The 70,172-nt window shown below is 48.2% G+C and overlaps 2 protein-coding genes and 1 long non-coding RNA gene across 7 annotated transcripts in view; 2 read left to right on the top strand and 1 right to left on the bottom strand.

The window, feature by feature from the left end:
* LOC103668534 overlaps positions 1 to 1,075 on the bottom strand; it is a 3,251-nt gene extending 2,176 nt beyond the window's left edge. Inside the window, exon 1 of the long non-coding RNA XR_570069.2 lies at positions 352 to 1,075. This is a non-coding gene — a long non-coding RNA (uncharacterized LOC103668534). The remainder of the gene's footprint in view (positions 1 to 351) is intronic.
* A 13,117-nt stretch (positions 1,076 to 14,192) lies between these two features.
* On the top strand, positions 14,193 to 55,776 carry FAM20B (FAM20B glycosaminoglycan xylosylkinase). Of its 5 annotated transcripts, none has more exons than XM_040636252.1 (8): positions 14,193 to 14,320; positions 27,529 to 28,038; positions 33,367 to 33,453; positions 36,642 to 36,751; positions 47,377 to 47,548; positions 47,876 to 48,067; positions 49,782 to 49,841; positions 51,987 to 55,776. In XM_040636252.1, exons 2-8 carry the CDS (start codon positions 27,662 to 27,664, stop codon positions 52,216 to 52,218), a joined length of 1,230 nt encoding a protein of 409 aa, XP_040492186.1. In that variant the 5' UTR covers positions 14,193 to 14,320; positions 27,529 to 27,661; the 3' UTR covers positions 52,219 to 55,776. The 5 variants fall into 5 exon arrangements, with proteins under 5 accessions (XP_040492186.1, XP_040492187.1, XP_008695047.1 ...); XM_008696825.2 differs by lacking the exon at positions 14,193 to 14,320 and adding an exon at positions 15,723 to 15,799; XM_008696836.2 differs by lacking the exons at positions 14,193 to 14,320; positions 51,987 to 55,776 and adding exons at positions 15,725 to 15,799; positions 50,972 to 51,775.
* Positions 55,777 to 58,667: 2,891 nt separating this feature from the next.
* TOR3A (torsin family 3 member A) overlaps positions 58,668 to 70,172 on the top strand; it is a 13,436-nt gene continuing 1,931 nt past the window's right edge. Inside the window, exons 1-4 of the mRNA XM_040636254.1 lie at positions 58,668 to 59,225; positions 60,328 to 60,441; positions 61,276 to 61,541; positions 63,361 to 63,539. Coding sequence (XP_040492188.1) covers positions 58,991 to 59,225; positions 60,328 to 60,441; positions 61,276 to 61,541; positions 63,361 to 63,539 — 794 coding nt within the window. The 5' untranslated portion in view covers positions 58,668 to 58,990. The remainder of the gene's footprint in view (positions 59,226 to 60,327; positions 60,442 to 61,275; positions 61,542 to 63,360; positions 63,540 to 70,172) is intronic.

Here is a 70,172-nt window from a genome sequence, read left to right on the forward strand (position 1 = left end):
AACTTCTTTAGCTATATTACTTGTAGTTGTGCTAAATTTATAAATTAAATTATAATTTCAAAGCCACTGCCCATTGGGAGGCGGAATTGCTAGACGATATTTAATACAGATGAGGTTGACCACCCTACGACTTTTGCATGGCAGGGAGAAGAGAACCCAGAAGATGAGGACCATGGCAGTGGCTTCTGAAATAGCTCCAGCTACCTTCCCCTGAGCCCCACCCCCACCTTCAGGAACCCCGTGTAGATGGAACCGGGTTGGTGTTCTGACACCCCTCCCCCACTAGTTGTCACAACCGAAAGGTTTAAACACCATGATTCCCACCAGAATGGCTAAAGATTGAAAGCTGACCATATCGAGAGGAGCAATGGGAACTCTCATGAACTGCTGCTGACCGGAGTGTAAACGGCCACTTCGACAACTCTTCGGCAATAGCCTTGAAAGGTGAACACGTGTACGCTTGACGAGCCAGCCATTCCACCTAGGTATAGATCCACACGAAGTGCATGGAATATGTGCATCAAAAGATGTGCGCAAGGAGGGTCGTAGTAGCACTTCCTGTGAGAACCCAACTGGACATAACCCACATGTCCAGCTACAGGAGGATAACAGCTCTGGTGTCGTCACTCCATGGAGTGCGCTATAGCGAGAAGAGTAAAGGGTCTACAGTGGCCTGCAATTGTGCGGATGACTTGGTCAATATAACGTTGAGTGAAAGGGTCAGACGGAAGAGAAATACAATTGCCTGGTTCCATTTATATATCCCTGCATATAAAGTTCAAAAACAGGCAAAATTCATCTATGCTGTTAAAAGGCAGGATAGTGGTTACTTTTGAGAAAGACCAAGTGGAGACTGGGAGACGCAGGTGGGGGCTCCTGGGATGCTGGGAATGCTGTGTTTATTGACCTGAGTGGTTGTTACCTGGGTGTGTTTACTCTGTGCTGATTTATTTATCTGTAAGCTTATGATTTTTAATCTGTAAACATACTTAATTTCAGTGAAAAAAGTTTTCATGATTAGACTCTACAGCTAAAAAGACAGATGGTGCACATACAACTTACATAGTCAGATGGGGTCACAGGCCCAAGGGCCACCCAGATATTACAACTCCCTCCGGGGTCTCTCACTGCAGTAGAGAAGCAATTATGTTGCTGGACAGCAACCTGTCTCATTCTGCCCTCCTGAAAGGTCCTTACTCAATACAGAGCCTGGCCAGTTGCGAAGAGTAGTCGGCACTGTGATCCAGGAGGAAAGGCCAGTCCCTCCCCAGATCCCAATCTCCCAGGATTTACCAAAGGGGCTTCTGGGAAAGGGACTCTGAGGACCTTTGAGGTGTAAGCCAACTATACAGAAACTCCCAGGCCGTGCAAGTCTTCAGAGAGGCCAGCTCCCCCTCTCTTCTTCCCACTCATACCCCAAAAAGCATCATTTGCTCCTGGAGCAATGTCTGTTTTCTCTCTGAGGAGATCACCAGCCAAGTTTACATACTTCATACAGCTTCCATTCTCCTGCAAAGAAAGGTCAACACGGATAACTTAATTTTTATTTTTTTAAGATTTTATTTTTTTATTTGAGATAGAGCGAGAGCAAGCGAGAGAGAGAGCAAGAGGGGCAGAGGGAGAGGGAGAAGCAGGCTCCCCTGCTGAGCAGGCAGCCCCGATGCGAGGCTCGATCCCAGAACCCCGGGATCATGACCTGAGCCAAAGGCAGACACTTAACCGACTGAGCTACCCAGGCGCCCCCGGATAACTTAATTTTTTAAATAGACAAAAGATTTAAACAGGAGCCTCACAAAAGAGAATATCCAAACGGCTGATAAACATATCGACATGCTCAGCGTCATTCTGTATCAGGGTAATGAGACCGAAAACCACAACGAGATCCCTCTCTCCTTCCCCCGGAATGTCTAAAATGAACACCGGACGATGCCCAGTGTCAGGAAGCAGACCACTCTTCACATTCCTNNGCAAATAGGTCCACCCTTTGGAAGACAGTTTGGCATTTTCTACCAAGACTACACATACCCAGTCATTCCACTTCTGGGTGTTTACCCGACAGAAATGAATGCTTGCGTCCACCAGAAACACAGAAACATACAGACAAGAATATTCAGAGCAGCTTTATTGCTACCAGCCCAAAACTGGATCCGACCCAAGTATCCGTCATAGGAGCATGAATAAATGCGTTGAGACCTATTCCTATAACGCAACATTACGCAGCGATATAAAAAAGCCCGAGGTGCTGCACCACACATGGACCTGAGCTAATTTCACATAATGTTCAGTGAAGAGAAGGCAGACACCAGATTGCAGACTGTATGATCCCACGTAACTGCAGTTCTCACACAAGCAGCACTCGTCTGTGGGGATGGGAGTCAGGAGAGCAAGTCCTCTGTGGGACTGGGGGTATGTACAGGGAGGAGGTGCTGGAGATGTTCCCTATCTTCACCTGGGAGGCAGTTACATGGCTGTAACTATGTATCTAGTCTTATACTGAAAATGGAACGTAAGTTCTACTCCAATAAAAATGTGAAAGAAAGAAGAAACAAAGGAAGAAGGGAAGGCGAGTAGGAAAGAAGGGACGAATGAGGGAAAGATCATCTGAACTTTGCCCTCCCAATTGCAAAATGGCACAGCCATTCTAGAACACAGGCCCATTCTTAAGAAGTTAAACTTTCACCTCTCATGAGACCCAACATCCCACTTTTAGGCATTTATCCTAGAGAAATGAGAATTTATTTCACGTCAAACTGTATATGCGAATGTTTATAGTAGCATTATGCACGATGGCCAAAAACCGGGGACAAGAGAATATCTTTCAGTGGAGAGGGCAAACTCTTAGATCCATACAACAAAATACTTCTCAGCAATGCAGAGGAACGGGCTACGGTGCATGCAGCACCACGAGTGACTCTCCAGTGCGTTGTGCTGAGTGAAAACCCAGCCTCAAAGGTTCCATATTGCATGGTCCATTCACAGAACATTCTGGAAAAGACAAAAATGTAGGAACAGAGAACAGATCAATAGTTGCCAGAGTTTAGGGCTACGGGAAAGGTCTGACTACAAAAGGGGCAGTGTGAAAGGAATCTCTGGGGTATCGGGAGTGATCTGTATTCTGTCTGGGGTAGCGGTTAGAGAATCTGTATGTGGGTAAAAATGCACAGACTGTACATCCCCCCAAAAGTGACTTGATTATATGCAAAGAAAACATGTTAGCAAAAGCCCACAACGAAACTCTGCCCGCTCGCCATGGACCCTGGCCTTCACTCCCAGCTCAAAGAGGATGATGACAGAGGCCTGCAGGGACTAGGACAGGGCCTGACTCAGAGCAGACATTCACGAGCTTAATTTCCTCTCCTACTGTTCATGCGGTTTAGGAATTATCACTGTCCTTTGAAATGCCATTAGCTTACCGTCCATCCTTTCATGTTTGCTTTTTAATCTTTAGACCTGACCACTCAGAAACAGCTAAGCTGCCACCATGACTCCCTTGGGGAGAATTTCTTCTCTGACATCATGGCAAGCGCAGAGTCCTTTTGGAGACACAGAGGAAAACGTATCGCCCACTAGATCTCTCTTACTCACAACGCAGGCCTCCTTCCAGCTGGTGGGGCCAGGCCATGAGCTGTTACCTCTCCACACGGAGAGAACTGCAGGGCAGTTAGCCTTGGTCATACAGCCGACCCGCCATTCCCCCCGAGGGCGTGTCCTGTCACCCCCCTCAGCACATGCGCTTCTGTAAGGCCCCACCGCAACACCACGTCCCCTGCGAGGCCTCCCCTGACCACCATGCCCTCTTCTGTCCCCCAGGAACATTTCCGTGATTCAACAAGTAGTGGCCACACACCCACTTACTGGGCATTAGGACCGTGAACAGGCTGGATGAGGACCCTTCCCCCGGAGGAGCTTCCATCCCCCTGGGCGAGACTGATGGTAACGACAGACCCGCACACTGTCGTTTCAGAGTAACTGGGTGCTGGGCGGGACGGTGCGAGGGTGGTCCTGCAGGCCTCTCTGGGAGGTGCCGCGGGAGCAGGGGCCCGAAGGAAGCCCTTCTCCCCCTCCGTGCTCCTGAGCACTTTGCATTCCTCATGGCCTCCCCTTGGGAGGGCTGCCGGACTTAGCAAATCAAATTATTGCATGGGACACACTTACGCTAAAAGCGTGTGATTTGTTCATCTGAAATTCAAAAGTAACTGGCTGCCCTGGATTTTATCAGGCAACCCAACGTCCGGGGTCTCGTACGCTCAGGCCCCAGCACTGGGGCTGGCTCACAGTGAGGACTCAATAAACAGTGAAAGAAGGATCCAGCAAATGGATACAGAAGCAGCACGCGTTACCCTGTGTTGCATTTTTTATCTGCACGGTGACTTCCAGGACAAGGTCCCTCCGCAGGGGGGACAGTGTCAGATGCCATTGTTGGTTTCTAATATGGGGCCTGGCAAGAGGCAGCTCAGGGAGGGGACTTAGCAGGGCTGGAACTGCCTCCTACGATCTCCAGCGATGCCTCCTCTACTTCTCCACGTAATAACAAGAAAAATAGGTTTAAATGTGGTGACCAACGTAATATGGAAAACAAACATCTTTTTCAGTCTTAGGCACATGAAAGCATCTTTGGAAATCTTTGCCACATTTATTAGTGCATGCTCTAAGAAGACACTGTTCCATCAGTTCCCTGGCTACCCGCTCCCCAGCCCAGGGGCCCCCCTAAGCCCCACCGCTGTTGAGATTGTGCACCTCGCAACAACAGCTTGCGGGTAGGTGTCTGTTAAATGAGCGGGCAGCGTGAACAGACCGTCCTGTGATTCCAGGGGTTGAGGTCTGTCTCCCCAGCAGACCGGTGCCCTCTGTCATTCCCAGGCCCAGCATGTGGCAGCAGCTTAGGAAATGTGTGCCTCCACGGGGAAGGCTCGTTCAGAAACAAACCCCACGTTGCCCTCTGGAGGTCAGCAATCCCATCGAGGCCCAGCCTAAGCCCCGGGTGCAAGCAGCAGCCCACAAGGGTGTGGTCTAACTGCCCAGCAAGTTCTATGAATAAGCCCAGTCTTCACTCACACTTCATGAAAGGAGCAGTGTCCAGAGCAGCCCCAACCCCTGCCGGTTTCAACTCAGAAGGAGAATGTTGTTGCTTGAGCCTCTTTTGAGTTTTAAAAAGGACAAGGAGAGGCACTGTATCAAATGTTTTACTTCTGACTTTTTCTTCACGACTCCGAACTGTTGGACGGTGAAAACCTTGCATTTACTTGTGAATTGCTGGTCTGTGTTTGTGTGTGGAGGAGGGTAAAGACGAGAAGGGACAAACTTATTTTCATTTTCCTTGTAAGTTTCTCTGTCCCTTAGCTTTCCGCCGAGCATTCTATATTTCTTTCTTTTTTTTTTTTTTAAGATTTTTATTTATTTATTCGACAGAGATAGAGACAGCCAGCGAGAGAGGGAACACAAGCAGGGGGAGTGAGAGAGGAAGAAGCAGGCTCCCAGCGGAGGAGCCTGATGTGGGGCTCGATCCCAGAACGCCGGGATCACGCCCTGAGCCGAAGGCAGACGCTTAACCGCTGTGCCACCCAGGCGCCCCTCTATATTTATTTCTGCATAATTATGTCATTGTTTGGTGTATTTTATAACTGGAGATGCTGAGAGCTGCCCCCCCCCCACATGATGCGCTCAAGTCCGATGGGCCAAGATGGCGGCACAGAGCCCACCAGAAGTCAGAGGGGCCCGATTTATCTGAGGAAGACCATTCTGGATAAGCACACTGATTTAGCTAGAATGAGCACAGAAACACTGCACGTGATACTGTCAAAGACTAACCCAAAGACATTAAATTAATTATCAGCACACTGTTTACTTGTGTGCAAAGGAAGCCAATAGTAGATTTCTTTCATATATTGAAGGCAAAATTAAGAGTTAAATGAGAAATAGAGGAGAAAGAGGAGAAGGAAAAACCGAAAACAAGTTGAAAATAAGGAACTTTAGCTTTTCTCGGGAATAGGCAGCTAAATAAGAAGGCATCTGGGATGTTCTGCCCTTGGCAGCTGGACTGGCCATCAAAGAAACTTCTGGTTGTTTACGGATTCTCTAGAGCCCCAGGGAGTGTAACTGTGCTGTGTACGTGACAAGCTGCCTCTGTGTAGTCTGTCAGGGTCCGGGGTAAGCACCTCCATCCCTGTTAGGCTCCACGACCCTCATAAAAATTTCTGGGTAAGAAATGCAAACAGCCTGACTATCCGACAAAGGGAAACCTGCTACTATCCTCTGCAGGGAATGCCAAAGATCTTTCAAAATATTGCAATAATTTAAGGAAACGTTGTGGAAGTACAGAAGTAGAGAATATGTAATAATGTGGGAAGCACTTCATGATACACTGTTAAGTTAAAAATTTTAAAGGAGACTTCAAAAAATATATACAAGGAATTCTGGGTAAAGATGGCACAATAAACACACGTGTGCTTTTTGGTTCGTCCCAAACCCTACTAAAACAACAATAAAAGGATTTCCCCCTAGATATAATAAGCTCTTTATCAGAACCTTAGCGGTGAGATTAATAAACATAGACTCTGTACAAAGGATCACAAGTAAATGAAAATTTGCTTTAAAGCAAGGCCAAAGAACCATAAACGTGGGCCTGTAAGGAAAGCCTCAAAGGTATTTTGAAAGACATACACCTGCAAAGAGAGGGAGGACGAAACAAACAAAAATGACAAAATCTGGAAGCAAGTGGATGAGTGATCCACACAGCAAGGTCCAGGGAGATGCCCAACATGATGTGAGAGGCTGGCCAGGGAAAAGGGGCAAGAGGTGGTACGGGAATGAGTCCGAGAGCTCCAAGGAAAGATTTTGTAAGGTGAAACTGAGAATGACTAATATGTTTGTGTTTACAGAGAGGACATACACTTTACTGGCTGACATATTTGGATTGAAATAATAATAGTAGGAAAACTAAACAAAATGAAAAAAATATATATCATTAACGCCAAAAAAAAAAAAACCCACAAAAAACAAAAACAAACAAACAAACTGGAGGCACAGTCAGAAGAGGGCTATCTCCATCAGCGTCCAACCAGGGAGTAGAAACTAGGCGGTAAGTTGAACAGAGAAAGTTGTTGAAGAATTATTAACTGTAACAGTGGGTTGGAGTAAGGAGGGATTGGCTTGTAAAAAGTGAACAGAACTCTACAGAATACAAGAGAAGCAGCTACAAGGGGCAGCCACTACCCTGTCCCCCGTGGGGCTGAGCCAGGGCGCCAGGACAGCCCTCCCCTCCCGGGGCAGAGAGCCAGACTCTGCTGCAGAGGCTGGGGCTCACTGAGGAGCCGCACACAGCCCGTGGTGGAGCTGCAACGGAGGGCTGCCTAGAATCTCTAAACCTGCTCAAAACGCACCCTCTAGGATGCTGACGAAAGCCACTTACGCAGGCACCAGGAGGGGTACTGGGTGAAGCAGCGGGCCCCGGGGCTCTGCAGGAGTCTGGCCACCCGGGCGGGTCACACCAGAACCACGGAGGAGCCCTCCCCGCGTGACGTGCCTCACCAGCGCCCTCTACTGACAAAGCTCAACATGGTGCCATCAGCCAAAGAGACCTACTTGCAGGGTCCAATCATCTGCTTGTCCCAGAGCAGGCAAATGAAGGGTGTGGCTTGGAGCTAAGAGGCCAGGCATTGATAATTGGTTCAAAGATCTTCTCGGGACTGTTGTGAGGATAAAATGAGATAACATGGGCGCTGCTCTTAGCACAGGGCTTGGCAAACAAAATGAGTTCTCAGTCAATGATAATTACTATACCGGGTGATTTGTTGGCTGTTGGCGAGGAAGCCATTCAGTATACTCTTGGGCAGCCAAATGGGTTGTCAAAGACATAACTTCAGTTGTTTTGGGGATTATCCAGAAGACTTCAGAAGTTCAACTGAGAGGTATAGATGGCAGTTAATACCGCAAGTGTATGAGGGACAGACTGGAGTTGGAGAGCCCCAGAGGAGAACACCCACGAGCAGAGTAAGCAATCGTCTAGGAAAGAAATGAGGAAGGCCTGGACAAGGGGTAGCAGGGGTAATGACAAGGAGGGAACCTACGTGCCACTCCCTAAGGAGACATGAATCCCCTGCCCCAGTGGCGGTGGGTGACCCACACATCAGAAAATGGCTGGCCTTTAAAGGGAAGATGCCTTTCAGGGCAAGGCCCCCTGACTTGCCCTTGTAGAGTGCCTTAACCAGGAAGCTCCGGGCTGCATGTAACAGAAACTCTGACCAGCCACTGCTTAAACACTCACGTTGGAAGTAGACAGTTCCAGGTTGGGTGAATTCCGGGCTCAGAAAGCATTCGGGTGGCAAGAATGTGGGGCTACTTCCACTCGGATGCTGCTGATGTGGGTGTAAAATGGTTCCACTTTTTGGAAAACTGGCACTTTCTACTAGTGCTGAACACAAGCATACCCAGTGACCTAGCCCCTCCGCTCCTAAGTAAACCCGAACATTCTTCATGGCAGAACGAATGCTCACGGCAACACTATTTGTAATAACCAAAATCTGGAAACTACCCACGTCTCCACTGAGTAAAAATAGGTAGAGAAATGGTAACATAGTCTCCCAATAGACTTTTCTTCAGCAATAAGAATGATCTATAACTATCCAACATGGATGGCAGTGAGGCGTTGGCTCCTTTCTCCCTGCGCTCAAAGTCCTACTGCGTCAAAGACCTTGTCCTCCCCTGTTCTGAGCCACCTCTCTGTGCCAGGAACAGCCATCTTCTAGGACAGGGTCACAAGCTGCAGGCCTGAGCAGCAGACTTCCTCCATCCATGTGATTTATTTGGCCTGCCCTGTATTTAAGATTTATATATATTCTTAAACGTAAATGCCTATGAAGGAGGGACCAGATTCTCTTTGTCATGTTCTCTCAACACGTCTGGTTCTCACCCTTGGCCTGCTCCTCCCATTTCCCTCCCTGCACGGCAGCCACGGGCTTCTGAATGTTTAAGCTCCGCTGGAAGGAGAGATGCAGTGGGTCTGGTCCACCAAGGTGAAGCACCTTGACCACCCAGGTCATTGGCTTCCCTGTCCCATCTTTCTTACCCTCACGCACTGCATAGCAGGGTCTTGGAGAGAAATGACTGGTTTCCTACGGAATACCTTCCGAAACACCAATCTTTCCTCCCGCTCAAAAATAAAAACCAATTGCCTGAATATTAAATGGAATCATATGAAATTGCCAATATTCAACCGGTTTCGTCCTACAAAGATGGCAATTTCACAGGGTTCAACGTGATCTTGGCTTAGTCTCTGGTAGAACTGTGGTCCTCAGCCTGAGTTGCAAAGGAGAATAAGCTGGCAGCTTTGTAAAAAATACCCTTGCCAGGCCCTCCGCCTGAGACACTTAAACTCAAATCTCTGGGGGGAGGAGGGGGGCAGGCATAGGGATCCAGACTGAAGACTGCAGCTTTAGCGCATCCCCGGATCGGTCATGAGAGAGGCTCAAAGAGCCCGCAGCCTAACTCCTTGCACAATACTTGTGGGTGAGGGGAGCTGAATTTGAGGAACCCAGAACTTCCAGGTGGCTGTAATTACCTCATGCAGTAATTAATGCAATTACTTCATGCATTAAATTGAGCTAATAAAAATTAAAGAGCTTCCAACACAGCAAAAAGAAAAAGATGTGTATTAAATACCCATGTGCATGTGGCACCATCCTAAGCATATAACAAAATGACCGCCTTGTGGGAATTAGCAATCTGGAGTTGGCAATATTGTCTCTGCCAAACCCACTGAACAGCCCATTGGCCTTAGACGAATGCACAACAGACTGGAAAATGTTCCAAGACGTGGCCCCGGACGTTCACTCAGGAGCATATACCACAACAAAGGGTACGTCTTGGAGTGGTTAATTAAACGACCACAGCCAGACAATGGCAGTGAAGTGAAACAGCTTTGAGAGCTGGGATTCCTTTGCATTCTTCGTCATTCTACGAGTTTCACTGTCCCCTTGAGGTATTTTTCTTCTTGGCTTTAAGAAGCAAATTCAAAAAAAAAAAAAAAAAACCACTAAAGGAACAGACAAATATATCTTCAGAATAGAAGAAAATAGCCCAAGTTACTTTTTGGGGTGATGAACATGTTCTAGACTGTGGCGATGACTGCTCGACTCCATACGTACACTCAAAACTACTGGACTGTCCAATCTAAACAGGTGAGTTTTATGGTATGTAAGTTATACCTCAATAGAGCTGCTTTAAAAAAAAATACTAGGATGGAAAGAAATAACCGAACAATCTGCACCACTTTCAGATACATGCATCCTGAACATTCCTTGGCAGAGAGCCCAGGGGTGTGTGCTTTATCACGAGGCCCCAGGGTCTTGAGAGGCTCGCTTGATGACAGGCGCGCCCCGTGAAGGGTTAAGTGGGCAGTCCCAGTGTTGCAAGCAAGGGCTGGACTAGGAGTAGCTTGGTAGAGCCCGGGGCAAAAGGAGAGGAAGGAGTTCATCCAGCTGGGAAAGAAATGCAGAAGCCGCAGTCCGCACAGAGTTCCATGCAAAGAACAATCCTGCCCCGAGGCAGTGGACACAGAGCACAAGCTCCTGCTCCCGGGAGGGACACGCGTGTTCCTTCACTCAGCAGTCCTCCAGCCTCCCTCTCCCTGGCTCCTAGCACTCTGGACCGCGAGAGCTTGCCTCCAGCTCCCTTCACTTTCTTGACGTAGTATTAACTTCATTAGTTTCAGTAGGATCCATCACTGTGGGTGTGTTCTCCTAAAAGGAGTGTGTGTGTGTTCCATTGGTGCTGGTGTATATGGGCACCTTCAGACACTAATCCCCTTATACCTTGGGATTGCTGGACTGTTGTTTGAGTCCTGGGGCTTGACAAATGGACAGGGGCCTGGAAATTCTGAAACAACACAACGACAAAGAGGCCAAGAAAGAAACCTCTGTGCTTCTGATTCCCCACGTCTACAGGCCCTGCTCTAAAACTTCTTTTTCAAGTGTTGAGTGTTCACGCACAGTGGCTATGGAAGATACAGGTGTGATAAAACACTGTCCTTGACCCTGAAGGGTTTACAATCCAGGGCAAGGGATCAGCGATATCCCCAAAGATATCAGTACAAACCACACTGCAAAAGAGGCACAAAGTACTGTCTTCGAAGCCCAGGAGCACACGGAGAGTTGCAAAGGTCAGGAAAGGCTTCATGAGCAAATGGTATTTGAAAAATAGCTTACATTTTCACAAGTGGAGATGGGGGTGGGGTGAGGTGGGAACCCCAAGGGGAAGCATCTGGATGATTACAACTGTAGGTGCAGAAAAGGGCACGTTCTCAGAGCAAGTGAGTCCTTTAGGGTGGAAGGTAAGAAATTAGCAGAACATGGGCCTGAAAATGCCAAGCAGAGTTGTTGCTATTGAATTCTGCAGGCTGCGGACAAGCCCCTGGAGGATTCTGCACTGGGCTACTCACCAAGATTCCTCTACTGAGGACACATGAGCACGCCCGTGGCTGGAGGGGGCCAGCCAAGTTCCTGCTCTGATTTCAACTCCGGGCACTTCAACACATCCGTGAAGGGAGAGCACTCCACAGACGTAAACAAAGATGAACTAAAGTCAGTTTGCGTCTTGAAGAGCCTTGTGGTTTGGGGAGAGGGACGAGAGAGGCAAAGCGGGGAGATGGGAGCTAGAACTACACTCTGAGTTCTGAACGAAGCATCACAGAAGCTTCGGCAAAGTCTCATACCTCCCTAATGGGGGTTCTGCCTGACCTTCTGTTCTAGTTCTCAAGACTAGACTGTCAGCTTCTCAAGGACGAGAACAGGCTTTCTTGGGCCTTTCCGTGGGCTGGGTCCAGTTCAGTGTCTGGCACGTGGTAGACATTCACTGAAGGATGGAAGGGAGGAAGAAAACTCTCCCATTCTCTATCATTGGCTAAGGATGTCTTTCTTTAAGCTCACATGGCATGACCTAACTTTGGCTCACATTGTCCCTCTCTTCTCCCACCCATGTTTTGCACCCATGTTTAATCCTCCCTCGCTGGCGATCGCAGCCCACACTATCTTCCTGGACCCTGCTTCTTTCAGGGATCACAGCGTCTTTGCTGCATAATTTAAGTCCTCCGTATCCCTTGCAGCTGCTTCCTGTGTGCCAGTCATGTAAACTCTTAGAGGCAGAGTCCCCTTCTTTAATGACTGCATCGCCCACAGTACCTAGAATATATTGACTGTTGATTGGAGGGGGAAGCAAGGCGCATTCCAGGAAGAGAGGGTTGAAGAGAACACGGTGGAGGGGGAGGACTGCGCCTGGTGCAGGGTACACATTCGCAGAGAGCCTGAATCATGGGGCCCAGTGAAGAGAAAACTGTGGGACTGAAATTTTGCTGTCTGAAAGCAGGAAGGTCCTAAATCCCCGGCTCCCCATCTATAAAGACAGAAGAGGAGAGAGTGTGTATGTGTGTCTCTCCTGCAGCCTATGGGGTGGATGGAAGGATCTGACGGATGTGAAATTAAGCGCCGGAGTGGATTGCCCAGAGAGGCCATGAATCCACCTCTCAATGTCCTCAGCGCCAGAAGGGATCCCCGGGAAGCTGAAGCTGCAGGCGGTGCTGGCCTTCTCGGAGACTGACAGTCCGACAGTCAACACTCACTATCCCTGTCAGAGTTCCAGCCAAGACAGAAGGGGAGTCGTCCTTTCAGGTAAAGGACCTTGGAGGAACTGTGGCTTTGCGCTGTTGTTTTATGATCTCCTGATGTTGTGAACAAGCTTCAGGGAGATTACCGGATGGCAGTCAGACCAATGTTCCTACGCAGAGAAATTAGGTAGACTCTCATAACTACCCAGCTCATTTCTCTAAGAATTATGTATGCCATGGTCAGAAAATGACCCCCAAGTCCTTTCAACTACATCCAGTAAAAAGCTGATACAACTCCTCCTGTATTTGACAGTGGACTCCTTGCAGGGACTGTTTTCTGCAGAGGGGCTGCCTCCCTAACTAGATTGTCTGGGACTGGTGTCCCGCCCAATTATTTCTCTAGCTCTTCTGATGGTAAGTGCTCAGTAACTACACACATGAACAATAACTCATATATTATACAATAAGGCGAAAGTAGTTACCCCACACATTTCCTAATCTGGACCTCACAACAACCTTGCGAAATAGAGACCACGATTAACTCCCATTTTGCAGATAAGGAAACCAATACTCTGAGCGGTTGGGTGACACACCCAGTATCACGCCACGGGTTAGGAGGCCTTCTATCCACTACACCCGACTGCTCAAATGAACTATGTAGCCTGAACAAAGTGTCAGCTCTGTCTCTCGCCGCCCCCCCCCCGCATCTTATCCCACAAAACAACGTGCATTATATTTCAGACATACACTAAGTCCAAGCTTAGTATACGATGAATAAATGAAAGGGTGAATTATATAGCGGATGGTCTGTATGCAATCGGTGGAAAGGGAGCAACTTAAGGGAAGGGAGACTCATGCAAACATTTACAGGGAGTTTGCTGGGTGTCGGGCATTGGAGAAAGGGACACGACTGCCTGGCCCTCGTGGGGCTTATAGTCCACCGCAAGAGACAGACATTAAACAACTAAGAGTACAGTAAACTAATCACAGTTTTGCGAAATGCTACTAACTGTAGCAGGGAGTTTGCTCTGGTCCCAAGGAAGAGCGATTTGTGCGCTGTAGGAAGGTTGGCCTCTTTTGGACAAGGGGGATACGCTTTGACAGGCAGAAGCATCAGTCGAGGCAAATTAAATGGGCAGAAGGAGCAGGGAAACTGCTTCTCACAAGTAGAATTGGACCTAAAGGACCCCAAGCTCTCCAGAACCGCTGCCTGGTGTCCTACCTGCTTACGAAAATCAGGAAAGGAAAAGCGAAAGCAAGAGGGAAGTTCGAGGTCAGTTTCTGGAAGTGGGGCGGGCGGCAGGGAGAAGGAGGAGGAGCAGAGACGGGAGCTGGCGCCGAGGGAGTTAAACAGGGTCGCCCCGGGACGGGAAGGGTTAAAGGGGGCCGTCCGGAGCAGGCCGGATAGGCCCGCCCACCGGAGGGCGGGGGCGGGGCCTCACGGAGTGAGCCCTGGGATTGGCCGCGGGGAAGGCGTTACGCTAGGACGGTACCAACAGTCGGGCGCCGCGGAGGCGGGGGGGTGGGTGTGGGACCGCCGGGTCTGCGCGGGGAGAGTGGCCAGGGAATGGCCGGGCCGGGGGTGGGCGGGAGCCGCAGTGGCGGCGGCGGCTGGGGGCGGTGAGCGCGGCGTGGGGCTGCCCCTCCCCGGAGGCGGCGGGGGCGGCCGAACCGCACCGCACCGCACCGCGCGGGCGGCCATGGAGCGAGCCTAGGGCCGAGCAGGTGAGCGGCGTGGGGGCGGGGAGGGCACGCGACCCCCGCCCCCGGCGCGGCGGGCGGGAAAGTGCGGGCCGGCCCGCGGGCGGGTGCGGTGCGTGGCGCGCGCGGGCGGGGCCGCCTGGGGGCGGGGCGCCTCCCCGAGGGGCCGGGCGCCGGTGCCCTGAGCGGCCCCCGAGCGGCCGCGGGCGGGTCCCGGATCCGGCCCGGCTGCTGCCTGGGAGACCGGCCCGGGCCGCGCGCCCCGCCTCGCTGGCCCCCCAAGCGGGCTCCTGCGGGCGGGCGCGGCTGGAGGGGCGCCTCCTCGGCCCGCCTAAGGCGCGGCCTTACCTGGGGCCGCCCGGGGTCCTTCTAGTGAGCGTCCCTCGCACCCAGGCGCCGTCCCCAGAGAGACTGGCCCCGGTGCCGCCCTCGCGTCCCGCCGAGCGCCCGTTGCGGCGGCCAGGGGAGGATCGCGCGCCGGCGGGCCCACCTCGTGGCGGAGAAGCACAAGTGGACCACCAGGCCCGAGGCGGGAGGCGGGGTAACCGTGCCCGGGGTCCGCTGTCTCTCGGGGTCGTGCACCCCGCACTCGCAGTCGGGCACAACTTAAGGAAATGATAGGGTAGTCCGAAGTAGGTTGCGCTTGAGATTTCATTTCCGGGTGTGATGGCCCCGCGATTAAAAGCGAACCGAAACGTTGCCATTAATGATGAATGTTGAGCAGTTGTCAAGCTGCGCCCTTGATTGTGGGATCTGATTAGAGTTTCCTTCTAATCAGGCTTCTGTTGTCCACAAGTCTTCTGGTAGGAAGACAAGGGGTGGAAGGATGTTGGAGGGAAAGTGGAGAGGATGGGGCATGATTGGTCGTTATGGAATTTTAATCCTTTAAATGGCTATATCATCGCTTGGATGGGTGAGGAGTTTATAATTTGGGAAAATTAGAGAGTCTTGATACTGTGACTTGTGGTTAGCTAGAGCCAGGTATCATTGTCCTCCCCACCCAGCCAGTTTCCCTCTGGAGATTGGATTTCTCACCTTGAAAAGAGGAATAGGAATGTGGGATCTTCTAGCTTTTAAATTGTAGGACTTTATACATTTGTACTTTGGTGATTAAGATTGATGTTTGGTAACTATTCCTCTCCTCCTGGTGTTATAAATTAATGCATAAATTTCGTTAGAGTTGATTTTAAAAATTGAGGTAGAGACCTCGGTGTGCTTATTCCTTGGTTTATGCAGGACCTCTGAGCAAAGCCTTAGAGCATTTCCACATATATTATTTTTCATCAAGACGTGGCTTTGGGAAACTGAGGTACAGGTGTTAAAGATGCTAAATTATTCTAGACTCAGAGCCAACCTAACGTAGATTTAAAATTAACGTTCTGTGTTAAGTTAATAACTTTTCTGAAGTTTATGAAGTCATTGGCCTTTGGTCCCTAGAACCATACAGTGGAATCAGTCAACAGGAGGTGCTCCTCTATCTGAAAGGAGAATAAAAAGGCACAAGTAAGTAATTGGGATTCTCAACCTCACTCACAAGAAAGTGTGGTGATAGAATGGATGTGGCAAAAGATGATCAAATCTTGGAGCCCACAGCTTCTCTTCAGTGTGGCTGGTGAAAATGTGGCATTGATTTGCTCTGCTGTTTCCCTGAAGCCAGTAGGCAACTAGCTACGATTTGGTTAAAGAGTGAAAACTTGAAAACACATGCCCTGCTTCTTTCTGGGTACTCTGAATTGGGGAACAAACAAACAAATCACTGTTTGTACCGTCTAATCCTTTACGTCCTAGAATTATTTTATGTTGAGTTTATAACTCTTTGATTTTCAGTCCATTCTCTTCATTTCCATTTGTAGACTCCAGCTCTCTCATACAGCCTGAAAGCTTCTGCTTTCTGTCTTTTCTGAATTGTGAATTTCTAAATGAAATTTGTTTGTTTGTTTGTTTACTTGCAGGGCAGACTTCAGCTTCCCACATTTTGTGTGACCATCATTTTCATGGTGTGAGCCCTGAAGCCAGATACTTTAGGTCTCGAATTGATAACTTTTTAAAATAGCAACCGCAGCGGTTGTCTCTTGCTTGGTGCGGTCTCGTAATAAAGGCACAGGCTGCTCCCTCTATCCTGTGGCCACAGTTGCAAACAATAAAAAGTAGATAGTCTTCTGAAGCTGATGTCAGGTCACCCTGGGACTAAGGGCCATGTGGTTTTGTAGATTGAGGTAGGAAGTGTACGTAATGACAAGGCACTACGGTATGTTGTAACAGTGATGATAATTGGCGTACTTTCCTCTCTGCACCTAAAGCGCGGCGTGCATAGTAGGTGTGCAGGAAATGTTTGGAGGTTGGATGAGTGAATGGAACACAGTATGAAGGAAGGGGAACTACTCTAGTACATAAATTGGTTAGTTCCTCTTTTCGTTAAGAAAAAAAGGACAAGAATGTGTTGCAGATTACTGTTGAAAGTTACTGTTAAGGTGGGTATCTGTATATTGCTTAAATGGTAGTTGAAGGCTTGCCAAATATTAATAATCTGATTAAATTTCATACAAAGGCAGATATGATCCAGCGCTTTCCATTTACTATAACATCTTTAAGAGTTAAAACGATGTGCTGTTGTAATTGAGCCCCTTTGAACTGAAAACAATCTTGAAAATAGGAACATTTAAAAAATGTATTACATAATAGAATAAAATAGCTAAATATTCCTTAAAAAAAAAAAAAGATGGGTATCTGTCAAGGGCGTTCCGTACTGTCTTGTGATTTGATTCTGTGGCTATATGGAATTCAGAGTCTGGGGCAGCCTCACGGACTTGGCTCCTGTAGCCTTTTCTGGCTAGACTAATTTGAGCAGTTGGATTGGAAGTCAATATTTTTGCCTTAAGAAAGGAACTGGCGCTCTGGGTAACAGCTGCGCCATTAGCATTGACCCTGACTGTGCATCTCCTCATCCCTTCCATGGTGGGATGGGAAAGGAGAACTGTCCCTCCCCGAAGTGCTTCTCCAGCAGCTCCTCATTCCAAACCTATACATATCTCCCCCTCTTTTCCATACTTGAGCTGCCTCTGTGACCCCCCCCGCCAAGGACTAATGAATTCACTAACACAGTCCTAGGGCCCAGGAGACCTTACTTTGCAACTGAAACCAGCTTCTGACCAACTTAAAATGTCACCACGGCTGCTAGACTGCTAGAGCCATCTCAGGAGAGAATATAACGCAAAGATCTCAGTGGTGATTTTGTCTTGCCTTCAAAGGCAAAAGAGGAAAGAAAGGCCTAGCTCCAGGCTTGATGAGTCTTGGAGGCGCATCTGTCGTCCCAGGAGGAGATAAGAAATGGAGCCTGATGCGGGAAAGAGCTTTGGTGTGTGTGTGGTTTGTACTTTCGGACGCCGTAACAGCCCTATGGAGGAGAAGATGTTACTTTGGGGACATGGTGAAAGGAGGTCAAGGAATCCGATGTTATTGCGGGTGTAACAGACCCCGTACAGGGCCGGCCTGTTGTACCAGGCTCTCCAGTGCTTTCCACCCTGTGTCTGTGCCAGCGCTTCAGCTGTCTTCTGTTTTTAGGGAATAAGGTCTTACGTGTGGAAAGTCGTGTTTTGACTATACTCATTGTGGAAAAAAAATTTCACAATACATTACGTGCTTTGTTTGCTTTTTAAACAGTATGGTTTCCCCTTTCTGTTATTGACTTGAGGTTGTGCTGCTAGTATCCATTACTGACCATAATCAGGCAAGGCTTTGAAGCGACCGGAATATGCAGGTTGTATGCCCCCTCTACGGTTTGACTTCTTGAATCTGCTTTTAATAGTCGGTCTCTTCTTTCAGAGGTGGGAAAGCTGGACTTTTGCTGTTGTGAGTGTCCCTGCTGCCCTCTTGTCAATTGGCAGCTTCTGATCTTCGGTGGAGTCGCTGCCCAGATGACTCTGCTTCCTGATTGAATGTAGAACAGCTACACGGGCTTAGCGAGGGTCTGCCGCCCTTCCCCTCAGTGGATGAACTTGGTGACCATGGCTTTGGCTGCCCAAGACCTTTTTTTCCCCGTTGATTCCTCGTTTCTTATCCTTGGTTTAGGTAGCGACCTTGCACTCTGTCTGGGTACATTTATGTTCTTGTGGGTCTCCTATAGAAAAGAGAAAATGATATGGAAGTACTAAGTGTCAGTTCTCATTTCAGAAACGTGACCAGTAACACTTGAAGACCTGGTTCCAGCCCCGTCTTGTGTCATTCTTGGGCAGTGTCTTGGACCATTTCCAGTCTTCTTAGCATTTGCAGCTCGTCTTTACTCCCAGACCCAACCAATGGCAGGAACGAGGTTGGCAGGAGTCGTTTGCCTTGAAGGGTAGAAGCAGGGTATACAGAGGCAGCAATTTAAAACCGGATGTATAAAGTTGGTATATATGTTTGATATTTCTGCATTTTTTTTTACTGTACTGTACACCTGAATTCATTACAGGACTTAATTTCTCTTTGTCTGCAAAAGAGGCCACCTTTAGACCAAGGAGCTGAAGAAATTTTTCTAACCATAAGGCTTTCTCTCCATTGCTTTTCACTCGTTTTATTCAGTAGGCATTTATTGAGTACCTCTCCTGCACCCTGCACTGAGCCAGCTTCTGCAGAAGTACAAAGAGAGTAAAATATATCCCCTGTCCTCGAGGAACTCACAGAATAGTAGAGGAGAGAGGCATGCCCAGAAATGTGTGTGTGTGTGTGTGTGTGTGTGTGTGTGTGTATGTGTGTTGTGTATTTATATTCATATTCTAACAAAAGGATCATGCCTGGAGCCACTCAGCCTCAATTCAGCCCAGACCTGCGTAGGGGTTCTCCTGTTGCCGTTTCTAGCGTGATCTGTGGCCCATCAGCTCAACACACCTGGAACGTAAGGTTAATAATGTGAGGTGTTGTTGCTGCATAAAGCTAATACACCTTTCCAAAAAACTGTAGTGAACTGAAAGGTAAAGACGGAAAGCTGGAAAATCTGAAGGAAAATGTTATATTCTTTGAAATTCCGTATTTCGGCACTATATGGGAATTACATTCTATGCTATAGTCTTCAATGGTGATTATATAGTGATAAATAAGCAGTGAAATACCTAGAACTTGGGAAGGTTCATTTTACCTGGCCCATTTGAAACAGAATGCAAATTCTTAGACATTTCCAAAGAGTTTCTAGATCAGCGAACACGGCCTATGTGGGTTTTTTAGAACAAACCTCACTAGCAGTATGAGCTAAAGATTTTTTCTTTTCATTTTTCAAGGAATAAGGTTAGAGAGTTGCCCTAAATCAAGGTTTAAATGGGACAGGTTGCAGGAGTTGAATTCTTTCAGAGGAAGCAAACACTCTTTATTGCCTATTTCAGTTTTGCTCTCACACCCAAGAAGAGAGACTACCTTAATGCCTCATTAATGCCTCGGGATCATTGTAGTTGGCTTCCTTCACGAGAAACTGTTAGAGGATTTCACGTGGGGGCATTGTGATTTTACAGATATGAATAAATGTTTAAGTGGAAGTGAAAACAGTGAGGAAAATGTAACACTCAGAGTAATTTGGACTGTGGGAGTTCAATTTTCTATACTTGTAGCTTTAAATTACTCTTAAGTCTTACCTTAAGAACATTAGGACAGGGGCGCCTGGGGGTCTCAGTCAGTGAAGCAGCCGACTCTTGATTTCGGCTCAGGTCGTGATCTCAGGGTCATGGACTCTTAGTTTCTGCTCAGGTCATGATTTCACAGTCATGGGGGCGAGCCCCGTGGAGACTCTGCGATCAGTAGGGAGTCCGCTTGAAGATTCTCCCTCTCCCTCTCCCCCACTCTCACGCACGCACGCGTTTTCTCTCTCTAAATAAATAAATAAGTCTTTAAAAAAGAGCTTTAGGACATGCAAAGCTGTCATCTTTAAAACAAAGAGCTTATTTTCCAAACTGAAGAAGATTGTGAAGGCATTTTATTTCAGCCTTGTTCATGGAATAGAAGAACCCTGATGCTTTAAATCGTTGACTGTGGTAGAATTGAACTTAGTAGAGAAGAGAAACAGGTCGGTCCAGTCAGTGCCATAGCCTCCCAGTGTTCTTCACACGGCACCCATTTTCAAGATACCTACCTGCCTTCAGTCTTAGCTACTCTTCCAGTTGAGGAAAGGATTTGGTTAGGAATAGAAGACCACCTGAAAGTCTCTGTAGTGTGACTTGGGAATTCAGCCCCTCATTCCGCACCCCAGAAGACAACATGACCAGCGAGGGTTATTTTCTTTGTCATTCCTTCTCCTTTCAGGTCGTCATCTTTGGGTTTTCGATCTGGTAATGAGGACTAACAGGTGCTCACTGTGGGTTGTCCAGGCACTAATTGTAGCACAGTATATGTGGTAATGTCACTGATTTTCTGCAGCTCTGTGACTTAGGTAATAGTGCTCTTACTTCACTCTTCATGTGAAAGAACTGAGGCCCAGAGAGGTTAGACATTAAATCACTTTCCCAAGTCCCATAGTAGGTGGTAAAGCAGGCATTCTGAATCCAGAGCACATCCTCTTAACCCTTCTGCCTTGGAAGAGTTTATATTTAGAATAAGCAGGTGAATTAAGAATCTATTTCTTTTTTTTATCTTATTTTAATTCCAGTGTAGTTAACATCCAGTGTTATATTAGTTTCAGGTGTACAGCCTTGTGATTCAACAGCTCTCTACCTTGCTCAGTGCTCATCTTGATAAGTGTACTCTTAATCCCCTTCGCCTGGTTCACCCATCCCCCCACCCACCTGCCCTCTGGTAACCACCAGTTTTCTATAGTTAAGAGCGTGGGTTTTTTGGTTTGTCTCTTCCCCCCGCTTTGTTCATTTGTTCTGTTTCTTACATTCCACATATGAGTGAAATCATATGGTATTTGTCTTTAAGAAGCTATTTCTTAAGCAGAGAATTAGCAGAGAAAGGAAAACTACATGTAGATCCTGATTAATATTATTTGGCATTTTTGTTTGAAGACTGCTATTTGAAGATGCAGCCGGAGACTGTGCTCTTGTGGTAGGCAGGGGCTGGCAGTGTGGGAACAGGCTGGGTTTCTGCGGATGCTCGGGATTTAGTCAGGTGATAAACACTGGATGCCTTTGGTATTGGTGGTTTTGACTTCCTGTATAGAAAGAAGCATCCAGTGCTAGGTGGAAAGATTCCTGAATGCTCTTGATTTTACTTAGAATTGCCAGTAACCATGAGGAGAAACTGCATTTATTTCTAGGGGACAGTTAATCATGCAGCACAATGCTCTGATGTCACTACCAGTTAAAAAACAAAAGAGCCTTATATCAGACTGGGCCCAGGGCGAAAGTGTATCTGTTTCTGATTTTTTTTTAATTTATTTTTTATTATTATTATTATTATTATTATTATTTTGGTACCGAAAGGTTGCGATTTTTGCTGTTATTTATGCTTTGGCTGAAGTACGAATGGTAGGTTTTACAAACTGGGCATGTGTAATTGTGTGAGGGTGCCAGGTTAGCCTCGATTGTTCTTAAGTATGCAAGTGGATTTTAAAAAGTGATCCAGGTGAGAGTCTGTTTATTTCTTGTGCTACCTTAAAGAGACCTTAATTATGTATCTTCCAAGGCATCTACAAAGAAGACAAATAAGTAGAAATGGTGTGTAACTTTCATAATGAGTTTATTGCTCTGTAGAAGGCACTAATAACCGTTTACAAATATGGTCTAGCAACTGATTAATCCAATGTTTATTTATATTTAATGGTTACTTTAACGTTTCCTTTCTTCCTGAGAGAATTGTTTTTAGTCACATGATTTATTTCCCTGTGTCGTCTCCCTCGATATTTTTAATGTCCCCAAAATAGTTAATAAGGACAGACTAGATGTGAGAATATTGGATTTTACAAGCCACCCCAAAATTTAGTGGCTTAAAACAGTGATTTGTTATTTCTTATGATCATGCAAGTCAACAGGCCTCAGCCTGTTGGTTCTTCTGCCCACTTGGTGCTTAGACTGGGATCACTCGTGTGACCCCATTCAACTGGGACCTCAAGTGGAACTGGGATGGTTTCACTTCTGTGTCTGGCAACTCAGCTGGGGCTGACCAGGCCTCTCTCTCCATCTGGGTCCCTCATCATTCAGTAGTCCAGCCCAAGTTGCTTTATGTAGTGGGTGGGTCCCCACTGGAAGCTACCAGGTCTTTTAAGGACTAGGCCCAGACCTGGCACACAGTCACTTACACTGCATATTTTTGGCCAGAGCAAGTTAAAGAGCCAGCCCAGGTTCCAGGGGAGAAAAAAATAGAATCTACTTCCTTTTTTTTTTTTAAGATTTTATTTTTGGGGGTGCCTGGTTAGTTGGGCATCTGCCTTTGGCTCAGGTCATGATCCCAGGGTCCTGAGATCAAGCCCCACATCGGGCTCCCTGCTCAGCTTCCCTCGTTCTCTCTCTCTCTCAAATAAAACCTTAAAAAATAAAAAAAAATATTTTATTTATTTATTTATTTATTTGAGAGAGAGAGAGAGCGCACAAGCAGGGGGAGCAGCCAGCAGAGGGAGAAGCAGACTCCCCGCTGAGCAGGGAGCCTGAGGCAGACTCAATCCCAGAACCCTGGGGTCATGACCTGAGCCGAAGGCAGACACTTTACCTACTGAGCCACCCAGGCATCCCTAGATTCTGCTTCTTGATGGGAGGAATTGTTGGTGTCTATCTTTGTAGATAATCAACCAAAAACTTGTAAGTAAATTCAGGCCTTACCTCTTCTTATCCTTACCAGACCATGAGAGCTTTGCTGAAACCAGCAGTTACTAAAGAAGAAGTTTGTAAAAGGGTCCTTGTAACTCCTACGCAGGATCAAGGGCAGGGAGGTTACGTGAGTAAATAAGATTGTATACTAGTTATATAATAAATTCCACCTACTGTGCCCCAAATCTCCTTTGTCAGTAGCCTTCTGCATGAAATGTTCATACTGAACATTTTCCTCGCGGTACTTGACACTCGCAGACATGTTACGTTCCATTTATGTGGAAAGAACTTGATTTGACCATTGAACTGAAAGCACAAGGAAGGGCTAGTCCTGAAGCTTTCATTTTCAGTGACTCTGTGCGAAGGTTGGGATTTCTCCTCTATGACCTGAGGAGAAACAGTGTGAGGATGTCTGTTGATCAGAGGGAGATTCAAGGGGGTACTGCTGCCAACGAGACCTGGAACCTCACTGGTGGCTTGTGGGGAGTCCCTAGTAAGGTAGTAAGTAAGCGGCCAGGTGTTCTCATGTTCCTCGGCAGCCACAGACATCGTATGTTATCGCACAGGGACTTAGACCTGTGCACTGACGTGTTTCTGTAGATGATCCCCCAGCACTGGATGGAGGACTTCATACTAAAACCTGACTTTTGTTCTGTGGAATCTGTATCTCTTCTCCCCAGGCAACTTAATAGTCATAAGTTTGTCCTCACAAAACAACTGTCAAATGTGTAGGATGGTGTGAGAGAGAGAGAGAGAGTGTGTGTGTGTAAGAGTGAAGAATGAGCCTCCATCGCAAGCCTCATTGAGCTGATGGAGCTGCGGGTGAAACCAGGGTTCAGGGGGAAAATTCCTCAGAAAGGTCTACCTTCCAGAATCCAATTTGAGAGCTTATGCCAGCTTTTAGTACAAAAACTACCATTTGTATTGCCTTTTTTTGTACTTAACATTTTTTGACTTGTGTTATTGCCTTGAGTCTGTTTGTTCTTTGAGGTGGGCTCCGTTCCACATAACAGAACCATTAAAATAAATGACCATAATATAAACCGGACAGTGTTACACTGTTGGCAGCATTTATGGGAGGAGGTGAAGGCATGAAATAGAGCAGGCAGAGTCCTCTGGAATGCAATTGAAATTTTCATGAATAATTTGGAATAAACCCAGTGGTCTTGCTTTCATTTCCTTAGTATCCGAAATGGGGTATCTTCTTAGCAGCCCAGTTTGCGGAGTGCACAGCATGCATGCTGTAGTTTCCAGCAAGATGAGAAGACAGCACAGCATGGAAACCCCATGCTGGGTATCCTCCCTTCTCGGGCACACAGGAGTGAAGGCGATCATTGTAAAGAGTAAGAAGTGTACCATCACTAGAGGATGGTATGATTCCATATCATTCATCTCACACATTTTTTGGAATAGAAGAGACTTTTTGGTAGAAATTCCACCATAATCTCCACCTTATCGATTTCTTAAATATCCTTGTGCTTGCCCTGTGGGCTGAAGGAATAGCAGGCTTCCAGCTAAAAGAAAACCCCTTTCTGAACTGTCATTGTTTCTTCAGAAGAAGAAACTATACTCTGAGCTAAACTGAGAAGTTAGGGAGTCCGTAGAGAAGTAGATTGCCAAACAAAAGAAGAAAGCTGATCAAGGAGAGCCAGCATGAAGGTGCTGTGCACTCACGTGATCCCGCATATCGAAGGAAGTAAACACCAGAGTCCCAAGATGTTTGTAGTGGTTTGTTCGGTTCAGGTGAATAAAGCATCTCCCCTGACTATGCTGTAGGGTGCTGTCGGGATCGTGACGACAGTTGAGATCACCAAGAGCCCAGTTTCTGAGAGGGCAAGCGAAAACCACGTACAAGAAGATACTGGACAAGGCAGAATGTAGTTAAGTGCTGGTCTAAAGGAGAAAGGGTACTGTAGGCTGTGGAGAGGGACCAGGTATGGCTTTGGCGATGGCCCTGGCAAGATAGATTAGGCTTTAAACAGGAGAAGATGGGAAAAAAGTGTGGGAGCAAGAGGAATTTTGAGGAAGTCCCAGGGTAAGGAATGACAAGGGCAGAAGTCAGCCCCACACATGGCGGGAAGGACAGAGCATGGTCATGGCCCGTTTGGGTTGAAGCTGAGAAGAGGGATGCCTGGCGAACAAACTGGCTGAAGCCATTTAGGGTAGGGCTCTCCTGCCTTGCTAAGGAATCTGTAGAAATCAGAAGTGGCGTGTGATCGGAACAGTGAGTGTGGCGCAGCCTCTGGTCCTCATTGGAAAACCCGGAGGCCCGGAAGGCAGTTCTTCGTCATTCAGTAGAAGGGGCTGAGCACTGAATGAAGCTGGTGGCTGTGGGAATGGAGGGCAGTTAAGAGAACTATGCCAAATTGCTGTCTGTCTTCCTTGTTCTACCAGGATGTGGTGACTAATCACAAACGAAAACTCCTTTAGCCTCTTGCAACTTGTGCTCCCTCCTGACTGCAGAGGTAAATAGTGAAATAATCTAGCCCTTAAACTCTACAGGTTACGTCATATAAACTCCTATCCTAGTTGAGTGCATGCATTGTTTGCAGCCCTGGATTGAGGAACGTGTTCTTTGGAGACCTATTCAAAAGGTAACGAGGTTTCAGAGCTTAAAAGGACACAAAGACTACGGAATTAGATAGTTTGTTTTGTCTGAATTTTGGAGCTGCGGGAACTTCCTATTGCATTAGTAATTAAAAGAAAAAAACACACACACAACTTCAATCTCCCTAGTGTTTATGGTGAGTGTTTAGATATGATATGTTTCTACAGCACGTGGGAGGAATTTATGCTGAATGAAATGAGCAGCTTCATTAAAAGTTTAGGGGTTAACCAGACTTCGGTCCTGAAGAATGTGTTATAAGAGGAGGAAGGCCGCCCACCCTGCTTACCCCTCTACGCCAGAATTGTCCCAGGCCTGTCACTCGCTGCAGCCAGAGGGGCTGAGAAAGGGATCGCTGGCACAGCGAGATTTTCACGTTAACCTTCTGTCGCCGAGGCCGTGATGTGTCCTGTCGAACAGATCGTTGCAGGAGCTGTGTGGTTAAGTCGTGCTGGGACAAGCAGAAACCTCTGAAATCCGCTGTCCTAGCACTGCTGGTACCCGTAACACACAGAACCATGGTACTGAGTTTCACACCAAACTCGCTACCATCGCGTTACCTTCTGGATGCACCTGAATTACCGTTGCTTCAGCTAGAAGTGTTATGTACTCCCCAGGTGACACGATGATGACACAAAACAGGTGGCTGGAGACCGATAGAATTTGAATTGGACTCTCACCTTCCGCTTCTTCCTGCAAAGGAACAGGGAAAGGGGTGGTTCATTGCGGAGGAGGAAGGGCCCCTCACCACGCTTGCCGCAAGGTGTTGCCCTTGGAATGCACGGTTGCCCTGGTCCGCTGTGTTTCCATGCGTTTCCAGCTGTCACTAGGAGAGCGGGCTCCAGTTGGGGTGGGAGTCTGCCCACTCGTTTGTACTGGCATTATGTCTTCAATTACTGGTTTGAGTTGTTAAAGGAAGTGGCAGGTGAAGCCGCTCCCGGTGATCTTGCTGCCCCCCGTGTCTCTGCCAGTGCTATGCGTACAGCATAGTGGGCTTGCGGGGAGCCGAAATCACCTGTCAGCATGCAGATGAGACTGAGCTGTGTGTTCTTGACACCCTTGCAGAAATCTCGTGCTTGGAGTCTGTGAGCTTGAGACCTGACCGGAGTGTGGGCCGCTCCACACCGGAAGCAGGTGCTGCTTGCCGTCTGTGGCGCCCGTCCCTTTGTCACGTGCCCGACCAGTCCAGACTCCACAGTGTTGCTCTAGTACCAGGTTTCATTCGTTTTCCGGTCACGTTCTACTAAAAGCCAGACGGGATAGGGATATGTTTTTCCTTTACTTAATTTATCCAGATTTGATTATCCCTGCTTTACAGGGATTTTAATTTTGAAAAATAATGAGCAGAAGACTGATGAAGTAGAGCTATGTGTTGTATTTAAATACGTGAGCAACAGATAGGACACTTCCAAGGTGGCTGGGGATTTGGATTCAGAGGAGTTATTGCTCTCCTCTGGATCCTCTTTGGCATTTTTAGGAGTTCCTGACTTACAACATGTCATAAAACTTACATTTAGAAAAGATAAGAACTGGAAAGTTTCCAGATACTGGTGGTTTGTTCAAAAGTCCTTTATGGATTTTGAAAGGTAAAAATGAAAGTGAAGGAGTTAGGCATCTCTTCGTGTTGCTTTTGTTGTGCTTTTTCTCATTGTGTCGGTGTTCTGGAATTTGGAGCCAGTCCAGTGGATCCTAGCTGACTCTGCACCCTATTAAAACAGGAGTGTTTGCTTTAAAAATCTTCATTGTACCTGGTTCTTACCTATGAAGTCCTTTCCCACACTTGTTAGTTTTAAACTATTGGGTCTTCTCAAGCATGGGATTTGCAAGGATAAAAGAGTGAGTAAGATGTTGGAGGCTTGCAAAAGACTCAGGGGTGGAAGAGACAGAATCTCTGACTGAATTTTGCTTTGTACTTGGGCTTGCAGGAATTGTGGGAGGCGCTCCAGTGAAGAAATGGACCAGTGTGCATAATCATGGACTCTCCTTGCTGACCAGCACCACCTGCTCTCGTTGATAAGTGAGAGAGAGTGGGTCAGGGGAGAAGGAAAAGAGGTCAACATGAAGCTAAAGCAGCGAGTCGTGCTGTTAGCAATTCTTCTTGTCATCTTTATCTTCACCAAAGTTTTCCTGATTGACAACCTGGACACATCAGCTGCAAACCGAGAGGACCAGAGGGCTTTTCACAGGATGATGGCTGGCTTGCGGGTGGAGCTGGTGCCCAAGCTGGACCACACCTTGCAGTCTCCCTGGGAGATTGCGGCCCAGTGGGTGGTTCCCCGGGAAGTGTACCCAGAAGAGACACCAGAGCTGGGGGCAATCATGCATGCCATGGCCACCAAGAAAATCATTAAAGCTGACGTGGGTTATAAAGGGACACAACTGAAAGCCTTACTGATACTTGAAGGAGGACAGAAAGTTGTCTTCAAACCTAAGCGGTAAGTCTTCATCTTGAAAGTTCTGGGTGCGAGTTGGTTGATTCATGTAGCTTGGAATTTATAGAAGACTCTTTGTCTCCTTCTCTTGGTATTCTCTTCAATAAAAAGAGAAGAGTAGACCACAAGATCTCTGAAGTATGTTCTAGCTCTTAATGTTCTGATTCTTCGAGTAGGGGAAACTTAGAGGAATGTGTTTTGGTTTTCTGTAAGACGGACCATTTTACCCTTAAAGCTCTCCTGATTTTTGAGTTTATCACATGTGTGCTTTGTGCCAGATGTGAGAGATACAAAATGAATTGGTTAGGAAATAAGCGACTTGTCACAAAAAAGTGTGCAGTTGGAGGCCAGATAACTAACCACCTATCAGGGACGCGGTGGAGCGGGAGTTAGCAGAGCTGGGGTGGGTTTGCACAGGGGACTGAAGTCCCTTTGACGTACTGAAGCTATGATTCTTTTTCTTTTTTTTTAAGATTTTATTTATTTATTTGACAGAGATAGAGACAGTCAGCGAGAGAGTGAACACAAGCAGGGGGAGTGGGAGAGGAAGAAGCAGGCTCCCAGCAGAAGAGCCTGATGTGGGGCTCGATCCCATAACGCCGGGATCACGCCCTGAGCCGAAGGCAGACGCTTAACCGCTGTGCCACCCAGGCGCCCCTGAAGCTATGATTCTTTTGCACAGGTTTTGTTCCAATTAATAAACTTTATTTTTTGGAGCAATTTTAGGTTTACAGAAAAATCGAGGGGAAAGTAGAGAGAGTCCCCCCTCCAACCCCCAGGGTCCCCATGATCAGCATCTATTAGTGTAGCACCTTTGTTAGAGTTGATGAGCCGGTGTTAATTTATTAACTAAAGGTCATTGTTTACAGTAAGGTTCACACTTCGGTACATTCTGTGGATTTTGATAAACATGTAATGACAAGTTACCTACCATTACAGTATCCTACAGACAGCTTCCCTGCCCCAGAAATCCCCTGTGTTCCACTTACTCATCCCTCTGTCCCTCCCCCAAACCCCTGGCAACCACTGATCTTTTTATTGTCTCTATAGTTTGGCCTTCTCCAGAATGCTGTATAATTGGAATCATACCTTTATAGCCTTTTCAGATCGGCTTCTCTCACTCAGCAGTATGCATTTAAGTTTCCTCCATGTCTTTTTGTGGATTTTGTTTATCCATTTACCTACTGAAGGACATCTCAGTTGCTTCCTATTTTGCCAATTATGAATAAAGCTGCTATAAACATTCATGTGCATGTTTTTTGTAGATGGAAGTTTTCAGCTCATTTGGTTAAATACCAAGGAGCATGATTGCTGGATCATATGGTAAGAGTATGTTTAATTTTGTAAGAAACTGCCAAACTGTCTTCCAAAGTGGCTGTACTATTTTGCGTTCCCACCAGCAATGAATGAGAGTTCCTGTTACTCCACCGCCTCACCAGCATTCGGTGTTGTCAGTGTTTTGGATTTTAGCCATTCTGATATGTGTGTAGTGATGCCTCATTGTTGTTCTACCTATTTTAAGGAGAGAACTGAGCCATTTTAGCTACCTCAGTCCAAAATCTTAAAACGTCAGCTGAATCGTATGTTGTTAGACAGTGATCCCTTGGGGACTTCTCTAAGGCTCTACAGAGGTAATTTGTGTGGCAATTCTACAGTATAATGAATTTTTTAAAAGTTTTCTATGAGTATTTAAACTTGAAATATGTTAACATGATGGTGATTCATATTCTTGTGCCAGGAATTAGTTACCAGTGAATTTTCTCAAAGTTGGTAATGTCTGAAATTTTCTGTGTACTAAATATTTTTTTTCATTCCTTAATAGAGCTTTTGAGAGAATTATAACACGTACCTTTGGGTCTCTTGCTGGGGTGGGAGAAGAAATATGGGGCAAAGATGTACAAAATTCAACTGCGACAAAAGCAGTTAGCTTAGCTCTCTTCACAACTCTACCATCAGTAGATAATAGGCAGCCAGAGAACAAATCTGTTGCAATCCCAGAAAGGGAAGAAGTCTGCATTTGCCTGGAACTGGGAAGTGTGATGTATGGAAGATATGGAAATTAGGAAAGTTAAAAATATAGCTTTTGGAGAATAGAAAAGACTGACTGGCAGGTGATGTGGAAAAAGTGTGGTTATGTGGGCCTTGCAATATATTTTCCACTGGATGCACACCGTTCGCCAGGCACCGCACTAAGGACTTTTGTCTCTGTCTGTGCTTTCAGCCGTAATCACAACTGTGGGCAGTTACAGTTCCTATTTCTAGAGTCAGAAACTGAGACTGAGGGAGAATAACTCGACAGGGTCATCCGCCATAAGTGGCGTTGCGACCTGAGCGAGCGGCTGGCTCTGCCACACGGTTTGCCTTCCTGTAAGTGTGATGACAGGCAGCACGCATCATCAGAAATCGCCAGCTTAGTTTTGAAATGTAGTCCTTGACCTCTGCTTTCTGGCCTGGGTGAGCAGCAGTGTGAGCAGAGTGATGGAAAGAAGGCAGACTAAAAACAAAAACGAAATTGGCGTACAGAGATGCGGTGCGGGCATTTCGTGTTTAAAGAAGAGGATGTCTCCTCCATAAGCACCTTCTGTACAGGGGGAACTGGGGGAAGATGGGCCGCAGGAGGCCTTAGAAGGCGGGTGCTCCGGTCAGTGCTCTCCAGGCGCTTTGCAGGTAGGCCCAGGGGGTTCAGACCAGGGGGAAGCGGAGGGAGGGGAGGCCCGCCTGGCGCCTAGGGAGGCGCAGCAGAGAACCGCACAGACGAATCTGGTCACTGTCGCTTCGCCTCCCATCTCTTCCCAGCACCGCAGCCGTCCCTTTCCCTTCCTCTCCCACACCCTCCTGAGGGCCCCTTTCATTCCCCCTCCAAATGCCCATGTGAGCCCTGTGCTCCCAGCTTTAAAACATCCGGGGACCTCCCGTTGCTCACCAGACAAGACCCAGCCTCCACAGTCTCATGGTCAACCCCTGGCGGGGTGGGCGTCGCGCTCTTGGTCACGGCCCACGCTGACCTGCGCTGGGTACGCTGGCGCTGTTGCAGGCTTCCGAGGGTGGGCACACGTTTCAGTGCTTGTAGAAATGGACTCTGGCCCGGAGACACCCAGCAAATTGCTAATCTGACCCTGGGGCCTGCGAGGCTGTTTAGTCCGAGTGTAAGTGCAAATTAATGTCCTTGGTCAGACGCTGATGTCCTTCACCAGAAGAATAGGAGTGATTTATTGGCAGTTACTGTATGAATTTCGCTGCCCTGTCAGTGACCACGATGGATCGCTGTGCTGAGAGGACGCCCTGCGCCCCCGCTGCCCGGGTGGCACGCGCCCTCCTTGACGAGCCCCTTGCGGTTTCCCGCCCTGGAGCCGGCCGGCCGCGTCCTGCCCTCTGGCCACGTCCTCCCGTCCGAGACAGGAGGTGCGCGTGGTGGGTGGAATTTATGGGAGGACAGTGATGCTTTTATTTGCACGTTTTGCCTTACATTAGAAAGTGATTTTTTTTTCCAGCTTGGCTCTAGGCGTTCTGGAAGTAGATGGGCTTTCCCAGGCAAAGCCTGCAGTTACGGTGGGAAGACAGCAAGATAGCAGGGTAGGCCTCGGGGTGGGGAGATTGAGTGAGTGACCCTAGGATGTGCTGGGAGGGACCTTGGAGATCGGCCAGCTGGGCCAGCGGCTCCTTTGACGGGTGAGACGCTGAGTTGGGACTTGCCATGGTTCACACAGCCCATAGGGAGCCAGGGAGTCAGACCTCCTGACTCTGCAGCAGCTCTTTGATTCTTACTCCTTCCCTCTTCTTTCCCTCCCTTCCCTCCAGGCCCCCCCCCAACGTCCCTGGATTCCCCTGGCGTTTCACATTTCACCCCAAGCCACTTTTCGAGGTATCAGAAACCTCTTGAACGTTCCACTGGAAGGATTGGAACGCACAGTGCACACATGTCCCTGTGGCTTCACTGGAGCCCCGACAGAAAACGTTCCAGGACTGTCCCCCAGCTCTGGGGACAGCCGGCAGCTGTGGTGGAGAGAGACGTGCTTGAATAGTGTCCGCTTTTGCTGCAGTTCTATTTAAAAATTGAGACTTTATTGGGAAGGCAGCCAGTGGAATCCTAGGTAGCCTGAATAATGCTTTGACACGAGAAACAAGAAACGACGTTTGAGCATACTGACCATGCTAAGAAGAAACTGGCCTCCGACCGGGGAGTGACACAAGGCTGTCTTCTGACAGACATGTCCTGTCGCTTTGCCTTGAAAATGCGTTTTGTGGGCATAGTTTGTTTCACTTTAGATTCCAAGGTCATTTACATCGAAGCTCATGGCCTTTGATAGCGCCGTCTCCCACTTCCCAATACAGGTGTCCCCAGCGGAGCAGCTCCTCTTCCCTCCGGTTTCCCTTCATTTCTATTTTACACTTGCCTGTAAAGCCTAATAGGTCTTCTGATTCGGGGAAATGCAGGTGAACAGTAGAGGTCGTAGGCAATTTAGTGTCTTTTTCTTCCCAGTTAACCGTTCAACATTATCTTTCTTTATGATTGGTAGAAAGAAATATGCCAGTTTTTATTATCTTTTGTTTATTCCACGCATGTGATGGAAAATCAGCAGGGTGGAGTTTGAGATGAAAGAGATCCTGGCAGTTGCCTCCTAGTCCAGCCCCTAGGATGTTATAGATGAAGCATCTAAGACCCAGAGAAGCTTTTGCTCAAAGTTGCCCAGACAGGTAATGACAGAACCATATACCTAGCTCCCATGCCAGTCCAGCATTCCTGCCACTGCATCATCATAACGTAAACAGAGAAAGAGAATGGTTATTCAGACAGCTTTTTTCAAATGTCCCTTTGCCTACTCATTAAACGAACACTGAGACCTATCAAGACCGTTTTTTCCCAAGAAATTTAAACTTAAAAGCCTGGCCACAGCCATTCTGGTAACACAAACATTTTAATTGTATGTTTCCCTTCATTTCTTCAGTTCAGTCTAATAAAAATTTTAGCATACATTTATTAAGCATCAACTACAGGCATAACATTGTGGTAGAGATACAGAGATTGTCCTTGCCTTCCAGAAAATGACCTTCAAGTTTTACTTAAACTACCTGGAAAGTCTTTTAGAGTGGTAGAAATAACATCTTGCATGTTTTATTCATAGAGTGATTGATGAGGCACATAGAGAAATCTAGTTTCCTTCTCCACTTCTTCAGCCCCTCTACCAGTGGTTCGTCCCAATCCACAGCTGCTCAGATTTGACAGGGAAGGCGTCGCAGGGCAGATTGAGGCTTACTAACGTTGTGTTGTGCTGTCCCGTGTGGTGCCGATGTAATTCACATCTACATCTGTGCTTCCCATTCACTCTGCAGGTATAACCGAGACTATGTGGTAGAAGGGGAGCCATATGCTGGTTATGATAGACACAATGCAGAGGTAGCAGCCTTTCATTTGGACAGGTATGTGTCATCACGGAGGGTTACGTTTGCTTTGTTTCCTTTTAAAAACCTCCTGGAGAGGACTTGTGGACTCCTTCTAAAGGGAGCAACACTAGTAACTTTGACTTGGTACCTACTCGAGATAGCTGATTGGCGGATTCCATTAAATTTGCATGAGTCCTTCATAATCTGGATGGTTCTTAGAGTACGAGAGTAAATATTTTCACTCTGCACGTTTTAAGATCATTTTATTCTGGTATGCCCCCTGCCACCATGAGTAAAGATATTCTTGGTAAATAAAATGGCAGGATGAAAACCAGAATTGGAACTCAGGTCCCTAAATTGAATTGATCATTAATTGAGCCTGACAGTACGGGTTTTTTTTTGTTTTTTTTTTGCTCTATTTTTGTTTTAAGTAAGTAATATTCACTTATCTCCACATGATAGAAGCATACAGCATAACATATACTATGACTGTCCTTCATACAAAATATGCTTGGCTTCAGTAACCAGAATAATTCCAAAAGAAGAATGGATATAAATTTGAAATGTGTAAGCTAACTAGGAAAATTAATATTTTTCCAGCGCAGGGCTCGCCAGGAGCCTGGTAACTGGAGTGTCTGGTAGCTACTTGCTCTTCCGGGCAGCTCCTTCATCACGGCGTATTGACAGACTTTAAAAGAAATATTCACAATATTGGTCAAATGAATATATAAAGGAAACCAGAAGAAAATAAAGGTGAATTTTTGTCTTTTTCTGGATTAGGAAGGATTTTCTAGGCATAAAAGCAATGATTGAAAAATTGCAAAGGAAAAGCCATTCAGTAGACTCCGCTAAATACAATTAACTCCTATGTCATGAAACATCAAGTTTAAAAGCAAACTAGGAGAAAATACTTGAATCTAATGTAATCCAGGCATTAACCACCTTAATGTATAAATGTTTATTCAAATCTGTATATATGCTAAACTTTAATAGAAAATGATCTAAGGACACAGTTGACTGAATAGAAATGATCAGTTGCTAATAAATATGGCGGGGGGTTCATCCTCACCAGTAACAGCAACAACAAATCCAGTTGAAACAATGAGATATTATTTTCTTTTGCTGAACATGGCCAGGATTTAAAAAAAAAAAGTTGAGATTCCGATGCAGCTTGTGGCATTGTTAATCGGTTCAGTCTTTCTTTTAAGAACTCTGGCATCATGTATCGGAAACCTGAATGCTCCTATCCTTTGGATGAGTAACTACCTCATATCTAATATCTAAAATATCTAAGATATTTCTAGGAAGATACTTCTAGGAAGTGCCCTGGAGAAATAATGAAATGCAAAGTTACATATATCCAGGATCTTTGCTGTAGCATTTTCAGTAGTGAAAAAATAGTAGCAGTCTAAATATCCAGTTGATAATAGAAAAGGTTAAATAAATGTTTGTTCACAATACCATGAATTTTCACTGCCTTTTTTAAGACCTAGGGGCAGAGAATTGGGTAAGTCCTGCTCCTCACTTAAAAGCGTGCTAGAATCAGTCTTTCCAAGAGCTCATTGGTTTCCCTGTTTTCTTCATTCCCAAACCCTGTTTCCCAATTGACGGCCACCAGCAGCGCGTGAAGGTCATTTTCCCATCTATACCAATAGTTCATACTACCCAGCACACGAGTTTGTGTTAATCTGTGTAAAGTGGTACCTCGTTTTTAGTGCCGTTTGTTTTTCCCCAGTTATTATTAGCAAAATTTAACATCTCCTTATCTTTTCACAACACAACAGCTGTTTGTTAACTTAAAGTGAAGTAGTCTTTGTGCAGAAATCACTCCCATTGATGTTAATTAAATATACTGATGTTTCAGTTCGTGACTTGTGCTCTGGGGAGTCTTGTGTTTCAGAGTCCTTCCCTACCTCAAAGTCTGAAAGTTCTTCTCTAGCCAGGCCCCCTACCCGCTTTGTTAACTGCCACCCAGCCAAGCTCAAGTGCCGCCGTGACATGGCCCCTCAGCCTACACGGGCTGCTGGTCTTTGGCCTGGCGGTGGTCAGTGAGGAGAAAAAGGACTTGCCAGCTCTCTTTGCCGTCCACGGCCCCTGATCCTTTTCTGCTGTGGGTTGCTGTTTCTCCATTACATTGGGATTTAACCACCTTCTCTGGCCTCGGGAGATTCTCTCGATTTTTATGTTATTTTGACCCATCTGTTGATCTCCTTGCTTTTGTGGCTTTTCGAAGACTGAGTTTAAGATAGTCAGCCCTGAACAATGGATTATTTCTTTATGCAGCTGTTTTGAAAGGTTTTATCATGACATGAGAAAAAGGTCATAACATAATGATGAGTGAAAAGCAGGATACAAAACTACATATAGTATGATCTCAGTTGTGTGTCTATACACAAGAGTGTGTATGTGTTTATATATATATGTAAAGGAAAAAACGCTCATATGACAACATGTCAGTACTTATTTCTGGGTGGTGGAATTATGGATGATCTTTATTTTCCTCATCATAACTTTTGTTTGTTCCAAATCCTGCCGCTCCAGGTTTTCTTCAGTGAGTGTGTATTTTTTAGCCAGGAAACTTCATTTGTTAAAAAATTATTTTACTCAACCGTGAGGTTGTACTTTTAGACCATTAGAGAGAAGTATCTTCAAATATATCTGTATATAGTTGTCCTTTGGGTTTATCCTTTTAGATTAATCTATATAGTTTTCAGCCAATGTGCTGTTTTATCCAAAGCTTTGAACCCATATATGGGCTTAAGCCCATTTTTTTTAATGCTTTGTTAAAATTTATTTAAAAGTTTTACTATGAAAAATTTCTAACAAATTAGAATAGTTTATCTACCCGTATACCCATTCCCCAGATTTAGCAGTTGCTCACATTTTGCTAGATTTGCCTTATCCTTTTTGCGGAAGCGCATATTAAAATAAATTACATACATCTTGATATTAAACTCTTAAATATAGGTACCTTTAAAATATATTTACCTGCAGGGGTGCTGGGCTGGCTCAGTCAGTAGAGCATGGGACTCTGGATCTCGGGGTCGTGAGTTCAAGCCCCACGTTGGGTGTAGAGATTACTTAAAAAAAAAAATCTTTAAAGTATGTATAAATATAAATATACATAAATATACTTACCAGTCAGCAATATCTTTTCTAAGACTACTTCATAAAATACACCCCCCAAAGATTTTTCTCTTGTGTTCTTCAACCTCCCAAACCAGGATTCTGGGTTTCCGCCGAGCCCCCTTGGTGGTTGGCAGATTTGTTAATCTACGGACAGAGATCAAGCCCGTTGCCACGGAGCAGCTCTTGAGCACCTTCCTAACCGTAGGTAAGATTATAGAGGACATTGAAATAGGGGAATAGTTAATAAGTTAAGCGGGACATCATCGAGCAAGCTGGTTTGTGACTTCTAAGAATTGAAGAATTCAAGGGAGTACAAAAGCAAATCGGGCCCCTTGTTTTCAAGCTGCTGGGGGAAATGGATCTAATGGTAGGTGGCCAGAAAGTGAAAGTTTTCCCTAACATGTACTTGGTTGTGTCTGTGAAGTTGGGAAGTGAGGTCATTTACTGATAGTGTAAGTAGGTAATAACTTCATTTCCTTCTGCCTGATCTCTTTTTTTTAAGGTTTTCTTTATTTATTTAAGAAAGAGAGCAAGCATGAGCAGGGGGAAGGGGCAGAAGGAGGCTTCCAGCTGAGCAGGACTCGATCCCAGGGTCCTGGGATCATGACCTGAGCCGAAGGCAGCTGCTTAACCGACTGAGCCACCCAGGTGCCCCTCCTTCTGCCTGATCTTAAAGTAAATCTCAAACTCAGATTTTGGCCTGAATCAGTTATTGTATGTATATCATTGACTTGGTGGTTTTTTCATATACGTGTAATGTCTTGGGAACTGTCTCCTTAGAACTGAGGGAACGGTAAGGTAGCTCTGCAAGAGCGTCAGAAATGCCCTTGCAGGGTTGGATTTGGGCCTGGAAGGTCACCACTGCCTTTTGCTACCCTGCAAGGGTCAGCCTGTAACCCACTGTGTATTGACCTGACTCTGGTCCCTCCGGCCTCTGTGCTCTGTTCTCTCACTCTGAGGTAAGGCATCTGAGCTAAACTTCTTACTCCTGTTCTCCTCATGGGCACGGTGAGAATGGGAAGAAGTCAGAGGTGCTGTGGTCTCTTGTCTCAGCCTCATCGTGGTGACATTCTCAGTGCTCTGCATTACGATATGATTGTGGAAACAGACATTGCCAGATGAATTTCACCTTGCTTTGCTAGAATGAATGGATTCATATTTGAAATGAGGTGAAATTGAATATTTAAAGGACTTGTGACAGAGTCATCTTTCAGAATTTAAACCTGCAAGGCTAAGGCTAAGGCTCTTCTTACAAATAACCCAAAGCGGACGGTGTCACTGATTTGTTTTGTATGTTTTCTTTTTTTTTTTTTTTTTAAGATTTTATTTATTTATTTGACAGAGATAGAGACAGCCAGTGAGAGAGGGAACACAAGCAGGGGGAGTGGGAAAGGAAGAAGCAGGCTCACAGCGGAAGAGCCTGATGTGGGGCTCGATCCCAGAACGCCGGGATCACGCCCTGAGCCGAAGGCAGATGCTTAACCGCTGTGCCACCCAGGCGCCCCTGTTTTGTATGTTTTCTAATCACTTTTGCTTGTCCGGTTTTATGCTCAGGCAGACATGAATTCCTGATGGATGAGAGGAGGTCAGGAAGAATAGGCCAGAGTCCCCACTCTCTGGAGACTCACGGAAGGTTAACTCTCATACGTGATGCCAGGTGTGGGGGATGGAGAGGCCAGGAAAAGGTTTGTAGAGGAGACTGTTAGCAACTAGACTGAGTATTGAAGAATCAGTAAGAGCTACTCAGGCAGCAAAGAGGAAAGGGCGTGAGGCGATATAATAGGACGTCATAAGGGGAACGAGGGCCTAAAGACCTGAAAGTACACAGGATTGGTACAGTTGGGGAACGAGCTTCTGGATACAGCCTGCAGCACAGGGCAGTGTCTTAGTGGGGGCTGACGTCACAAGACATCATGGACGAAGTGGCTTAAAAGGTAGAGATTTAGGGGCGCCTGGGTGGCACAGCGGTTAAGCGTCTGCCTTCGGCTCAGGGCATGATCCCAGCGTTATGGGATCGAGCCCCGCATCAGGCTATGAGCCTGCTTCTTCCTCTCCCACTCCCCCTGCTTGTGTTCCCTCTCTCGCTGGCTGTCTCTATCTCTATTGAATAAATAAATAAAATCTTTAAAAAAAAAAAAAAGGTAGAGATTTATTCCTCACAGTTCTGGAGGCGGGAATTCCGAGATCAGGGTGGTGGTGAGGACCCTCCTGCTGGTTTACAGTCCGCTGCTGTCTTGCTGTGTCCTCACACGGCAGAGAGAGAATGAGAGGAATCGTCGTTCCTGTCTCTTCTTAGAAGGGCACTAATCCCATCCTGAGGGCTCCTCCCAAAAGTCCCACCTCCAGATACCACCACACTGGGATTAGGGGTTCAACATCTGAATTTGGGGGCACACAAACCTTCAGGCAGATAGAGGGATTGCACTAGAGATAGGTTTTAAATAATGAGCTGACCTTAGCACAATTCTTAAAAATACGTTACTAGATAACTTGATATAATAACGAACTTCTGCGTAACCCTTGCAACCTGACGAAGCACTTTCACACAATTACCTTATTTTGATCGTCTTGACAAAAGAGGGCAGTAAGTAAGGGAGATTTACCCACATTTTATTCTGAGAAAGAGGCTCAGAAGAGTTGGAGGACTATCCTGAGTCACATAGCTACTAACTCTTAGCCAGGATTCAGACGTGGACTTTCAGACTCTCGCATATTTCATCTGCTTATATTCTTGTATATGCTTCCAACACAGTTCTAACAAAATTTCATTCCACGTCTGTGCGGTAGGCTCTGAACTAGGTGCTGAATATCCAGAAAGGAACGACATCTCCCTGCCTCCGAGGAGCTTCATCTGATGGGGAAGCCAGACATGTCCAGAGGGCCTGTGACGGCATGGTTGGGACGGGGAGACGGTGGGTCAGGGTGATGGTTCCTCAGTGAAGGCGGTGTTTCATCCAGGACTAAAGGGAGAATAGCAATCCCTCAGGGAAGTACAGTGGGAAAGAGCGTCCTAGGTGTCTAGACGCTTAACCTTTTTGTACTGTTGACTCCTGGCATGCTAGAGAAGCTTGGGGATCTTTCCTTACAGTAGTGTTTTTAAATACATACATTCGAATACATAGACTTACAAATGAAACCAATAATATTGAAATCTAGTTTCGTTATCAGAAATTCAAAGGTTGCAATATACTAGCATGTGCTCTGTTATTCTTTAACACGTTAAATAAGAGATCTAGCAGTGATCCAGTAACTGTCATAATCTCAGGCTGAGTATTAGTGATACTTTGCAATGTCTGCAACAATGCTAATACCATATGAAAAGTCTGTGGTTTCTTCTGGTGGAAAGTCACAGGTAATGCTAATACCACCATGGTTTGCTTCCTACTATCATAATTGAAGGAATGCTAAGTTTCAGAGAGAAGTTAATGAAAATAAAGGGGCGCCTGGGTGGCTCAGTCAGTTAAGCATCTCACTCTTGGTTTCAGCTCAGGTCGTGATCTCAGGGTCATGGGATCAAGTCCCGTGTCGGGCTCCACACTCATCGCAGAGTCTGCTTAAGGCTTTCTCTTCCTCTCGTTCTGCCCCTCTCCTAACTCGCACGCTCGTGGGCTCTCTCTCTCTCAAATAAATAAATCTTAAAAAAAAAAAAAAGAAAAAAGTTAATGAAAATAAGAATGTAATTTTGTTCCCATCCAGTGCACAGTTTCCCTGAAATAACCCTGCTTCAGGTGAGGGCAGCACATAGACAAGGGTGCTGAAAAGCACGAGAAGCCCGTGGCAAGCTCAGGGGACTGTGTAGCTGAGCCGAAGTGAAGGGAGATGGTCAGGACAGTGTCAGTGACGGGCCTCGTGCTGCACCGGGAGACTCTTTCCTTAGACAGAAAAAAAGAGGAGCTGGAGCATGGGAAAATCAGATTGGAATTCTGGAAAACTGGCCGCGGCAGCATCGTGGAGGCTGCCCTGGGAAGGGGGTGAGGTGAGAGCTGGGAGCACGTGGCGGCTGCTGTGCTCACCGCCTGCGCAGGGCGCGTCACAGCTTAAGCAAGGACAGCGGATCGGAAGCGGTAAGAGACACTCAGCGGGTAGAATGGGACTGGCGAACATTTGGGCTGAGAGGGACAACTGAGCGAGAAGGAAGAAATTAAGAATGACTCCCCAGTCCTGGCTTGATGACTCAGCGTGTAACAAAGCTGTTCGCGCTCTTAGGCGTGTATGAAGAGGAGGAAGATCACGAATCACGTTTGGACATTTTGTTTCCTTGTGTGAAATAACTAGAAATATCTGTGTTGGTCTCTGCCACCCCCGGTGCCTGACATAGCTCGTAAAACCCTGGTAAATTCCTAAGCCATAAGAGCACAAAGAGTAGTATCTCTTGTTCTAATGATGTGACTCCAGGTGGGCCGGTCACCAGGAAGACAAGCCATAGTTGGAAGCTCGGAATTTTCAGCTTCCTGCCGCCCATTCTCCAGAGAGGGGAGAGGGATTGAGAATAGAGTTAATAATAGATCATGCCTACATGAGAAAGCCTCCATGTAAACCCCAATAGTATGGGGTTTGAGAGTTTCCAGGTTGGTGAACCAGGATGATTCCATGTGCCACTGGCCAGGCCCCAAGCTCCATGAGGACAGAAGCTCCTTGGTCTGGGACCTTGCCCTGTGTATCTCTTCATCAGGCTTTCGAGACGTATCCTTTGTAATAAACCAGTAATCTAGTGAGTAAACTGATTTCCTGAGTCCTGTGAGCCTCCCCGCCATTTTTTTTTAATTGTGGTATGATTGACAAACAGCATAGTTGTATGCATGGTAATGACTTGAAATGTTATGTATTGTGAAATGATCACCACAACATCTGGTTAGCGTCCATCAGTATACATAGTTACGGAATCTTTCCCTTGGGATGAGAACTCAAGATCTATTCACTTAGCAGCTTTCATTGTAGTATTATTAACTACAAGCGGCCATGCTATACTTTCCATCTCCGGACATATTTATCTTAGTACTGCAATTGTGCCTTTGACCCCTTCATCCATTTTGCCCACCTCTGGCAGCTACCAGTCTGTTCTCTGTATCTACAAACTTGATTTTGGATTTTTTTGTTTGTTTGTTTTTTGATTCTGCATGTAAGTGAGAACATATGGTATTTGTCTTTCTCCGTCTGACTTGTTTCATTTAGCATAGCGCCCTCAGAGTCCATCCATGTTGTTGCAAATGGCAAGATCTCCGTCTTCCTTATGGCGGAGTAACATTCCGTTGGGCATCTGTAGCCGTCTTCTTCCCTCACGCATCGGCGGACACTTAGGTTGTTTCATGTCTTGGCGATTGTAAGTAATGCTGTGGTGAACGTGGATGTGCAGGATCTCTTAAAGTTAGTGTTTTCTTTCTTTTTTTTTTTTTCAGATACTCAAGAAGTAGAATTGCTGGATCATATGGTAGTTCCACTTTTTAGCTTTTTGAGGAACCTCCGTCGTGTTGACCCTTAGTGGCTGCGCCGCTCACATTCCCACCCGTGGTACACAGGCTTCCCTTTTCTCCACGTGCTCACCAACAGTTTTTATTTGTCTGTTTGATGGTGTCTCGGTGAGGTTTTGATTTGCATTTCTCTGGTGACCAGTGATGGAACATCTTTCATGTACCTATTGGCCACTTGTATGTCTTCTTTGGAAGGATGGTCTATTCAGATCTGCTCATTTTTTAATCAGATTTTTTTTGTTATTGAGTTGTGTGAATTTATATATTTTGGGTACTAGCCCCTTTTCATTTTGTTGATGGTTTCTTTGGCTGTGCAGAAGCTTTTTAGTTTGATGTAGTCCTGCTTGTTCATTTTCACTTTTGTTGCTTTTGCTCGTGGTATCACAACCAAAAAATCCTCACCTCATCACCCAGACTGATGTCAGGGAGCTCACTGCCTGTGTGTTCTTCTGGGAGTTTTATGGTTTCAGGTCTTACATTCAGGTCTTCAGTCCATTTTGAGTTAATGTTTGTGTATGGTATGAGATAGTGGCCCAGTTTCATTCCTCTGCGTGTGGCTGTCCAGTGTTCCCAACTGCATTTACGGAAGAGGTGGTCCTTTCCCCATTGCATATTCTTCTGCCCTAGCAAATTAATCAAACCCCAGGATGGGGCTTGTGAAAGCCTCTGATTTATAAGCCAGTCAGAAGCGCGGGTGACAACCCAGACTTGCAGCTGGCATGTGAATTGGAGCACAGTAAAGGACTGAGCCTTTAACCTGTGGAATCTGATGCCATCTCTGGGTAAGAAAGTGTCAGAACTGAGTTGAATTGTAGGATACAGAGCTGGTGTCCAAGAACGCGGTTCTGCACAGTGGAATTGGCCACCGACTCTTACCTTGACAGGAGCATCCGGAGTAAATGTTGATGAGTCATTTAGGTGCTTTAGACTTGGTCTCCAGTTCAGGAGAGAAGTGTGGGCTGGAGGTTTAGATTTGGTTATTAGAGGTGGTAGTTTGTCCAAGGAGAGCACGGAGACCAAGGCGATCAGAAAGCCAGTTATAAAAGTTACAAAATCCAGGAAATAATAAAAGATTCAGAGCCTAGTTAAATGGGGATATTGAAGTCTGGAAAGAGATGGGAGCGAGATGATTAATAATAAATAGCCGGCATTGATTGGTCTCGGCCAGTGTGTCAGGCTTTGTGCTGGGCATTACTGTGGATTATCTCTCTCGTTTACTCTTCCGTGGTAGGGCTGGTATCCATTTTACAGAGAAAGCTTAGAGAGGTAAGCTCACATGCCCAGCGTCTTGTCTAATGACTGTTGATGGTGCCTATTTTAACCCCAGAAACCTGACCCTACTTCCCACTCAACCAGTACACATACTCCATTCACTTATGAAGGGTCTTACCAAACTCAGGAGTTCGGATTTTGTCAGGTGGGCAGCAGGCATCCTACACCAAGCAGTATTTTGCTTTGTTTTTTTATTGTTTTTTGTATCAATAATCCATTCACATAACTCAAAATTTTTAAGAAAATGTTAGAAAGATTGCAATGAAAAGTTGTCCTTTCATCCCTCCATTCGTTTTCCTTCCTCCCAGTGGTCATCTCTTGGTAATTTCTTTATGTCCTTTTTGTACAAAATAGGAATATACATTTTTATTTAACTGCCATTCTATAAAACATATGTCCCACTGTACATTCTTCTGCATCTTATTCTTTTACCTAATATATCTTTTACCTAATAGATCTTACAAATTGATTATCACATAAAGAGCTTCTTCATTCTTTTGTTGTGTTACCAGCTGCAAAGTGCTGTGTCCTATGGATCTACCATAATTCATTTAAAGACCTCTAGACATAAAAGTTCCAATCCTTTTTTTTATAACCAGTGTCGCCCAGAATTAACTTGTACATATGTTAATTCACACATGATCAGATATATCCAGAAGTGAAAGCACTGGGTCAAAGGGCACAAGCACTCTTACCTAGATGTTGAACCAGTTTACATTCCCAGTAGTGACTTGTGAGAATGCCTCTGTTCCGCCAGCATCACCAGCAGCGTGTTTCCAAACTTTGGCTTTTGTCTGTTTCACATGTAGCAGCTTTTTATTTAAGAGCCATTTGTATTTTCTTTTACCTGTCTTTGTGTATCCTTTGTTCATTTTCAGCTCTGCCCCTGGTCTTCTCAATAGAGACAGAGCTCATACACAGGGAGGGTAGTCCTTTGTGATATAAATATTTTTTCCCAGTTCTTTAATTTCTTTTGATTTTGCTTATGGTTTTGTGGGTGTGGGTGTGGGTGGGTGGTTTGGGTTTTTTTTTTTTTTTTTTTTTGCCTTATAGGCATTTTTGTTTGTTTTTAATTGAATCGATCCATCTTTTCTTAGAGATTTTCTGATTGTGAATCATAGCCTTGTTCACTTGGAGATTATGGAAGAATTCCACCTTTTTTATTTTAAGTACTTTTATAGTTTTATTTTTCACATCTAGGTTTTTGAATAGTTTTAGAATTTATCCTAGCATGTGGAATGAATTATGGCTCCAGCTGGTTGGGGATTTTTTCCCACTGAAATAAATTTTCATTTCTATGTGTTTTAGTTTCTGGATTTTCTGTTCTGCTCGTATCTGGTCATGAGTTGATCTGTGCTTTATACCTGGTAAGATTAGTCCCCTCTCTTTGCTATTTATTTTAAGAGATTGCTAGCAGTTCTTTCTTTTTCCTTATGACCTTAAAAATCATCTTATCCAGGGGCGCCTGGGTGGCTCAGTTGGTTAAGCGTCTGCTTTCTGCTCAGATCCTGATCTCACAGTCCTGGCATCAAGCCCCAAGTCAGGCTTCCTGCTCAGCAGGGAGTCTGCTTCTCCCTTTGCCCGCACCCCCCCATGCTCCCTCTCACTTGCTCTTTCTCTCAAGTAAATACATAAAATACTAAAAAAAAAAAAAAAAAAAAATCCAGTTACCCTTTAAAAGATCTGTTGGTATTTCTGATGGGATCAAGTTAAATTTGTAAGTTTTTTATTTTTATAATTATAAACATTATATATATTGTTTATCAGTTCAAATATTCTTTACCTAGAAACGTTTTTAAGATAGAATGATAGAATCAGCTTCGAGGGTGGGTGTGGAGTGTATGCTGTGCCAGGGGTTGGAAATAGTAAGGCTTGAGGGCTGCTCGTCTCTTCAGGGACACAAGTGCGTGAGCACGTGAACAGTCATTAAAGGAGTAGGTGAGGGGTTTACAGGCAGGAGATCAGCTCATCTGATGGCTGTATTTAATAGGGATGGAGCGCCGAGAAGGCATTACTTACCTTTTTAGATCGTTTTTGTTTTTTAAACTTTTCATTTTGAGATAATTTTGGATTTGTATAAAAGTCGCAGAGATGGTCCAGAGTCCCCCAGATTCCTTCATTGTTAATGCTTTCAGACCATTTGAGAATAGCGTGCGACGTGCAGACGTCAGGACTTCCTAACCACCAGGACTCTCACCTACGCAGCCGCATCCAGCGATCACCAGCGACACGCACGCTGCTGCAGCACCAGCGTCTAACCCACAGACCCTGTTCACTTGCCACTTGTCCCTGTAATGCCCTGTCGAAGTCCAGAACTCAGTCTAGGAACTCATGTATTCGTTGTCATGTCGTTTTAGCCTCTGTCGGTCTGGAACAATTCCTCACTCTCCCTATTTTTTCATGACCTTGACATTCGGTAAGAGTGCGGGTCGGTTACTTTATAGAGTATCTCTTTATTTGAGTGTGCCTGACATCTCCTCGTGATTTAAAAATGCTGACGGGAAGCTGTTGTGCTCTTCTCGGTACATCCTGTCCAGAGGCACACGAAGGAGATCGTTGCCGTGTCCCATTACTGGTGATGTTAACTTGTTTCCCTTGCTTAAGATGGTAGGTCCCTGTAAGGTTTCTCCAGTGTCCAGTTAATAAGAATTTTATTTATTTATTTTTTTAAAGATTTTATTTATTTATTCGACAGAGAGAGAGACAGCCAGCGAGAGAGGGAACACAAGCAGGGGGAGTGGGAGAGGAAGAAGCAGGCTCATAGCGGAGGAGCCTGATGTGGGGCTCGATCGCATAACGCCGGGATCACGCCCTGAGCCGAAGGCAGACGCCTAACCGCTGTGCTACCCAGGCGCCCCTAATAAGAATTTTATTAACGAAGTACTTTGTAGTGAGATAGTCTAGAACTGTGTAAATACTCCGTCTGCATCAAACTCTTACCACCAGTTTTAGCATTCATCGGTAACTCTCGCCTGAATCAGCTACTACTGTCATAGTTGTCAAATAGTTATTTCCTAATTTTATTGTTCCTTGTGGACTTAATAGTCACCTTTCTATTAAAGGGTAGAACTCTTCCCCTATGACCCACATTTACTTATTTGTTTATGTCACTGTGAACTCTCAGACTCTTAATTTACTAAGTTATGATTTGCTGTTATTTGATGCTCATGGCTGTCCCAGGTTTGACAGCGGGAAGGCCTGCACACTGTCTGGCAGGTCCTTTGCAATGTCCCCATCATTCTCTGAGGGCCTCCTTACCCTGGCATAGCAGTAGGGCCCAGGCTCATTTGTGCTTTCTCTGCCCCAGCCCTAGAGTAACTGGTTTTTCCAAGGAGTCCTGGATCCTTTTAATATAGTAGTAAAATGATATTTAGAAACTAATACATGAGTGCCGGGTGTCTATTGCTATTGCTGCCTGGTTACCATTGTTTCCAAGCTCTCTTGAGGGACAGAAGGAGGAAAGCTGTGTACACACACACACACACACACACCTGTATCTTTTTCTATATCTCTGTTCTGACCGATAGCTCCAGTCCAGTTCTAATTCAACACCACAAGATTTATTTTGGCTTTCTCCCTTTCCGTGTGTTAATCTCCCGTCTCCATCTGTGAGAAACCTTGTTCCCATTATCCTTGTTGTATTTATTTATCTGCTTGACACCCCACCCCACCCCCAAGTACCCACATTCCCAGCCCGGAGCCTGTTCCTGGATGGGCCCACTCTCCCTCCCCTGGGCACTCCGGCCAAAGTGTCGGTCCTGACAGAAGAGGAGAGGGCATGATTTTCCTTTACTTAGAGTGAGTTCAGAAAAACAGTGGTGACGCCCTTTGACCCCCGGGAGGGGGACTGGGTAGCAGGGCCCCGAGGGCAAGGAGACTTTCATATACTTCCTTTCCTACCCTTTGACGTTTTTTTTTTTTTCACTGTGTGCTTTTTTATGACCTGTGTAGGAAATAAATGTTTAACTATCATTCAGGATCATTGTTTTTACAGTATCTGCTCTCTTAGCTGCTCCCTCCTACATCCTTGGGGAGAATTCGGAATCTTCCTTTTTTCCTTAAGTGTATTTGGCTCCTTTCTCTCCCATAGGAAATAACACTTGCTTCTATGGGAAGTGTTATTACTGCCGAGAAACAGAGCCAGCTTGTGCTGACGGGGACACGATGGAGGGATCTGTCACACTTTGGCTTCCAGATGTGTGGCCTCTGCAGAAACACCGACACCCGTGGGGCAGGACTTACCGCGAGGGCAAACTGGCCAGGTGAGTGCTCCTGTGAGCCACCACTTGGGGGGCAGACCTGCCAGGCAGGGACGTCTCTTCTCTGTGATTTAAACAGGGCCAGCTACAGGGGCACCTGGGTGGCTCCGTCTTTGAAGCATCCAACTCTTGATTTCAGCTCAGGTCGTGATCTCAGGGTCGTGAGATCGAGCCCCATGTAGGGCTCCATGGTGGGTGCAGAGTCTGCTGGAGATTCTCTCTCTCCCTCTGCCCCTGCCCCCTGCTTGCGTTCTCTCTCTCTCTCAAGACAAAACCATGCCAGGTACAGTGCTAGCACTCAGTAACCCTGGTGGTGCCCCTTGCCTCCAGGTGGGAGTACGACGAGAGCTACTGCGATGCTGTGAAGAAAACATCCCCCTATGACTCGGGCCCCCGCCTCTTGGACATCATTGACACCGCCATCTTTGATTACCTGATTGGCAATGCTGACCGCCACCACTACGAGAGTTTTCAAGATGACGAAGGCGCTAGTATGCTCATCCTTCTCGATAATGCAAAAAGGTAGGACCACAGGGCCATCCTCGTCATTCAGGGCTTTCTGTGTATACAAGAAGGACATTTTCTAGAGTATCCCGGGAAACGTCCAGGACACAGTTGACAGAAGGTGTCCTTCCCATTTCTGGTCAGGGTCTTTGTTTTTGGCACCCATCCTTCCATCCTCTTCAGGGTTCATGTTCCCTCCGCCCTCAGGGTTCTGAGGACTTTAAAAAATGAAGAAGTGGGATTTTTTCCGAGGAATTCAAGACTCTGTGATTCTCAACACAGACAGCTGGACGCCAGGATCTTTGATGTATTGCTACCTATGTCATTCTTCCTTGACGATGATGTCTAGGATCTTGAGAAATACTATTTAATAGAACATGAAATTTAATTCCTGTTAAATTGATTCTATCCAAAGGTTCACGCAGTTTAAAAAATTACTTCGTTTGATAGGATGTTTTGCTATATTTATGGCAGCCTAGGCCCAGACTTTTTACGATCATGAGAAGAGCAGTTTCTTTTGATATATAAAAACAAGTTACTTTTATCCCAATTAAGACAGTCTTATTTATTTTGAATAAATGAATGTTCCTTAATTTTTTAGGGGTGGGCTCTTTGAAGAGCATATTATATTTTCAGTGCACCCCCTGCCTTCTCCGTGGTGCCCGATTCAGTACTGTACTTTTAGTTACATTTAATAAGTGTTTGCTAAATAGAATACTTCCTCGGAGCCCAGAGTTGTCCAGGCTCTAGGTCACTACCACTAACGTTGGTTGCTGAGAATAACCTGAGACACGGGTCCTCGGAGAAGAACGCCCAAGGGGCGCTTGCTGATAGTGCCCCCGTGTTACCCTGAACCCCGGTGCCTCGTGCTCCGTGAAAGGGGGTGACACCTGCAGAAAGTGGGGTCGGCAGACACAGCAGAGCAGGGAGAGGCCAGTGCTACATACGCTTCTGAAAACCTTTACCTTGACTTATAAACGTGATCTTTTGTGTGTGTGTGTTTAATGATCGTGGGCACTGTGGAAATACACGTGGAAATGGTCGTGTTTGCCGTTTATTAGCTGAGGGCTTGCGCTGTGCTCAGGGCTCCCAGATTTCCAGCTATGAACGTGAGCTTCCAGGAGAGAAGTAGAAAGTTGAGAGTTTTTCCAGAACCAGTTCCCCTCGTGTAACTGAATTACTGCTAAGGTCATTTTTACAGCTGCTTGGAATCACCGTTTTCTCAGCCTCCGTGAGCCGTTTGTCCGGTTTGAATCTGGCCATATACTTGCTTGTAGGGCTAGGATGATCCTTCTCTTTTCTGATTGGTGAGTTCCAGTAGAACAAGTGTAACTTGTTACAAGTGACGACCATCTGCACGTTAGTGGGACCGTGTGAATAACCTTAATTTCTCCCCTGCCCCAAAAAACCCCTCCAGGTCTTCGGGTCCTCCCTTTGGTCCGTGGGCGCCACACCACGTTCTGTGGTTCCGCTTCACCTGCCGTAGCCGGCAGGAGACAGGAGGCCTGTAAATGAAGGCGTCTGTTGTTTGATACCGCAGTGCAGACTCTTAGGAATCCTGTGTCTGATTGGTTATGGCCCGTTTATTTTTAATTTAAATGATTTGAGCCGTGGGAGCATGAAATTATCTGGGATCGCATTTGGGTCGTCGTAGAGAATTTGCTCGTGCTTTGATGCTCAGAAGGCAACCAGTGCCACTAAGTCATTCACTAAGTTTTAATTTAATTTTCAGCTTTGGGAACCCGTCGCTGGATGAGAGAAGCATTCTTGCCCCCCTCTATCAGTGTTGCATGTAAGTTCCGCACAGCAGATATATCGGCCTGTGTCGTCTTCCTTTCCCGGCTCTTGTAACAATACATCCGTTTCCTGGGCCTTAAAACTTCCTAAGACGTGAGCAAGTGCTTTTCATGCTTTTCCAGCCCAGAATCCCTGGAGCTCAAAATTCATTTCAAATTTCGTATGAATAGAAATTTTCAGTCTGTTCAGTAATACACATTCGTATTTGTTTTCATATCAGGATATGATCCTCTCCCTGCCAGAACTCTCGTACAGTCTGCGTCCCTGTATCGCGTTTACCTTGGGGTTTGAAGTCCTCTCACTCCCTACCTCAGACAGCCTGTGGTTTGCAGATCTCAGTTTGAAATCGTGTAAGCCAAATGTAACTTTTTCGGAGCACTTGGTCCTGTATTTTTGTAAAGTCTGTATTAGAAAACAAAGAAATTAGAAATTAAGACATAAATCAAAATGAGATAAAGACCAGACTCTAAGGAGCTCCTTTTCAGGGCCCGGCCGCCCTCCTGGCAGCCGGGCTGTTTCTCTTGTCTCTTTTTTTAATAGCAGCAGTACAATGTTCTGCATGAAGAGTTGACCCAAGCACCCCTTAACTGTTTTCATTAATAGGCAGTAGTACAGCCAGTCAAAAACCACATCTTTGAAGGAAGATGTTTTTGTAGTAATATTGTGTTATCCATCTGGTCCAGTCAGAAGCTGAAAAAGATGCAGTAGGTTAAACAGGAAAGTTGAGTATAAAGCAGCTCTGATACAAGTGTGAACTGTGAAAGGAAACTTTTTAGGGCTGGGGGAGAAGACTGAAGGAAGGACAAACTTGGAAGGGAACCCGGTCCCCAAGGCTAGGATGTGGACATCTCTGGAGAAGGATGGTGGGGGACAGCAGAGACATTGGCTAGTTCGCAGGCCCTGGGCGAGCAGGAAGCAGCCCTCCAGGGTGCAAGTTGAGGCACCGACTTGCACCTGGAGTCAGGGCATCACGGAGGGAGGGACTGCTTGGGAGAAGCTGCCGGGGCTGCCGGCAGGGCACGAGCGTGGGCCTGCACTCGCGGCTTGGGTTTCCGTGTCAGGAGGGCCTGCTCATGCTGGCAGTGTGGCCGGGCTGAGCGCTGCCTGACGACCTCCTCCCCCCAGCTCCCGAGCTGCTTGTGCAGCAGCCAGAAGTGTCTGCAGTATCCCTGCAGTGACGTCTGCGGAGAAAGCTCCACGGAGAGATGCTTCAGGGACTTCTCCGCATGAGAGCAGCGCATACACGTACGGGGAGTGAGTCGGGGGCCGAGAGGCAGACGAGCGGTGCCTGAGTCACCCAGGGGAGCTCTGATGCTCTGGGCGCTGGTCGTGGACTTGAGAATAGCAGAGTCCCACCGCCTCTGTGCTTGTCCGCCCCTTCCGTGCTTTGTCCAGAGGTCACTCTTCCTTTTTAAATAGATGCAGGACCTGCCGCCTCTTGCGGAGTCGGACTTCTGTGTCTACCTCGTGATTCCCGCGTTACCCACAGGAAGTGGGTAGCATCATAATATTGATACTATAACTCAATTATAATACTAATCATAGGAATTTTTTACATTCAGAACCACAAAAAGGAGAAAATTAAAACTACCCATTAAGATATCAGGGTAACTCCTGTAACATCATAGTGACTTCGTTCTAATCATGTGCGTGTGTGTGTGTGTGTTTGTACACGCACACGCATTTTCTTTCCCCACAGATTTGACTAAAACTTTTTTCCCCCGGCAACCCTTTCCCCCCGCCCAATATTATATCACAGGCATTTTTCAAGCCACTAAATTTTCAAAACTTTTTGACGGCTGCATGGTATTCCCTGAATGGATAAGCCATACATTTAACTGCTTCCCAGTAGTTGAACGTTCAGATTGTGTCCCATTTTTACTCTTACAAGTTTATGTACACATTGGAATGAACATGTGTAAGTCTTTGCATATACCTCTGATTATTTACTTAGAAAAAAATACCAAAATTTGGTAATGTGACTTTTTCCCCATAATGTAGAGGTTCTTCAGAAACAGGTTTTTTTTCAGTTGAAACATTTTACATCATGATTTCTTGACTTCTGCCTGCCCAGCAGGCTTCACACTCCTCTCGACAGTAAGAGGTTCCACGTAACCTCCCTTACAACACTCTCTTCCAGCATTCGGGTGTCGACCTGGAACAGGCTGAACTCCCTGAAGAATGGCGTGCTGAAGTCGGCCTTAAAGTCCGCCACGGCCCACGACCCCATCGCCCCCGTGCTGTCCGAGCCGCACCTGGACGCCGCGGAGCAGCGGCTGCTGAGCGTCCTGGCCACCGTGAAGCAGTGCACGGACCAGTTCGGGCCGGACGCCGTGCTGGTGGAGGACAGGATGCCGCTCTCCCACTTGTAACCCGCACCACAAAATAAGCGGAACTACTTACAAGCTAGAGAAACAGCACAATCACTTCCGAACGCTATGCGGTGGCGCGGCACGGCCCGCAGCAGGCTCTGGGGACAGGGGACACGGAGGCCTTGGATTCCTCGGGCGATTCTGTGGGAGAAACGAAAGCAAAGACTACGGGCTTCAGACCGCGGGAGCGTTCCTGCCGGACCCCCCGGCCCCCGGCCCCCGCGCCGGCCTCCCGGCGGGTCAGTCCGAACTCGCGCCGCAGGACAGAGAGCGGCGTCGCGTTTGGGTAGCTGAAGGCTGGGTTTGGTTCTGGAGCGCGTAGCTGGAGTTCGTCCTTAGAGTCCTTCCTCCACCCCCGGGGAGTTCTGAAAACACTCGGCCACCTCTTGCGTCCTTTTTCGCCGGGACTAGTCCAGCTGGGACTTGCCCCCGAGGAGCGGCAGCCAGGAGGCCGGCCCCTCCGGAGCTTGCAGCCCGCTCTGCCGGAAGGGGTACGCGTTTGGGCGGATTCGTGGGACAGACGAAAGCAGGGGAGATGCTTGGGCTTCGAAGCCGTTGGCTGGTAGTGCTTTCCAGGCTCTTAGAGGAGCGAGGGAGGCGGCGCCGAACCGTCTGGGGCCCGTGCTGCGGGCGCGGAAAGGCAAACGGGACTTGAACCGCAGTAAGATCGGCGTGCTCGCAGCTGTGTCCCGGTGAGCCGCAGACCGTCCAGGCGGGACTCCGTCTGGGGACTTTTTCCCTTTGCCCAAAGCCGGCAGAGCCCTTCGGAATTAACGAAGCAGACTGAGCTGGTACCTTGAGTAGGAGCTGAGTTGCCTGCGATCTCTGCCATCTTGTTTTCTCATCTGAGATGAATTTCCACCGCAGCCTTCAAGGCATTCGCTCCCGGAAGCTGCTCTTCCCGGGAGTCTGGCGGCGGCGTCTGGGCCTTTCTCGCGGGAAAAGCCAGCCCCTCGCTCGGCCGCCCCGCCCTGTGCTGTGGGCCCTGCTGGCGACTGGGAAGAGCGCGCTGAAGCTCTCTGGGCCTCAGAATGAGGGAGGTGACCAGGAAGAGCCTTAGGATTCTGATTTATGTCAAGCCCTAATTTCCTCATTTAATTTCGGCGGGCGTTCGGAACCGGTGGAGGAGCGCGGGTGTCCCTGTCCCGGCAGCGCTCGCAAGTGTCAGGGGCCGAAGCCCGGGCTCCGTTCGGTCGGTGTCCCAGCAGAGCCTGTCGGACCTGTGAGCCATTGCCGTCCAACACGGGGCCCGAGGAGGACAGGCCCGGTGTGCCCGCTCCCTGGGGACCCCTCGCTCCTGCATCCTGTCCGGGCGCCGGTCCAGCCTTGCACTCCCGTCGGGCGGAGAGGCTCATGATTAAACGGGGTGGGGAGCAAATGTGATGCCAGCCTTTAGAGACCAGTGTGGGGCAGCCGCCCTTTCAAAACAGGTTAGAATCTAAGTCCTCATTTTCTTGCATTGGAAGACAGCTGAGTCACCTGTAACTGTTAACAACAGCTTGAGGTCAGGGTGCTTTTGTACTGTGTACGTACATTTTGAGACATCCACGAGAATGGGATGAGTTACGAAAGAAGGTGTTGAGTCTAAGAAGGTATTAGCACAAAACACTGAAACCGTGTTAACAAAAGGAGGCCTTAGATTCCAGTTTTAAGGCCATGTACCGTGTGCGTCAAGTAGAATTCCCAGGTGAGCTTGACAATACCGTGACTGCTCGCCCAGAGCGTCGGGGAGCTGGCTGGAGGGAGACGGCGGGCAGGAGGCGGCGCGCTCGCCTGGGTGGATGTTAGCTCAGCTGCACGATGGACCGGTGTTCTTGCAGGCCTGCAGCGCCTGTGCTATGCCGCGGTGGAATGAGTAAGACTTGTTCTCGAACTCGGAGCTTCATTCATAATGTTGAAGGCAGAAGGTACTGCTAAGGAAACAAGCAGGAGGGAATGTCTCATCCTTTTTTCGAAACACTGCAGAAAATATATAATTTCATTCTGTTCCCTGCTGTTTTAAAATTCATGATCTTAAGAGGTGTTCAGATCTATTGCGGTTCAAGTCATACACTGATAGGGTGGGGTCATAGGACTCTTGGAACATAGATTTACGTTTTAATCGGGATTGGAGTAAGCTAAGTCTGGGCAAATCTTAGAGAAAACCAACCAAAAGCATATAGCCCTGAAATTAACAAAAACCAAATTCTGTTTGAAAAAGAGGCTACTTTTTATTTCTTTTTTAAAGTTTTGTCCCCATACCCTCTTTGTGGTTTCTTTAGCACTATTATACTCAGACAAGTCACTAGAAGGATTCTTGGTCAGCTCTAGGTTGGGTTTGCCTAGCCAACATCTAAAGGTAGAGGTGGATACATTTTAATATTATCCAGCCAGGAAAATCAGAACTGACTGCCATTTCCTTACTCCTCCCACTTCTTAAATACGTTTATTCCAGAGTTCGAGTGGGGAAATATGGTATAGAAGCTCTATTCTAAATTGTTCTTTAATATGAGGCTATATTGTGGGTTTGGGTATAAATAATTTTCTGTGCAAAACAAATTAATAGACAGGATCTGTGATTTGCTCAGAGTATTGTTCGATAATATATTAATAAGGCATTTCTCCCTGTTGCACTCAGGACTAATAGAGCAAATGAAATTTAAGGAGGAAATGGAAGAATTCAGTACATCCATGGCATATTATTTGGGGAAAGATGAATCCTGTATGTGGCAATTTTTCGGTGTCACCTAAACAACACGTTCTCCTAAAGAAATTCATCTTTTCTTTTCCTTAAAAAAAAAAAAAAGAGAAGAAAAAAGGTTTTTGACTTTCCCTTCCCGTCCACCATATTCGTTCAGCGTCCATTCTCAGTGTTCCTGTCGTCTCATCTGACCAGTAAGTGACCACGGCTCGGTGGCAGTACAACGGCATCCGTCAGGGAGCGAGCTTGAGCTTCAGGGAACATGAGTAAAGGCATATGTATGTATATAGTCGTATCTGTAGCGTAGCAAGAAAAAGTATTTATTTTGACACAGGGGAACACTGACTTATGTTGCTGAAGAACTTGAAGCTAGTGAAAGGGTCTCTCCTCGGTCTCTGCGAGTGGCCCCGAAGTGAGATAAAGACCATTCCGCCGGCGCCTGCTGGGCAGCTCTGCTGAGCCAGCCGTGGCTAGGCACACGAGGGAGCCAGACAGACCTGACTCCGTGAAGCCTGTTGTCCAGGAGAAGGCCAGTTTCTCTCCCTTCGGTGCCTCCCGTCTGGGTTGGAGAGGCAGGGGCTGGGCACTCCACTGCCACAGGTTTTTAAGGAACTAAGGTGTTACTCACCAATACAAGATGTAAGGGGGGGGAGCTGGGAATAACTTAGTGGGAAGCTAATTTATTTGCTTAAAAGGGAGGCGTAGGAACCACTACCCTCTGTTTTCATCTGCCCAGGATTTCCTCTCGAGCTGTCACAAGGCGGGAGGTTGGGCTTGGTAAGACACCAAACAGGACAGATGTGCACCAAAATTTCTAATGTGTTCTATGGGTTTCAATTCTGAAAAAGAAAAAAAATGAATAAAGATTTTAATAAGTATCGATGTATCATCTTTTCCTCTTATTCCTTTTTTTTCCTTCTTCCAAGCTATTTTCTGTGTTCTCTATTCCAATTTCCTGTCTGTTTCATTAAGGGACAGAAAAAGATGACCCCTTCTGCGCCTACTTAAACCTGCACAGGGACTGTTTCATGGTATCTGATGAGTAAGACCTTTGCACTTACTCACTAGCCTCCAAAAGGCCCATCCCAGGTTGTGACTCTACCAGAAGTTTCCACTGGATAATTCTTAGGTGCTTTTTGTATACTTAGTAGTTCAGCCCATTCCTGCAGCTTCTTTGGAAGTAAAGCATTATGAATCCTAAGAACTTGTCGTCAGCACAGTACTTTACAGGCACGGACGAGACCAGGGCCCTGATGATTATTCTTCGGACAGTCAGATTTTTAACTTTTGAACTAGAAATCCAGCGTCATAAACCTCAACTAGACAACGAAGCCGACTTAAGATTGTACTTGGTTTGCCGCATGTTTTGTTGGCGCCACCTTTCTGTCCCGTGCGCTTGGATACCGGCGGGAGGCTGCAGCCTCCTGTTTCTTCACTGACTCACCTGTGATCCTTTTTCAGGTAGACTCAGGCTTTGTTTGCTTCGCAAGCATATCAGGACTGGTACTGAAGCTTGAGAAAGGCAGCTGGGAGTAGGGAAGGTTCAAGAAGTGGTGGGTCTTCAGTAGACATTTGGGTTTTGGGAGTCCCCTCCAGAGAACTGACGGTCCCAACAGAAGGGAACTGAAGCACCAAGTGTGTCAGGAATGATGCCGATGAATGACAGTAGAAAGAGGANCAGGAATGAATCACGAGGGGTCAGGAGGGTGGAGGTAGGCAGAGCCTACGTGGAAGAAGGGGAGAGGGATCCAGGCCCGACATGTACACAGCATCCTGGGCCCGTGCCCTGTTGCATCCCTTCAGGGCCGCTGGAAACACGGGAGGGTTTCCATCAGGTGCACCCTGTCTCCTGAAAGGACGCTCTGAGTCCACTGTGTCTCGTTTCAGTTGCTTCTTAGTATAAACATGAAACAGAGGAGCCACCAGTGTAAAGATGAGCTGTGAAACATTGATGTTATGTTTCCAGAGTTTGCTTTTTACAAGCCAAGTTTAATTGGAGATAAAGCCTTGGTTTTTACGCAAAGATTGTTTTCAGGACAGAGGGAGTTCTGCCTGCCTCCAGCCAGGTCGGGAAGATGTCTGTGGCAAAGCTTGACCTCAGTATAGGTGTTGTGTGCCTGTTTTCTCTTAGGCTTTGTTAAAGTGCAGGTTTTGATTGAGTAGGCGTGAGGCCTGAGATTCTGAATTTCTTACAAGCTCCCAGAGGATACCAATGTGGTAGCATGGAGCGGTCTTTGCTTGCTAAGGAATCATGGCGGGCTGTAGTTTTCACAAGAGCCTCTAGATGTCCCCATCGTCCATGAGATCTTGCTCTAGACTTCGACACACCTGCCTCCAAGACCTGAGAATGAACTGTTCGTTGAAGCCAGAGGCTTGTCTAAAAACTGGTGTTTGGATCCATTGTTTCTGTGTGGAACTGATGGGGGGGGGTGTTGGACAATGTTTACCTTTACTTTTAGGAAAAGATATCGTCTTGAAATCAAGATGTTGTTCCAGGAACTTTCCAGCTACCTACTTTATTTACCACTAAATGCTAAATTCAAATCAGAACACTGCAGAAATTAGCAGTTAGTCCTACATGAAAGTTAAAAGTAGAGACTGTTATTTTCACAGTCCTAACACTTGGGTTTTTAAAAGAAACTCTTAGTAATTTTATCACCATAAATTCACTGTAAACATCACTACTATAAATAAAATCATCCAAGTCTCCTGTGTAGACCATCCAGAACCTCATCAGGGTGGGGCATATATAATAATAAAAGTCAACATGGTACTGAATGAGCTCATGAACCCTCACAGCCCCGTCAAGTGACTGTTTTATTATGCCACTTTATATGTAGGAAATCAGGTGTAGGGCAAATAATACCCAAGGCCACACATAGAAAATGGTAGGGGCCATACTGGGTTGCCATTCATGCTCGTTCACTGAATGAGTTCATGTTTTCAATTTCCAAATAAGCACAAAGGTGTGTTTCTGGTTAACGTTGGTGCAAGTTCTCTTGAGCTTAACTGCACACGGAGCCGGGCTGGGGAACGATGCTCTGTGGGAGGCTTGGGTTCAATATTGCTATCACTCTGAGTGGCTAAGACATGCGCTATGCACGAGTCCTTTGCAGCCTAACTGCTGTATCCTAACAGGTGCTCAGCTGCCTTCCGTAGCTGTTTGAGAGGCAGGGCAGATGTGAGCTGTTGAGGAGGGAGCGGACGTGGCGCTGTGAGCTGAGACACTGGGACATCGTGAGGCCTGGCCTCAGGATTCACCTGTCTGCAGAACCCAACCTCAAAGCCACGCAGCCTGTGCTATTAGTCAAGTCCGGAGATCTCCAGACAGCACTTTGTTTCAGGGACAAGAGGGCCCCGTTAGGCCACCGGCTTCAGTCACTCAGGTGATTCGGGAAAATGCATTAAGCTCTTCTGAAATCTGACAAGCGTGTGGCAGGTGCATGCTGTGGAGAAGGGGTCCCAGAGGAAAGGCGCCCTCAAGTCTTGCCAGTGGCGTCTGACGAGCGGCTCGATGTCACGAGCACTTGAAAGTTGCAAGCGTAGCCAAGAAAGCGCACACAGTATTCGCCCAACTACTTTCAGTGATGTTGGCCTGACCGGGAGTTTCCAGAAGCCAAGTAGCTCCGGCCTGGAGCCTCGGGCTTCCACGCGCTCGGGGCGCTCCCGGCCAGGGGCACCTGCTGCTGCGGCGGTTTCACTTCCCGCGGCAGAGCAGCCGGGCCGGTGTGGCTCCCCGCCCCCCAGGGCCTCTCTCCACCCAGCTGACCCTGCTCGGGCTCCCGGGGACACGCTGCGAGCCGGCCCGGGGCTGAGCTGCCGCCAGGGCAGAAACGGGCGTCCTTCCTGGTCGGCCTCGGACGGGCCCCGGGGCTGCCGAAGGGAGTCGCCGGGTGGCCGACGGTGCCCTTTCCGAGTCCTGACTGCCCCTCCTCGGCGACCGCAAGGTCCCCAGAACTGCGCGCGGCCGGAAGCGAGCCCCGGCGGTGGGCGGCGCCTACGGGCGGCCTCGGGGTGCGCTCGGGCCGCGGGCCTGGGCCTCGGTTCCCGCGGCGCCACCCATTCCCGGCCGGCCCGGCGCTCCCGGGAGCCATGCCCCGCCTGCGCCTGCTGCTGCCGCTGCTCCTGCTGCTGCTGCCGCGCCCGGGCGCGCCGGGATCCGGCGACGACGCGAGCCCCCCGGACGGGGCCCAGGAGCCGCTCCAGGGCCTGCGCGAGCAGCTGAGGGCGGCCGCTGCCCTCTCGCGACGGTACTGGGCGCTCCTGCGCTGCCGCGTGTGGCCCGAGGACTGCGAGCGCGCGGAGGAGGCCCGCGCCGGGCCGCGGGGTAAGAGCGGCCGCCCGGGCTCCGCCGGCCACGGCTCCGGGGGGGTGGGGGGTGGACCGGGCGGGGACGTGCGCTGGCCGGGGACGCCGGGCGCCGCTGTCCGAGCCGTCGGGCCGTGACCACCAGGCAGGCGCCCTGGCTGCCCGCCCTACCGCCCCGCCCGGCCTCGGGGCCGCATCCCGGTCTGTATCCACAACAAGGCCATCTCCTTCCCCAGGATGCACCCGAATGGGCCCAGCTGCCCTGCTCTGGGCGCCCGTCCTTGGCCCCTCCAGACAGCTCACACTTCCTTGAGGCTCCCAGCCCACCTAGCATTATTCCAAGGAGCTGCCCTTTCCCGCCTTTTTCTGGGCTTTCAGCAAAGGCCCCGGCTGGGCACGACCCCAGTACCTTCTCTCTTGTGAGGCTGACTGGTCCTGCACAGTGTTATGGTTCCCAGTCTGTCACTTACAGAGCCTGCGGCCGGGTTGTCTGTCACATCACTGGCATGCACCAGATGCTCTCTGAGGCTCCTTGCAGTCTGTGTCGATAATTCTAGGTCCCTAATACTATTCTAATGGCAATCCTACAATGGTGCTGTAAACATCTTTCATTTAACTCAAAAGATTTCTAAAACCCAGTGTTTGGGCTTTGTTTTGTTGTGTTTTTGCTAATGCTGGGTGTGTTCAAATTGACATCTGACAAAAGAATTGAGGAGCCCTTAGGGTTGGCTGTAATCACACCATTTTGGAATTCAAAGCAAGTAGGCAGAATGATGATCGCCCCCTGCTGTTGGTCTCCCTGCTAGACGGCAAGCTCCTTATGGGCAGCTCCGGGTTTCTTACACTTCGGCACCCTTGGCTTAAGGCATCTATGTTGAGCAAATGGAACCTTTGCTGGAGCTGTATCCATAACAAGGCCATCGACTTCCTCCAAGCCGGGGGTGCCCCGTCCTGCTCATTCTCTGGCCTGCGCGAGGAAGGCCCGGGGAAGAGCAGTGAGGAGCTGCTCTGGAGGGAGGGCCGAGGACAGGAAGAACTGCTCTGCTTGGGTGCAGGGAGACAGTGTCTGGCTTCCCCGCGGCCCTGGCTCTGTCCCTGTCTCACAGCTCCCCCTTTTCCAGGCTGGAGCCTTGCCCTTTTGGGCCAGCAGTACCTGGACATCCTGACCTCGTGGTACTGCAGCTTCCAGGCCTGCTGCGACAGCGGGGACTGCAGGATCTCCAACAACTTCACAGGTGGCACTTGCATGGGCCTGAGGGGCTGGGTATCTGTGGGGACGAGATGCAATCCACGGGGAATGGCTAGGGTACAAGGCACCCATCATTGTCCTGCCCACAGCTGACAGCTCACCTCCCTGTCTGCACACCCTGCAACCTCATGGCTGGAAGGAAGGGAGGCCTCGCAGATGACTCTGAGCACACTAGCTGCCCTCAATAAGTGTTTGCTGAATTGAATTTATTCATGTGAGGTTGTCTCCACAAGGCACTTAGGGGTTCCCGAAACCTCTGGGTGGGAGCAACCTCTTGGGCATGGGGGATGGGCTTCCTCCTCCAGACAGGACTCTGCCAACCATTCTTTTTTTTTTTTTTTATTTGAGAGAGAGAGAGAGAGAGAACGCGCTTGTGCACGCATGCATGTACACGCAGGAGTGGGGGGAGGGGCAGAGGGAGAAGCAGATTCCCTACTGAGCAGGGAGCCCCTAGGGGGCGCGATCCCAGGACCCTGAGATCATGACCGGAGCTGAAGGCAGCCACTTAACCGACTGGGCCACCCAGGTGCCCTCTGCCAACCATTCTGGGATGTCTTCAGGACTTTCAGAAAGGGTGACTCCCTTCTCTCCCTACATTCAATCTTGATTTCTCAAGCTCTTCGAATGTAGCCCTTGAATCCCTTTGGGCTGCAAGGTCTGCCCAGCGGCTTCTTATTCTGAGGCCAGGCAGCCTGGATAGGTGAACCCCCCTCCCCCCACACAGAGATGTTCAGACGGGTTCAGTCTCTAGGCCGTCGCTGAGCCTGGTGGGGACCACACCTGTGCGACCTCACCATGGCTTCCTCCTTCCCACTCCTAGGCCTGGAATCTGACCTGAGTGTCCAGCTGCATGGCCAGCATCTGGCCCGGGAGCTGGTCCTGACGACAGTGAGGGGCTACTTAGAGCTGCCCCAGCCAGACAAGGCCCTGGCTCTGTCCTTCCACGGCTGGTCTGGCACAGGCAAGAACTTCGTGGCGCGCCTGCTGGCAGAGAACCTATACCGGGACGGGCTGAGGAGCGACTGCGTCAAGACGTTCATCGCCACCTTACACTTTCCTCACCTGAAGTATGTGGACCTGTACAAGGTGAGGCCGGGCGGGGCTGGAGGGCTCTGCCAGCAGGGTTTGGCCAAAAAGGCCCGGCCAACCTGAGCAGCAGGCTTCTAGAACACGACAGAAGCCCTGAAATCAGCCCTTCCCTGCAAGGAGGTGGCCTTGGAGGAGCCTGGATGTGGGGGTTGGCGGCCCTGGTGACAGACCCTGTAACCCACAGAAACAACCACTCCACAGAGATAAGGCCCTGAGCACGTGGAAGAAAGACTGATATTCAAGTACCATGTGTCTTGAGCTCTGTCTCCTCACACTGAGCTTAAACAGAGAATTCACATGTTAGTTGTCTGTTCTCGAAGTAGTGGTAATTTTGCAGGAAATGTGGAACAGACAAAAGCAAACACTTTATCATGATCTCCACACGCAGACACAAGCACAGTTCGCATTTTGGTGTACTTCCTTCAAGTTTTATGTCATTGTGATTAATATTGGACAGAAAGTTGCAGATTCTGCTTTTTTGGGAGGGAGAGGGAGAATCTTAAGTAGGCGCCACACCCAGCGTGGAGCCGGACTCGGGGGTCGATCTCACGACCTGAGCTGAAATCGAGCCAGATGCTTCACAGACTGAGCCACCCAGGTGCCCATATCCTGCTTTTTTTTTTTTTTTAAGAGGCTTAGCATANCTTTCTTTGGGGTTGTTTTGTTTTTTTTTTTTTTTTTTTTTTTTTTTTTTTAAGAGGCTTAGCATATAAGATTTTCCATGTCTTCCCCAAAACGCTGGCAAGTAGGTGGACACTGTCCTTGCCGCTCTGCTCGTTCGGGTCTCTTCCACTCGGACTTGTAGTGTTTCAGACAGGCCGGATGCAGACGCCAGTGCGGCGCGACAGAGATGACTACCGCTGTCTCTGGCTTCCGGTTCCAGTCGTCGCAGTGTGCTAACCGGGGAGGACAGGGTAGGGCCCCGAGGGCAGTGCTGGCTGCGGCAGCGGCAGAGGCCAGAGGCGTGGGGGGAAGGGTCCTAGGGCCGGCGGGTGGCTCGTCTGCCAGGGCTTCCCAGAAAGAACCGAGTGGCTTTGTGGCGGAACTGCTCTGGATCTCCGCTTCCCCACCGTGGAAACGGACCGGTGTGCGCGCTCTCTCACGCGCGCGCGCGCGTGCACACACACACACACTCACGCACACACACGCGCGCACACACACGTTTCGGTGATGGGGGCTGAGGTCACAATCCAGGGAGGCTCGAGGTGGATGGAGTGGGAGCTCTGAGGACAGACCCACCTGGCGCGGGAGCTGGCCCTGCTCCCCTGGTGAAGCCTGCAGAGGGCTTTGGGCTCTCTGGCCGGGGCTGGGGTAGCCCAGCGGCCAGTCGGCTGAGTCCCAGCCAGGTCCCAGCCAGGCTTCTCCCCTGAGATCTCAGCCTCGCCTGGGTACTAGTGAGCACCTGCTCCTGGGAGTTCAAGACGGGGGACTGGAGCCGCCCCTGGGCACGTGAACCTGCTGTGCCTGTCTCCCCGGAATTAGAGCCTGACTCCTACCCCCAGGGAGGGTGACTGGACATTTGCTGTGGGATGGGACCTCATCCTGGAGTGCAGGGAGCAGGGCGAAGGCTGGGGCCTGTTTCCAAGGCCAGGCCAGCCCTCTTCCTCCCCGCAAACCTCAGGGTGCGTGAGAATCACCTGGGAAGCTCATCAGAGGTGTAGGCCCGAGCCCCACCCCCAGAGTGTGGATTGGTAGTTCTAGGGTGCGACCTGGGGAGATCCACTGCAGGGGCCGAACCACAGCCCTCAGGGCTGGAGGAGGGGAATGGGCTTTCCCCTGGCCCCCAGCTCCCAGCAGCTCCCTGGATTCCGTGCAGGAGAAGCTAACGAGTCAGATCAAGGAGACACAGAAGCGCTGCCGCCAGACCCTGTTCATTTTCGATGAGGCTGAGAAGCTCCATCCGGGACTACTGGAGGCCCTCAGGCCACACCTGGAACGCCAGGCCCCCGAGAACCACAGGGTCGAGTCCCCGAAGACCATCTTTCTTTTTCTCAGGTGAGGTCTGTGCAGCAGTAGTCAGGAGGGCTGGGTGAGGGGAGGCAGGACACGTGGTGCCACATGGGCCAGGCTTGGGAGTCCGCTGACGGAGGGGGGCTTCCATGCTGTCCTGGGCTGCAGACCCTTCTCCCCAGGGGAACCAGTGCACACTCCAGCTGAAAACCCAGAAGCCTAGCTGCTTGCGTGGTAGCAGCGGTGGGGAGCCTTTGTCTCCTGGGTCCTGCCCTGATCCTACCTCGAAGGCACTGGAAGGACTCGGACTCCCACCCCTCACCCCCCACGGCCCGCAAGGCCGCTTGAGGAGGAGCAGCTGTCCCTCATCTACCCTCCCCCCGCCCGGCCCCCTGTGGCTGTCTTAGGGTGGTGGGGCTCCCCTCAGACTCCCCAGAGTGCATAGGTTCCTCAGGGAGGGACCACTCACATGCCAGGAATCCCCTCTGAGAAGGGCATTTGGGGGAGTTGGGTCTTTTTTATTGACCTACGATTGACAGCATGAGTTTCAGGTGTGCAACATGATTCACTATTTGTATATACGTGTGTTGTGAAACGATTGCAGTGAGTCTGGTTAACACCCGTCATCATACAGAATTACGCAGCTTTTTTCAAGATCCACTTCAAAGGGCAGCTTTCAAATCTGTGACGCGGTGTTAGGAACCACGGTCGCCACGCTGTGCTCTGCGTCCCCAGACTTAGTACTTACTGCCACGGGCCTCGGGCAACCAGCCCTCTGTTCTTGGTGTCTGTGAACTTGGTTCGTTGTTGTTCTTGTCACTGTTTTAAGATTTCACACATGAGTGAGATCATATGGAATTTGTCTTTCTCCGACTTATTTCATTTCACATGATGCCGTCAAGGTTGTTGTTGCAAATGGCAAGATTTCATTATGTTTTATGGAATTTTATGAGTAATACTCCATTGTGTGGGGGGGCCACCTTTTCGTCATCCATCCGTCAGTGGGCACTTAGGTTGTTCCCATATTTTGGCTTGTATGAATGTTGCAGTGAACATGGGGGGATTTATATCTTTTTAAATATTTTCCTTATCTTTGGATAAATCCCAGAAGTGGAACTGCTAGATCACAGGGTGATTTTACCTTTAGCTTTCTGAGGAGCCTCCATAGTGTTTCCCACAGTGGCTGCACCAGTTACACGCCCCCCCCCTCCCCACTCAGTGCACAAGGGCGCCCTTTCCTCCACGTTCTAACACCTGTCATTTCCGGTCTTTTTGGTTGTAGCCATTCTCATAGGTGTGAGGTGCGATCTCATTTGGTTTTGATGATCAGTCGTGTTCAGCACCTTTTCATGGCCACCACCTGTTGGCCATCTGTATGACTCCTTTGGAAAAATGTCTATTCCGATCCTCTACCCATTTTTAATCAGATTATTTTTTGCTATGGAGTTCTATGAGCTCTTTATATTTTGGGGATATTAACCCTTATCAGATATATGATTTGCAAATATTTTCTCCCATTCAGTAGGTTGCCTTTTCATTTTGTTGATTTCCTTTGCTGTGCAGAACTTTTTAGCTTGTTGTGGTCCTCCTCGCTTATTTTTGCTTTTGGTGTCAAATCCAAAAAATCTCTGACCGATGTCAGAGAGCTTACTCCCTGTTTTCTTCTAAGTGTTTTATGGTTTCAGGTCTCACATTTAAGTCAATCCATTTTGAGTTAATTCTTGTGTACGTTGTAAGATGGCGGTTCAGTTTCATTCTTTTGTATGTAGCTGTTCAGTTTTCCCAACACCATTTATTGAAGAGACTGTCCCTTCCCCATTGTGTATTCTTGGCTTCTTTGTCATAAATTAATTGACCATTTTGCACATGGGTTTACTTCTGGGCTATTTTGTTCCACTGAGCTGTGTGTCTGTTTTTATGCCGGTACCATACTGTGTTGATCATTGTGGCTTTGTAATATAGTTTGGACTATAACTCACATACTGTGAGTCCCTTCTTAAAAGGGCATTAAGTTTTCAAAGCAGCACATTTGTTGAAAATTAAGTACAAACTATCTTGAAAATTCCCAGGGTAGAACCAGTTGGAGGATGGTGTCCCATTAAGTCCAACGTGGCTGGTTCTTTCTCCAGCCTTGGAAGGTTTCTTCTCTGATCACAAGAGGAAGTCACTGGCTCAAAATTCAGGGTATGATGAGTTGAATGAAAAGCTCATGCTTTCACACCTGTGCTGAGATCTGCACCGTGACCATGCAGGACTCAACCCTTAACCATTATACACCTTGTCTGTTTGCCTGTATGCTCTGGAAATGGCTTTGTAAAAAGTGAATTGAGAATTGAGAAATCAGTTTATCCAGTCCTTTCTTTTTGTGGTGGCTACAACTGGGAAAGTCCTGTCCAAGGTCTGTTAGAAGTCAGGTTTGGGTTCCTGTCGGCCCAGCCTGAAATGCTTCACAAGCTGCGGCTTACACTCAGAGAACGGAAGAATAACCCGGTGCTCCCTTCCCGCCACCCCCCCCCCCACCTTCGGTAGGCCTACATGTGCTGGTGAGGGGCGTTCCTCCGGTTTTGCCTGCACCCTGTGAAGGTGGAGAAGCAGGGAGTCTCGATTTTCATCCAGCTTGGAACATGTCGGGCAGCAAGGTGTGGAGGCGGATCTTGTGTCCACAAGCCAAGACGGCACCAGTTGAAACTTGTCCAGCTGGGATTTCAGTGTGGTGATGGCAAGCCCTTCCTGGTCTATGATTAAGGCTTTCGGGACACGACAGTGCACTGTGGAGGGGTGTGGCGTGGGGGGGGGGGCAGCTCTCAAGGGAATTTTATTTTTTTTAAAAATACATCCTTTATTTGAGAAAAAGAGCGAGAGAGAGCACGAGTGGTGGGCGGGGGAAGGGGGGACAGAGGAAGAAGCAGGCTCAAGCCAGACGCTGGCTCCTGGACCATGACCTGAACAGATGCGTAACCGACTGACCCACCGTGTGCCCTCCAAGGTGATTTTAAAAGAAAAGCAGAGAGAGAAGCTGACCTTTCCCTGACTTAAGTCATGGAGCCAGGGCGCTGCCTTTCCCACTCAGTTCTCAGCTTGGAACACCCTCACCCCTGCCCCTGTCAGCATTTCCTAATGCGACCCAGGTGACCTTGCGGTCTCTAGGTAAACATTTGCCTTTGTAGTATTTTGGTCATTGACCTGCGGACAGTGCCCCAGTCCCCTCTAGCCCTGCCCTTTCCCCCAGTGACCTGGCCTCTGTGCACTGAGGCCAGGCGGTCACCAGGGAATGGACCTGAGGCTGGGGTGGCGGCCGGGCCTTGGGGGAGAGCCACCAGGGGGGAAAGCTGCCCTGTGGAGCCCACACCTGCTGGGGATGGAGAGGCCGAGCGAGCCCTCCGTGAGAAGCCCCCTGTGGAGGACGCACGCCTGGGACATGGCTGCGAGGATGTGATCTCCAGGTCCAGTGGCTCCGGGGCAGGCCTGGGTCTGGCCTAGGAGAGCCAGTGGGGTTTGACAGGCCTGGGAGCCCACCACCCGGAGCCCTCAGGCCAGCCGGGCTGACTGTGCCACTCGGCGCCATCCCCGCCCCTGCCCCCGACATCCAGAAAGCAGCACTTTTAAACCCTGAGGCTTTCCAGGTACAGATCTTCCTCAGTTTGCAGTGGATTATGTCCCAATAAGCTCATCGTAAGTTGCAAATATATTTAACACACCTAACCTACCAAACACTGTATTTAAATGCTCTCACAACACACGCATTAGCCTGCAGTTGGGCAAAATCGTCCAACACAAAGGCCGTCTTGTAACAGAGTGCTGTCTCACGTAATTGGCTGACTGCCGTGCTGACAGAACAGCGTGGTTGTGCGGGTGCAGATGGCTGTGACGGTGTCACTTGTCAACTCCTGTGATCACATGGCCACTGCCCAGCATCACGAGTCAGGATCAGACCGTGTGCAACCCGAGCCCGGGAAAGATCAAAATTCAAAGTGAGATTTCTTCTGAATGCTTACTGCTCTTGTACCCTTGTCAAGTAGAAAAATTGTAAGTCAGGGACTGTCTGTACTCTAGCGATGGGTCGGGGAAGGCCATATTTGGAGTCTCTGGATTTGATGTCTACAGTGGCCTCACCCCTGTGCTGGGGCCTCTTGTGTTTGAAAGAAAAGCACAGCTGATTCGAACTGTTGGTGAGAAAAGTCATATTCGTTAAAGGCCCAACAGTTTAATCCTGAAAAAACGAAACCTGCGGCTTGCAGGTGCTAGGGGGCGCTGCAGTCCCGCCCCGTGGTGGCGGCCAGAAGGCAGAAGGGAGCAACGGACAAGTGGAGCAGGGTGTCCTGGGCACCAGGCTCAAGGGCCGCCTCTGACGTGGAGAACTTTCACCCGTCTCTACCATTCTAGAGAACGCTCCTGGAATGGGCGCGGAACTCTGGCGAGCAGAGCTCTTGTCCTCTTCTCAGAGAAACAGTAAAGTGAAAGGATGATGGATGTCTATTCTCTTTAGGCTATTGTCAGGGAAAGAAGAGAAAGGACTTTGAACAATTAAAAGAACAATAAGAATGTAAATTGTTCATGGAATCGAAGGCCTTGTAGGAATGTGTATTTGTTGACTGTTGAATCTAAGGTGACCTAACGAGCCAATCTGAAATTGGTCCAATTCTCTCGTTTTACAATGAGCACACTGAGGCTCTCAGATTAATAACTGAGTATATATCTCTTTAAGAAAGACTTAGCAATTAAGTTTGGGGTTTAAGAGTTCTGGCCTTTGAAGTCCCCTTCCTTTGGGGTCTTAGGGCTAAGGACTGGGAAGAGGACATGTCCTGTCCCAGAGCCAGGGGATGGGCTGGGCTCCCGAGGGGCCTTCAGACCCCTCGGCAGGCGGCGACCTGGATGGAGATGGAGAACGGAGGTGCTCCAGGAAGGCCCCAGCTCTCTGAAGGAGCCGTCCTGGTGCCAGAGCGGCTGTGCTGAAGGGCTGGGCAGGTAAATAAAGAAGGGGCCCAGGGTCTGTCTTGGTGAGGGAGATGAAAGCTGCGCATAACAAAGAGGAAGACGACATGGGCTATGGGACAAAACAAGAGACACTGAGAAAAGAGATGGAAACAGTGTAGACCAGTGTGCAGACAGGTCGATTTGTTAAATAATGTTTATTGAGCACTGAGCTCGCAGTCCATGCTCCTGGGGCATGCCTGCCCGCCAGCCCCCCGTCCCGTGTGTCCACCTGCCCTTGCCTCCCACGAGGAATGCAGGATGGGGCAATCCCTTAGCAGGGGACAGCCCTGACAGAATCGTGGTCACTTGTGGCGGGTACAGATGACCTGCCTGGCAGGCCTTCGTGAGCAGCGGGGTGTGAGGCAGCGGCCCCCCTCCGTGCAGGGGGCACAGGAAGTCTGGCTGGGTAGCTGAACTTGAACAGGGGGTGGGGACTACCCTTGTCCCTGCCCGGCTCTCCAGCTGGGACTCAGGACGCCTGGGAAAATCTGGCTGTGAGGGGCGCACTGGCTCCCACGGGAAGGAGCCATTGGGTCACTTGGCAGTCCTGGCTCACCCAGCGGCAGAGGCAGGCAGGGAGGGAACCGCTCCGCTCCTGCGTGTCCCGGAGCCTCGCACGGAGCCTGGCACACAGGACACATTCAAACGCTAAACAAGCAGGCAAACGGGTTAACGTACCCGAGTGTCAGAGAGCTAGCCGGAGCTCCGGGAGGAGAGAGGGGAGCTACTCCTCCACTGCGGGCCTAAGCACAGCTTGGTTTAAGGAGCCGGCGGGGGCCTGGGAAGCGGCAGGCCGAGCAAAGGGAAATACGCATCGGGAGAGAAGTATGCACCCGGCTGGAGGGTGGGGGGCACGGAGAAGTGCTGCCGGCCCCAGGTCGACACCTCCTCCCGGCTCTCTTTTCTTTGGAAGAAGCAGGCTCATAGAGGAGGAGCCTGACGTGGGGCTCGAACCCGGAACGCCGGGATCACGCCCTGAGTCGAAGGCAGACGCTTTAACCGCTGTGCCACCCAGGCGCCCCGCTGGCTCTCTTTTCAAGTTTTATTTATTTAAAATGTCACCACTATACCCAACGTGGGGCTTGAACTCATGCCCCAGAGAGTATGTCGCGTGCGCCTCCAACTGAGCCAGCCAGGCGCCCCTGATTTCTTCTCTCCTTACCCCCTATCTCCCTCATCTCTCTAACCCAGTCCTCTCTCTCTTGTGCTCTGCACCCATCATTCCAGTTGCCTAGTGCTATCACAACCCCTAGAGATCACGGGCAGGTGTCACACTGTGTGTGTGTCCAAGCTTTTGTCACCACCCTTCTACATTCACATCACTCGTCGGTGGCTGGGGGACAGCAGGCAGCTCCCGACAAATACTTGTGTGTTTTGATGACTTCCTTTCCCTCACTTCTCACATCCGTCAGTCACAGGCGCCTGGGAGTTGGGCCTCCTAAACTAATGCTTCAATTCTTCCACCTCTAAATGTGGACTGTTGCAAAAAGCTCCCTGACCTGCTTTCTGTAACCATCCCATACCTCTTCAATCCAACCTCTGTGGCCCTAGAATGATCTTAGGAGGTAAAGCAAATCAGGTCACCCCACCACCCTACACTCCCACGTTCAAACCCCCTTCAATGGTTGTCTTAGGCCCATAATGCTGACTTCTGGATGTGTGGCCTCCCCCTGCCTTCCTGCCTCTGCTGCTCCCGGCCCTGAA

The sequence above is a fragment of the Ursus maritimus genome, unplaced genomic scaffold (assembly GCF_017311325.1).
Source record: "Ursus maritimus isolate PB19 unplaced genomic scaffold, ASM1731132v1 scaffold_2, whole genome shotgun sequence".
Lineage (NCBI taxonomy): Eukaryota > Metazoa > Chordata > Mammalia > Carnivora > Ursidae > Ursus > Ursus maritimus.

Coding starts and splice junctions, on each gene's coding strand:
- FAM20B (XM_040636252.1), top strand. CDS start 27,662: ATGAAGCTAAAGCAGCGAGTCGTGCTGTTAGCAATTCTTCTTGTCATC. Junction 33,454..36,641: donor GCAGCCTTTCATTTGGACAG/GTATGTGTCATC, acceptor CTCCCAAACCAG/GATTCTGGGTTTCCGCCGAG. Junction 49,842..51,986: donor CCCCTCTATCAGTGTTGCAT/GTAAGTTCCGCA, acceptor ACTCTCTTCCAG/CATTCGGGTGTCGACCTGGA.